Raw genomic sequence first — 68,237 nt, forward strand, 5'->3', positions numbered from 1 at the left:
CTCGGAAATGAAAGATCATGTCACACATGAAGCTTGAGAACTGATTAATTGTGATAGAATATTTATAGTTCTCATTTCCAGAGAACTGAAAATACCTTAAACAACTGCAATACTAAATTACACAAAAATAATGTAAATCAATGGGAGCTATACACAAACTAGGACACTGTGCTGGTTGAGAGGTTCAAGATAGAACTGTCTGTACAAAAATTGCTTAATTCAATATTGATATTGTTAAATGGTTTGTATGAAATTTGGGCCTTACTCAAATCCCTGGGACTTTTACCATTGACTTGAAGTGAGGACAGGGCTTCATCCGTTTTTTGGTAGAGAAAGGAGGACCACAAGTCCTCCACTTGTGCCACACTTCAGAAGGAGGAGTATCTCATCCATTTGGAAGAATAGTGGGAATTTCAGATGAAGGGCCTGCACTTATCCCAAATACTCCCAAACAAGAGCAGAAAACTGGGTTAACTTGCTGTCTGCCAGGGAAAATGTCTCAGGGTACTGAAGAAATGGGACTAAAACCTTTTATGTCCTACAAGACAGCTCTGCAAAGAGCATGAATGAAGTTGGCAGACCTTATGAACAAAAGTAATATACAAAATTCGGTATCATGTGAATTTCACAGGCAATTATGCTTCCATAAACTTAAGCTTTATTTTTGCAAATGGGGATGAAAGCACAGTCTTGAATGCAAGATTGGAAAAGATTAAGAAATTAGAAAATGCTAAGGCAACTGCAGTTCCAATTTCCAATTCTCATCTTATCATGACACACACAGTGAGTGCATTACCCCATTTTGATCCAATTCCATTAGATACTTGTAAGTCTCATGCAGCACTGGTTCATAAAACACAGCTTTTTGGAAACTCACCAAAATGAGCTAATTAGAGAGGACTAAGACAACTTCTTTCTGATGAATGGAGGATGTAATTTAACAAAATGAGGTAAATGGTGTAAAAACAGTGTTATAAAATGCTTAGATCCATGGTGAGAGTTTTTTTCCACAAGATTTCTAGGCTGCTGGTTTTACCCTCAGAATATGTGACCCCTTACTGGTTCCCCTAGAAGAGAGGAATGGTCACATCAAAGCAATATCCAAGGATACAGCTCACCATGAGCATGGAAGGTTTGTCACTTTTGCCATGGCTGTCCCAGAGGAAATGGAGCCTCACCTTCAGCTGGCAGAACGGGACACAGGAACGTTTACATCAGTGATTAGGTAAGGACTTAAGTCTCCTTCAACACCCACAGTAACCCTGATTGTGGTAAAGAGAGCAGGTGTCATCCCATAACCTTGTGACAATGTCTGTGTCATTCACCCTGCTCCTTTCCCCCCCAATGACATGGACTTTGGGTGTATGGGACTGAAATTCCATTTTGGTGTTCCAGACATCTGGAAATAGCTGCCTGTCAGAAAAGGGGTTCCACTGTCCAGCTGTTTGGTTGCTGGCTAAGTTTTCCTTTCAGGACTCCCATGATGTCCCAAGGAAATACTAGGGACACCCCCAGGTATTAGACATGAAGTAAAAGAAAGCAAACATAAAACCTTTCCCACAACTTCTAAACTTCCTTGGAAAGAAAGGATAAATCAATGTGAGATTAAAAAAAAATATGAAAATAATCACTCTTGATGGCAGAGTATTAATTATAGCTTTGTGTGGGTGAAGTTAAAAGCCTGTCTTATGTGTGAATTGGGCGTATCTTCTCCACGAAAGAGTAAGTGTGTCTGTGTACACAGTCCTGTGAACACCCGAACGAGCAGGTCCACGGCTGTGCTATGGATTTGTGTCCTGTGACTGCCGGTCAGATGCCAGTGTCACCCTCGTGCTTGGGTCGCCATTACACGACTCTTCCACACTAATCCAATTTTTCCTTCCCTGGTTAGGAATCGTCCCTCTTAATTTCACGAAACCTACATAATTTTGGGACCCTATGTGGCACAGACTTGCAGCTGAGAAGCGCCAGAGGAGGTTGAGCCCTCACGGGAGGGATTCATTCCCATTTGTGGGCAGATCAGGGGGACGCTGCCCGGCTGAGGGGCCGGCTCTGCCGGGGCCAGCGCCGAACGGGGCTGAGCCGGCCCCGCAAGCTCCGCACTCACGGTCCGGGGAGCGCGGGTTCGGACCGCGGGGAGGCGGGACAGAGGGACAGAATCGCCCGCTCGCGTTTCACCGGGCATCCCCGGCGTGGCATCGCCTCCGGTGGGAAGCGCATCCCGGGACCCGTGCTCGGGGCGCGCCGCGGAGCCGGGGCTGGCGGGGGGATCCCGGTGCGGGACAGCCGGTGCGGGACAGCCGGTCCGGGACAGCCGCTCCCGGGGTGGGCACATCCCTGTCGCCGCTGAGGCTGCCCGGCCGCGGGCGGGGCCGCGTGGGGACACCCCACAACTTCACGCGAAGTTTTCTCGCCGCCTGGTCCCCGTCCGGCGAGGGCACCGTGAGGACGAGGTCCCGCAGCCCCGCTCCTCCCGGCGCCGCCGCCGGGGCACATCCCGCCCACCGGCGGGGAGCGGAGGGGCCCGCGGCGCGCCCACCGCCCCGCCCCGGCCGCCGCCCCCGCGCTGCCGCCTGGCAGGGCGGCGGGAGCCGCGGGAGCTGCTCGGTGCCGCCGCCGCCCGGGAGGGAGGTTATGTAAGGGGGGAGGGAGGCGGCGGGAGGAGGAGCAGGACGGCTCTCGCCGCCGTGCAGCCGCCGTGCAGCCGCAGCCAGCCGGGCCCGGGGCGGCCGCATGTGCGAAGTGGGGACGCGGCCGCCGCTGGCCGCCGAGCGCGGGGAGCCGCCCGGGGGAGCCGCCGCCGCCGAGAGGTGCCGAGACATGGGGTGAGTGCGCCGGGCCCGGCCCGCGGGGGCTCCGCGTCCCGGCCCCGCGTGGGCGCCGCCTCCCGCCCCGGCCCCGCCGCAGGTGCGGAGCGGGGAGAGCGCGGCCGCCCCGGGAGCGCTGCCCTGAACGGCAGCGTTTGATAACGTAATTAATCATTTGATAGCGTAATTAATCATCGCCGCCCGCTCGGGAGCCGCCGGCGGAGCGGGCACGCCGCGGGGGCAGAGCACCGGCGGCGAAATCCCCGCTGGAAGGAGCGGGAGCGGCTCGGGATGCGGCGGAGCGGGGCCGGGTCCGGTCCGCGCCCGGTCAGCCGCGGGATGTGCCGCGAGTTCATTGTCAGATCTTTCACTCGCTGCTTCTGCCCGAGCTCTGGCTGCTGGAGGCACACGGTAAACTTGCCTGAATTGTGCCAGGTGGTCCCTAATTTGTGTAAATTTTTTCCCTTCTAAATTTTTTTTTAACATGCCAGGAGTCTCTGACCACGTGTGGTGGCCTCTTGGAGAATTCAGCTTGGTCTTTCCAAAAATTAGTCCTGCATTTTTGCTATCCTCTAACTTATATGAGGGGACAAAAGCCAAATGCTGGCATTTGGGTAATTTGTGAACTAAATATCAGAGAAGAGAGGCTAAGGTTGTGCCTTTGGCTTGAACTATATATAGGTTTGAGATCCTCTCGACCAGAATGTCTTGGGGGATTCCAAACCCACACATTTAATTTACTTTATTTTTATCCTGTTATGTTCTCTTACACCTTTTCCTTGCCTCTCCTCACCACCATGTGGCAAGGAATTGTTCTCCAGTTTCTGAGCTTCCTCTGCTGCTTTCAAATGTCCAAATTCCCACTATGGAATTGTTAATTGTTGTCGAATTGTGGTACAATTCGAGGCTGTATTGTTGAATAATGAATTAAAATGACATGCACGTGTCCGAATTTGATACCCAGGAGTACTGAATAGAAGTACAGGGGCAGAGGGAGAAATAGGATCTAAGTGAGTATCTCCCCACGTTTCTCTTCAGGATTACAGGGGCTCATCTGCTTCTTAATTATGCAAAGTTTCACTGGAAGATAAAAGAGAAACTGTCCTTGGGGTTGGAGAAAGAAGAATTGAAACCTGTTTGGAGCAGCACTGCCCCGCAGAGTCCAGGATGATCAGAAACATCCATCCGCGGAAACTTGCCTCTGTCACTCTGCCTGGGTGCCTCTAAAGGCAGATATTTTAGTTGCTGTCGTTTTTAACAGCTTCCATGCTGGTAGATCAGTTTAGCTGTGGCTTGGAGAGATGAGTGGAAGGTCACAGTGCTCTCCACCCCTTCTGTCAGCCAGGTGGAGTTGTGGGCTCGGTGTGGTCCTGCTCTGCCTCTGGAGCTGCTCAGGCTGAGGAGGACTTTGGCTGCAAAGGCTGCTGAGGGCTCTGGCTGTGCTGCTGTCTGTGCTGCTGCATGCAGTGTCAGAGCGTGCAGGCTTGCGCAGGGAGCAGGCACGGTCACTAGCCCAGTTCAGCACCCTGATTTAATGTGTGTCTCGGTCTCTTCAGCCTTACCCTGGTGCATGTGAAATCAGGCTCCCAGTGTCATTCACTCCCCGGGTTCCAGCGTGGGTTGTGCCTTCTCTTGCACTCTCTGTACAGAGTTCAGACAAGGTGTTTGGTGAATATGCATTTTCCCAGTGTCTCACATAATTATCTTGCCATTCACCTTTCTGATCCAGAGAGCTTGGAGGCACATTTGTGATAGCATTACTGCAGCTGTGATAGCATTACTGAGCACACATGGCACAGGAGCAGCCTCCCAGTTTTCTTCCGGTTCCATCTGTGCTGCAAATCCCTCACCTCTGCATGCTCCAGCTTGTCCTTCTGTACTCATGGGCACCTCTGTGCTCAAGCAGGTTGTGGTCAGAACACAGAGCTCAGTCATTCTTACTTGGATGAATATATTTTGGCCCAGGCATTTGAGTGGGATTTGCTTCCTGGGCACATTTTGGTGTCACATATGGGGGATGTACTCATAGAAATTGTGGCAGTGACTTGATTCTTAGCTCTTAAAATATTTTTTCTTTTACTTTCCTTTTTTTCTTTTTCCTGGGGGTGACCATTGCTAATGATTCATTTAAATGCTGCCTATGGATTTGGCAGTGACTGATCGTGCTATGAAACCTGATACAGCTACTTGAGCTTAGCAAAGCAAAGCTATTTAAATTGCTTATTAGCTGTGAGCTGAGCTATTTAAACTGTTGGTTTAGTTCAACTCACTAGGCAGCAAGGTAGTGTCAAGTTTTACAATTTACATGTTTTTAAAAAAACCTAATGCCTGTAATACAAGGGACATGAAAACAACCTTGTAAAAAAGTCACCAGAAAAAAAAAATCTGCTCCAGTGTCCATAAAAGTCAATGGGAAAGTTGCTGCTGACTGGAAACCACTGTATTTTGGTCAAGCCACTGTTAAGAATCTCACTGGACAAATGTCTGCTTTAAAGGGAATGGATCTTTTCCCAAATCACTTCTTTCTTCTACCCAGTATATCTGATCGCTGCTGTTACCTCAATCCTCTCAAAGTTTAAACTTCAGCTATTTGAAAACCACAATGTAACACACTTCCAGCTGTAGAAATCTGTGTCTGAAAATACCTCCTGCTTTGTCTCTTGCTGTTGCAAGCCAAGGGCTGGCACAATCAAGGAAGTGTCTCTGATGTTAGTGGGCTGTACCTACTCATCTGATAGCTGTGGTCTGGCTCACCATGACCTCAGTTTCAGCAGCCCAAGTTAAATTTACAGTTATAAGGATGCTTGTGGTTTTGGTATTAGCTGATTTTAAAAGGTGTTGGATAGCTGTTTCATCTGTGCCTAAATTCTTTTATTATTTTCATTTCTTTACAACATTTGTACTTCCTTATCTATCCATTACAAATAATTTCTGTTATGAGGTGTATGACAAGTATCCAGTTTGGATTAGACCTGTAAATCTCTTCACTGCTGAAGCTGATGTTTATATTATCTGTTGGATTAAAACTCAACTGATTTAAATGCCCTCTAGCATTAAAATTGTGTTTTAGTTCTGTTTTATAAATCATATCAAAAGGACAACCAGGCCTCTGAGTGTTAGAAATAATTGCAGAAAGCTGTACAGTCATGTAGAAGTGTGTGTGATACAGGTTAATGATGAACTAGCTCACAGCACACCTTTCTTTTGGCTGACATGAGATGTCTTCTCTTTGCTGCTTCCTCTGGGGCTAGTGGGGTAATTTAGTTCCCTGCATCTGGGATCCATCCATAACTCTCCAGGTGAGCGTTGAGCCAAGCCCCAGGAGGTTCGGAAAAGGCAAAACCTGTGAGGGCAAGGTTTCCAAGCCTGGATCAGGCAATGAAGGACCCTCATCTTAAGGAGCTTGGTCTGTTGAACAAAACTCTGTTCCCCCTGTGATACATTCACAGAAAGGTGCATGGGGCTGTATTGCTGAGGGCAGCCGTACATGTTTTTATTATGCTCTGACATCTAAGAGCTCAGGGAAGGCAGCCTTGCTCTCCTCCCTCCTGCTGCCAGCAGTGCCAACATCCATCGGCCAACACGTGGCTGTATTTGGGGAGTAAAAGGCAAAACCTGATGTGAGGGCAAGGAGTGAAGGAGATAAACAAAGGAGAACATGTGATGAAGCTCGTGTTACAGGAAGGCAATAATTTTGGAGGGTGTTCACTTTCTGGTACCAGCAGCACTTTAGAAACCATGGTGATAAGCTGAGCCTGAGAAGCTCGGTGGCAGGGATGGTGTTGTTGCAGAGGAAATTCACCTTGGCTTTCCTCCAGCTCCCACTGAAATCCACGGGAGCCTCTCGCCAGCTCCCTCCAAAGTTTGGCCAGGCCATCTGTCTGCCAGGCCAGGGGCAGGCAGGGAATGGCACCTGGCTGTCCCTGCAGTCCCTTGAAGCAGGGCTGGGACGAGAGTGTGCCTGAACACAGCTGAGTTGGTGCTGTCAGCTCAGGGACTCTTCTTTTGAGATTTCAAGGTCAGCAGCTTAAGTTTGGTTCCCAGCATAGCTCAGGGGGGCAGATTATATCCAGCTGGTGGTGGTTTTGGTGTTCAGGGAAAGGGACTGGGATCTGATAGGTTCTGAGGCTGCTCATCTCATGTTTTTGAAGCTTGATTCTTCACAGCCTTGGTTCCTGACATGGCTATTTCCATTGTGCGGGGTAGATATAAATGGATGTTACTCTGACTTGGAGGATTCTGTGTCTTTGTACAAATACAGGTGTCTGTACAAGACTGTGGAAAAGTCAGGTCCAGAGAACTTTGTGTTCTGGAGCAGTATTTGGGTTCACTGAAACAATGAGGAAACTCCATTGACCTCAGCAGAGTGTAGTCCCTTATGTTAAACTCATTTATGCAAGGTTAGTGAGGCAGGGAGCTTGGTGGGGTGGGTGGAAAAGAAAGGACCAAATATCTGGGGCCTCATAGTGATTTGTGGGTGTTTTGAGTTTTGGTGTGGCTGGATTCAGGTGAGTGAACAAACCTGTAACAGTTTTTTGTCCAAGTGACTTCACCTCTCACAACTGTGTGAGGGTTCACAGCACTGCAGACACATGCATGAAACTGAATTTATAAAGTCTGCTACAGATAAATTCACTAAATTATGAGAGGAGAAATCTGCCAGTACCACAACTAGTTTGAATGTTCTGCTGCAAATTTCCCATACATTTGCTCATGTAGAAAGAGTGGACAGAAGGAAAACTTGATACCAAGAGTCGTGAGTTACATTGCTTTCAGCTGCTAACCTAATTAATTACCACTGTTAATTTAATTATCACTTGAGAAAAATCTTATAAATAAAATATTCTCCACAAAGCTGGGATGTCCCTCAAGCCCTTCTTTCTATTTGAAAAGAGAATGGTGAGTAGGTCTCCTGATAACAAAGGCATCATTTAAATTCTTTTTAAATGAAAACATTCTTTTAAAATGTTAAAAGGAATTATTTGATGTTCAGTTCCTTTAAACTGAAACTTTTTTAACTGATCCAGGATGTGATCAAGTGTTTCAAACTGTTCAAGCATATTCCCAGCATGAACCAGGCAGAGGACAGTGAGTTTGCTGAGAACCGAAGAGCAAGGGCATCAGCCTGGTTTTGCATCTAGATTTTCTGCAGTGCTGTGTATTCGTTTTATTCATTAATTTGGCTCTGTTATTGCAGTGCCTAAGATAAATAGCCTCGCCCATGAACGTACACTGAGGGACTTAGGCGTAAGCATTTTCAATCAGCTGTTGGTTTTCCTGTTGACTCTGTGATAGGGTGTGTGCAGAGTGGGAAATCCTCATTCCTCAAGGTTGCTACATGGTCAAATCTCTGTCTGCTTTCACCTTGAATGCTCTCCATCGCCTTCTGCACTCTGTGCACTGCAAAGACAGCCTGTGACTTGTTTATCCTGCAATTTGGTCATGGCTCTTTAGGATGTAAATGTGCTCAGAGGAACGCATTTCAACTGTTTCTCTGAAAACTGTACACTGTAAATAGCTGATGATCCTGTTCTTAAACCTCAGAATGTGACGAGGGCATTGCCTTCAAAGGAAGACAGGAAGTGTTTAAGCTTGAGCATTAAAGAAGCCCTTTGGATGGCAAGAGCAGTTGGGCAGGAATAGACAATCAGTACCTGGGAAGGTTGCTGCCACAGCCACGCAGCACCCAGCGCAGGCTGGGCACGGTGTGAGTAGGGCTTGTGTAATACACACTCATGCAAAATGTACAAGATGAGATGGGATGATGCAGTTGATCTTTGATTGTATTTTTGGTGACACATGCTGGCTGCTCTGTGCCTGTTTGTGAGGGATGTGCCTGTGCTGCCGGCTCGGTGCTGAGCTCATGTGTGACACCAGAGCTGCTGCTCACTCCTCATTGACGTGGCAGCTCTTGGACCCTCTGCATCACTGGCAATTGCTTCCTGATGGTAATTTTGCCACCGGGGTCAGGATGAAAATGAAGATAATATTTTTAAAGAATGGATGCTCGAGGCTTTTCAGGATTTGTTTAGAAGGGAGGGATGTTGCTGGCTGACATCAGCAGGCGGGACAGGCTGCCTAATGACTCACAGGGGAGCAGGAGCCTCTGCTGTGTAGGTGTGCTGCATTTGTGGGCTTCAGTGTGAGGGCTAGCAAGAGCTCAAGCTGCAAAACAACAGGGCTTTGTCATGGAGCAAGAGTGTGCAGATTTGAGACAGGGGAATGAGGAAAGGAGGGTGATGGAGGTGTGAGCAGATAGCGCTGCTTGCTGTGCAGACCTGCTCCCTTCAGAGGCACCACGTCCTCCTTTCCTGCCTCCTCCATGCACTGATCTGGTTTTATTTGTTTGACGTGGCTTATCAAAATGCAAGATTGTAAGAATTCCTGAAGGGACAAACTGTTTCCTTTCCATCTGGAAGTTTCACTGCAGCCTACAGGATTTAGAAACTCAAGCCCTTCTGCGAGTCAGAAAGAAAATTTCTGTAGAAGTTGCACTTTTCTGCCTGTGCATCAAGAGGCCTGGGAGAGCCCTCCAGAGCTGCCAGTGCTGTTCCCCATTAGCATTTTCATTATAATAATAATAATAATAATCCTGCAACTGCATTCTTATCAGGCAATGTTTAGTACCTCAGTGCAGGAAGACAGCAAAGGCCTCTGTGGAATACATTAAAAAATGTGTAGCCAGCTTGTAAAATATTTTTTTCCTAAAGCTGCTTCTGCTTGTACTGAGGCTCCTTCCTTGTGGAACTGTGAAATGGTGCTCTATGACTGCTTACTGAATAAATACTTGTTGTTTGCTTAATGCTTTGCAGTAGATTCTCCTCAGATATGGAACCACTATATTTCTTGGGGGGAAAAAAATACAAAATTTTAATCTTGCTTGGCTCTGAAGGGAAATCTTAATTTTATTTGTGGAGGTATGAGCATTTTATTTTTAGTATTTAATTACTTATTGTTTCATCCCTGGAAAAAGGGCAGTGTAGCCAGAGCTGGGGAGTACTCAAAGCTTTTCCTTTTGAAAGGTACTGTACTTCAAGGTGCAGTCTCCCATCATATTAATTGAGTTGCAATGACTGACTCAAGTTCTCTGCTGTTGGGAGTTGCTCTGTAATCTGGAACAGCAGCACTTTATTGTTGCCTTTGTTTCACTCCCTGGTTTTATCAGGCTTTTGTACTGCAGCTTCCCACTATGAATCTGTGGCACTCATCTGAAATGTCTCTCTGTAGTTGTTTGTGGGAACATACATTGTTTTGTGATATTGAAAATGTTTAATAAGAGCATTTGATAAAAGAGGGAGAAGTTCTTTGAGATGAGAAGTGCAGAATGTCCCCAGCCAGCACTCAGGGCTGCTTGGAAGATGTGTGGGACATGTGGGGAGAGTCTGGCACCTTTTTATCAGTTATTTCACAGATGGGGGTGTCTAAAGATGAGCTCTGTTCTGGTGGGTAGTTCAGACACTGATGCAGAGATGGCAGCAGTGCAGTTGTCCCTGTGCCACCCAACCACCCCAACTCCTACAAATCACATAGATGACTTTGCATGAATTACAGATTTAAAACCTGTTCCATGCCTCCAAGAGGCAGATTTGGCTTGCAGAGCTGATGACAGTGGCCCTTGGAGGATCATACCTTTTGGGATGGAGCAGTTTCTGGCATGCAGGATGATGTGATGCCAATCCTGGAGGTGATGTCGTCAGTCCCCATTAGCTTAACTTTCCCCCAGAGCTGTCACTTTGGGTTATTCTTCCACCGTGTAGCATGTCCTGATGTGGAAGTGGCATTTCATAAATGAGAGCCACAAGGTGGTCAGTTTAATCTCCTTCCACCTTTGTACAAAAGAGGGGGTCTAGCCACTTCACCCACTCCCTTGAACACTAACATAGTATATCTACAGTTCCTTTTTTTCCCTTTTGTTTTTTCCTCTGTTAATATTACTTGTGCTGAGCCTGTATCTTTTGTGGTCTGCACATAGGATGCACCTAAGCCCTTCCAGGTAAAGTCCTTACTTCTTACACCCTCATGTGGTCCAAACCCCCAATAAAAAACCTCCAAGGCTGACATACTCCTCCCTAACTTGCCAGGAGGATTCTGCCCAGCCAGGACAGAAAGTGGGCAGTGCTCAGGGGCACAGTGTACAGAAGGGCACAACTCCTGCCCTTGGGTCTGCAAGGAGGAGATAAAAGTATCTTTGTACACAGTCTATGTTAAATTCAGTGATTGTCATAATAATCCCCCCTTCTCCTGCTGTGATAGGGACAAATTTATTCTTTTATGAAACAATGAAGGAGATTTAGTTGCCTAAAACTTTACAGCACACAGGTGAATGAGAACTCTCTCTTTTCATGATTATTTTATGTTTGACAGCTGTTTGTCACTTTCATGGTCCATTACAGTAGATAGATAATTTTCTGTTGCCTGTTGTTTATAGAGGTGTTCCTCATAAACTTGTGCTTAGTGTTGTTTATAGAGGTGTTCCTCATAAACTTGTGCCTGTTGTTTATAGAGGTGTTCCTCATAAACTTGTGCTTAGTGTCTTCTAAAAATGCTCATTCATAAAACCCCATCTAATTTGGTTTACGGTCCTTTTAAAGAAGAGCAGAAATTGGCTTGACTGAGAACAGGGATCTGTCACTTCACTACACCCACCCAAATTCAAGGGGATGGAGTTGAAAGCTGGAGTCTCTAATCTCAGTTACAATGAAACACAATAGCTGTGAACAAGGACCAGATCCCACGCTCCAGGGAGGGAATTGTTGCTTTAGGAGTTATTTGGAATAGATGGGAAGCTGCTCATCTCCCAGGCAGATCCAGAAGTGTGCCTGTGCCCATGTTTCCCTGGGGAACTTTTCTTTCCCCTCTGTGCCTCTTTCACCTTCCCGTGTGCTTTGGAGCAGGAAAATTGGTATTTGTGCGCAATGAGAAATTCCCCGTTGTCTTTTGAGAGCTCCAAAGGACAAATAATATCTTTAAAGTTTCCATGTGATCCTCCAAGACTTTCCCCAGACAGAAGGTTCTGAACATGTGTTTTCTGAGACCTTCAAAACTGCACATTATGGGAGATGCATCAGCTTTCAAGGACGTGGCAGTGTGCAGCCTGGCTCTCCTAGCAATCCCTCTCGCCCTGCTTTTCCTCCCCAGACTTTTCTGCAGTGCTGTGGTTTTGCAGAGAGCTGCAGGCACAGCTTCCCTCCTCAGCTGGACCCAGGCCTGGGGTAAACACCTCTCCTGTGGCTGTGGTTACCTGCTTTTCCCTCCACAGGGAAGGTCTGCTCTGAATTTTTCAGCTGCAGAGTAATAATCCTGCATGTGTATTGTTCATATCTTTGGGAGAACTTTTCTCCATTGAGTTAGAAATTAGCATTTCAAATTCTATGGGGTAGAAGTTGCCAAAGTTTTTTATATTTTAAGCTTAGAGTTTGGAAAGGAATCAAAATATCTAATCCACTTTGCATTCCCTGCTTGGTCTTTCCTCCCTGCCTTATGAATTGGCATCCTTGTCCTTTGGAGGGAGAGCAATATTGTGCAACTCTGTACAGCTTCTCTTGTGAAATACCAAAGTAATATTGCTGTGATCCCCAGCACCCTTCCCAATAGCTGTTAAATTAGCACAGGTGACACAAGGTTGTACTGGAAAGGGTTTATGCTCATCAGCTGCTTTGCAGGACGACCTCTGAATTATTGGCCAGAAGATAAAACAGACACACAACTGCTGGGAGCAGTTTGGGATGTTCGGTGCTATTATTCCACAAAAGAACAGCTGATTTCTGTGAGTTACACAGGTGGCCCAGACTTTGCACCTTGGAGTTAAGTTACTTTTCCCCTCTTTTTCTTTTTCCATCTCCTTTTTGGCACACCTCCTTGCGCTGTGCTGAGGCTGGAGCTGCTGCCTGGGGGCACAGCCTGGCCGGAGCCCAGGGTGGCAGCAGCTCCAGACCCGGGTCAGTGCTGGCAGGGAGGCACATGGAAAAACACAGGGCTGCTCTGCGCGGTCTGGGGGGAAATGGGCAACTGAAACATTCCTTTGCTGCCTTCAGGGGTAGTAAAGCTTCCTTAAAGAAACCTGTGTTTAGCGAGACCTGTGAGAGAGGCCTTAAAAACGAAGTTGGTTTAATACTTTGGGTGCTAAAGTGTGAATGTGTGAAAACATAGTAAGAATTTCTCACCAGTTGGCACCTTGTCCTCAGTGGGTGAGCAAGTACTTGATCCATTCTGCATACCAACACCAGGCATTAATTTTAGATCACAGGCACTGTGAAGAGTGCAGTTTCCAGCTCTTGACTTGCTGTATTTTACTTATGGCAAATAGGAAAACTGATACGTGAACTTTTTTTACCCCCAGCAAGGGAGGTGGCTGTTTCCACTAGCAAGGACTTTCCTATCATCAAAGTGCATGCAAAACAAATTACTGCAGAACACAAAACATTATTTTGAATCCTATTTTAAAACAAACGTTCAGAATTTTGTTCTGGAAGCAAAGCAAAAAATCATTTAACTCATGTTATACGGGTTTAGTATTCTAGCATAAACATCTGTGGAGAATTTGAGCTGATTTTGCTCACATTTGTTTGGTATAAATTAGCAGTAACTCAGAGCAGGAGAGGATCAGGTCTCCTGTGTGTATTCTCCCATTGTTCTGAAGGGTGGATCCATAACTCATAAAAGGGATGTGTAGCAGGCTGGTGTGTTCATGGGCAGCTGGGAACAGGCTGAGCCACTGAGGCAGCACTGCAGAGCTGGAAAATGGTTGGCAGTGAGCAGGGTGAGCCTCTGGTCACTGCTCAGCTGCTTTGGTTTGTTTCACAGCATTGCTGGGGCCTGGTTCTATCCCCTCCTGGTTGATTTATCTTTTGGGAGCACACACAGGGATAGCAAAATGCATTTAGTGCATGTATAATCACAGAATTTGGGTTGGAAGGTACTTTAAAGGTCATCTGGTTCTAACTTGTCATGGACAGGAGCACCTTCCTCTAGACAAGGTTGCTCAAAGCCCCGTCCAGCCTGGCCTTGGACACTTTCAGGGATGGGGCAGCCACAGCCTCTCTGAGATTTCTCCCTATTCAATCTAAACTTGTCCTCTTTCTGTTTAAAGGTATTCCCTCTTATTCTTTCACTACATGTCCTTGTAAAGAATCCTTCTCCAGCTCTTTTGCAGCCTTTTAGGTACTGAAAGGCTGAAAACTGAACTCTTCCAACCTGTCTCCAGATGAGAGGTGCTCCATCCCTCTCAGCATCTGTGTGTCCTCCTCTGGACTCACTCCAACAACTTCACATCCTTCTTACACTGAGGGACCCAGACCTGGATGCCATAGTCCAGGTGGGTTTTATGAGAGCAGGGAGAGGGGCAGAATCACCTCCCTTGACCTGTTTTTGGGATGACCCAGAGCATGGTTGGCTTTTTGGGCTGCAGGTGCCCATTGCTGAGTCAGTCCTGCCCCAGGAATCCTGTGATCAGAGTTTGGAGAGTTCTCCACTGGATTCTCAGGGGGCAGGGCTGGCTATGTGTCTGCCTTTAAAAGTGGGACAATAACTTCAGAATCTCTTCAGCCAGAGGGAAGAGAAGGAATGAGAAGTACCAGGCAAAGGAAGAGTGCATGTCTCAGTGCTGGCAGAGAGTGGCACTGATCAGGGGCCGTGCAGAGCCGCAGAAATGAGCACCCTGTGCTCCCAGAGCCCTGGGCCAGCACACAGCCAGCTCCATCAATATCCCCTGGGGCCCTGGGAGGGAGCCCAGCCCCAGCCTGCCCGCCCTGCCGGCCCTTTGTTTGTATCCACGTTCACAGAAAAATTATTTTAGATCATCTCATCATTTTAAACATTTGCTAAGTGTTAATATACTTTCAGCTCAGTGGAAATAATCACCATATGGCTGTAAGATTTGCCATCTGTCCAGAGACGCTGGAATACAATTAGTCCATGTAGTCCATTTATCAATCTATAAGTGACAATATTCACAGTCCTGGCAACTTGGGCTGCTGACAGAATCAGCACTTGCATGGGCCTACCTGTCTGCCCTTATTACATCAATATATAAATGAGATGGAAAAAATCCCATCGTTCAGCTGTGTCCTTCACCCTCGACAGAAAGGGAAAAAGTCTATATTAGTGTAAATGAGACTGAGGAAATGGTATGCCTTAATTTTTGTAGCACTAATTGGATTTTTTAATGTCTAGTAGACCTTAATTTCATAAGGCAAAGCCAGATTTAAGTGCAGTCTTTCAATCAAAAAATACCAGCTGGACAGAGTATATCACAGGCAAAAAAAAAAAAAAAATTATGTCCTCTCCTGTTCTATTAATTTCTGAAGCACAAAAAGCTGAATTCTACAAACATGAGAAAAGTCATCATTAGCATCATACAGGTAAGAATTAATTTCCAGGGTTTCTTGTTTGACTTCAGAAAAGCGAGAAGAGAGTTTTTCAGCAGAGTGAATATATTTTTTTAAAAGGTCAAGGCCTTTTGGCTTTAAAACTATTAATGATCTGACATTTAAAGAATTCTGACTTTTGACTGCTCTTGCCAATCTCTCCCCTGGCCTATGTCCTAGCCTGGCCCCTCAGGACTGTCACCTCCTTAAAATCAGGGTTAAATTTGGAATAGCTAATGCATATCCAGAAAATAATTTGAATGTTTTATTTGATTTTGCATGTTACCCAAACTCATCTTGCATAATAAGTTTATAAAAGGGATGTGTGCTATGTTTTGTTTATTCTACAAATTTTCAGCCAGCCCACACTAATTTTTGAGACTCTGCTGACAGGAAAATACAATTTTTTGTCATATTTGCTTTTTAACTGTAACTGTGGGACCTGCATAGCATGAAAAATGCTGATACTTGAAATTAAATCCTTTCATACCTCACATTTTGTATAACCTTTGCATAACCTACAAGGTTGAAGGCATTGACATGCAGAAATCAGGAGTGCCAGGGAGCAGGTCTGTAGGGATCAGAAATAGGTGGCTGTCGAGGTTCAGGAAGGTCTGGGGTAAGTTCCCCCCAATATCACCTGCAAAAATATATTTGCAAATATATATTTACAAATATATTGCACTTTGCAGTGCAAGCAGGTTGCAGGGATTTAGTTTTGTGGGGTTTGTGGCAAGAGAAGTGGTGTTTTTTTTGCTTTGTACATACTGTGTTGCCCATGAATAACCTGATGGTTGAGTTTTTCAGGTTAGTAGTTCCCTCTGAAACTCAGGAGATTGCCAGAGGATCCTCGCTTTTGCACCGGGGCTGCTGACAGCTTTTTTATACCAACAAATAATGTACATATCTGAGATCTGTACTGTAAATCTGATGGCTACAGATGGTGTTATATTTTTAAAGATCAAAGTGAATAATGTTAGCTTCTAAATGCTTGAAATTTCCTTTGTATTTTTAACTTGCAGCAGAAGAAATGTGTCATTCTGTTCCCTTATTGGCTGCTGGGAAATCCACAGGAGCTGTGTCCCCCAGTTGCTGAGAGAAGCCTGTGTGCAAGCAGCAACCAAACACTCTTCCTGATGATTCTGTTGGTCTATTAAAATCACCAGAAAATGGGAATCTGCTTCTTTTCAGGCTGTCTGATGTAAGCTGCACTGAGTGGGGGCTGGCTCTGGCTGTGCCTCTTTGTGCCCAGCACCTTGCTCTGGGGTCCCTGTGAGCACAGGGGCTGTGCTTGCACTGGAACCTCTCTTTCCTGGTTTTAATACACTGGCTTTGGTGCTCTTGGCCACATTTGGTGATTTTTTTGTCTTCTGGATGATCTGCTCTAGAAGGAGGCTGCTGAGATCAAGCCCATTTAAACGTGGCAGTGCTGGAGTTGCTCTCAGCACAGGCAAGTCCACACCTGCACTGAGCACCCAGTGTGGGCATTGCTTTGCATCCTTCTAATCTCTCACTGAGCAAATTGCTTAGCCCTTAATTGCTTTTAATTTTTACATCCTTAAGTTCCATTAAAGCTGTGCAGCCTTGCATTAAGCCATCTGTTGGCACCTTTTCCTTGCAGTGAGGGTGTTGCCAGCCCAGGGCACAGCCCTGTCCTGCCCCTGCTGCTGGCACGTGGGGGTGGCCACCAGGGCAAGCAGGGCCCTATCGTTTGCTTCTGACCTTACAGCTGGTGGAATTCCTTATTTGATCCTTCAGGCAGCAGATCAAAAAGAGTTATACAACTTGTTCTTTAAACTGAACTGATTGGCTTTTTTTTTTTTTTTCCCCTCCCCTAGTGTAAGTGGAAGAAAAGCCTCAGGGGAGAGCATTTGAATAGGGCATGGGAAAGCATATCAATAATTACATGCATGGATTAGTGCACAAAAGCACTCCCCTCCAAGGATTTGCTTAGTGCTGTGCTGTTTGAAATAATGGAGTGTTTAATCATATTATTTTGCAATACTGAGGCTTTGATTACGCCACTGATTGAAATCAGCTTTTCAGATTGCTTTGTGTGGAGATATCCTCATCAGCCATGCAAATTCCTATAGCATGGGAGGGGAAAAAAGTCATAAAGATGCTGCCCTGGTGGTGTCAGTGGGTTTTACATGCACACACATGGTCTCACTCCAGTCTTCTGTTTGTAGGTATGGTGTGTTTTGATCATATATCCTCTGACATTTGCTCTCTTCATTTTGTAAATACACATGAAGTAGCCCATACAACCTCAAAGCACCCTGAGCCCTCTGCCATGCAGAAGTCCAAAGAATTAAAAATAGTAAAAAAGATTCCACTACTGCATCGAAGGAATTTTCTGCTTGTTTATAAAGGCAAAATAAATTCCTTCCCAAGGCCAGCTGCTTGGGGCAGACCTTGGTGCATGCAGGCATGCCCTGATCCAGAGCTGGCATCTGGGCCATCCCCTTGTGCCCCTGGGCTGTGCCAGGGTGGAGGCTGCAGGGGAGGGAGGGAATGTGCTCCAGAGACCTGCTCGCTCCACTCCAGGGTTTGCACTTGCAATTTACAATGGCATTTCTCCCTGAAATATTACAATGCCAGCATTGTGCTGCAGAGGAGGCTGTGCTGGAAGCATTAACTCCACTGGAGCTGGGGTGAATGCAGAGGATGTAATTTTTAACCAATCCAGAGCAATGGGATGGCTTTGGGGACTGTTCATGTGCTGATCCAGCTTCATTTGTCACGAGGGTGGGAGAGGTGCTGGCTGTACACAGTGCAAGTGTTTTTTCCTATTTTCAGAGTTTGAACTCACACCTTTGCAAAAGGGAGGGTGGTTACATTACTGAGGTGCAGATTTATGGATCCCCTTTAAATGTCTTCTCAGAAAAAAGACTCTGAAATGATCAATTACACCACCAGTTTTGTACACACGTGCCTCAACTTGTTTTTTTCCAATAAGTAACCTTACCTATGGAGGATTAGTTCAGGGTCCCCTCAGTTCCTGTCACTTGTGTATGAGTGTTTATTCACAGTGTCTTGAAAGGTTAATAGACCTCTGGAGATGATCCCAAAATAAAGTGTGAGCTTCCTCAGTGCCCAAGATAAGCCTTTTAATTTGGATATTGGCTTGGTAAAGTAAAGGCGCAGTGGTGTTGTGAGACCTCACAGATGTTACAACGATTTTCATACTGAGAGCTTTTTTCCTGAGGATTTGTTCTTTTTGGATTTACTGAGCTGCAAATCAAAAATGAGCTTAATTGATGTCTGTGCTTTTAACAGACAATTCTTTAGCTAGCTACTTTTATTCTAATTTTTTTTGTCTAAGTAACTGGAACTATTATGTTCCCTAAAAATGCAAGAAGCACTTTTGCTAATTATATTCTGTTGAAATAATAATGCCTGTAAATGGAGGGAGCTTAAAAAGATGGATTTTTTGCACAAATTTAATATATTTCTGCAGGTGAGTTGATATAAAATTTAATATCAAGTGGGCACCAGAGAATCATGACTGGGTATTTGAACGAGTTGCATGACCTTGCTCTTGATTAACACTGCTGCCAGATTCAGCACTTCAGCCACATTATGAGGAGCTTGGTCTGCTCATAAAAGAAGAATTTCAAGACTGGAAAGAAGAACTTTGAGTAATTTTTATTTTTAAAACAGCTGTTTGTTTCTCGTTCTGTCTCTTTTAGAGGCAGTGTAATTTTTGTCCCAGCAGCCAGGGTTTTCCAGAAGTCATTCCCTGTGCCTTCACCACTTTGGGAGGGAATTCCACCTGGGAGCACAGGGCTTGACTGGCAGGTACTGACAGTGGCACTTTCAGAAGTGCCTGCATGATTTTATGGTTTTTTTAATAAAGAGAATAAAGAGCAGCAAAGCCTGGGTGCAATTGCCCACTGCTAGCCCAGCCCATCACTCCAGGCCAGTTCTCCCACCCCCATTTACAACTGATAGTAAATCCTCCCTCTCTCTGAGCTCTTTACTGCTCAGGGTTATGTCTCCATCCTTACAAGTCATTTTTGCTGTGGGAATGAGTGTGAGGAGGAGGAGGAAGGATTGTTTGCACTGCAGGAGCAATGGGAGCTGCACCCATCCCACCTTCCTGCACAGTGAGGAGGAGCAGCTGTCAGTGCTCTGAGAGCTTCTCTCTGCTCTGCACAGATATTATTCTTTTTTGTTGAGTGGTGAATATTCAGCTGTTGATTCAGCCTTTTGAATTCACATAGCCAAAAGCTGCCCTGGGTAGATGTGGTATAAAAATGCCCTGCAATGGCAGTGAGAGCAGAGCAGCAGAGAGGAGGGGAGGTGATGGATTCTATTTCCAGGCTCTGTTGTCCTGGGATGCCATCTCGCTCTCCAAGGCTGTTTCCTCAGGTGTAAAATGGAGCCATTACCCACCTGCTCTCCTCATGCTGGGTTTTGCACCCTTGCAAGTTGCAGCAGGCTCTGATTGCTGTGCTGTGCCCTGGCAGGCAGCACCAGAGCCTGCCCGTGGCAGCTGATGGGGTCTGAGTGACCTGGATTCATTGGCATATGGCATTTGGGAAGGGAATGAGCTGCCTGCTCTCCTCGTGCCAGTCTGCTGCTGCCACATCCCAAAATGGCTGAGATTTAGTGTCTGCCTCTCCCCAGCCCTGTGTGCTGCCCGTGCTGAGTGAGCCCAGGCCACGAGCTGGCACTGATGGGTGTGGAGGTGCCAGGAGCTCAGCACTGGGCTGAGGCAGCTGAATTTGCTGGGTTTGTAGCACAGGGGGATGCACTTGATTTGACTGGAGTGTGTGCAGTGAGTTCAGAAGGGGTCCTTTAACTTCATCCTTGGTCATCATTAAGAATGATTTGCAAATGATTTAAGAACCACACCATTTGTGTGGTTCTTTTTTTCTGCAAAGATTTGATCCAAGATGGCACAAGTGTTGAATGCACAGAGGTAACAGTTTGGAGGGTAATGAACCCTAATTTTGGCTTGGAGCAAAGATTAATATTGTGTATAAACTGCAGCCACTGTGCTAATTGCTGTGTGTGACACCATGAACTGCAACTTCTCCCCACAGCAGCTCTGTCATCATCCCAGGTCTGTCTTTACTTCTCTTTTGGTGTTTTGGGGAGAGGGGTTGGTTGTTTTTCCAAGTTTGAGATGTGCGTGTATACACAAGTGAGAAGAGTTAATACATAAACTATTTTCACAGGTAATTTTTAGGCATTGTAATGGGCCTGGACTTTCATCAAGATGAGTATTTCAAATAGGAGAAAAATCTCCATCCATGATCTGAATAAATTCAAATGGCACTGCAAACTACAATATATGTACATAGAGGATTAATTCTTTTCAGTACAGGCAGTAGTAGCAATGTTCAATGTAAATAACTTGGCACCAATTTTATTGTGTTGTGTTTAGCAAATACAGATTTTTGTTTCATGACCAGTGATGAGGGATATGTCACAAAGCAGGATTTTGCATTTGCTTCTACTCTTTTCTCTTGAGAGATCCTCATTATCTAATACTTGTTACAGCAAATCACTGCAGATCTGCTGGCACTGTCAGGTATGATAAACTCAACATGTGCATGATGCTGGGCTGCAGCAGGAAGCACCACGTTCCAAAATCTCTGCAGGCATCTGCATCCTCCACCAAATGGCAGATATATGAAGATATGTGCTTTTAAAAAATATTTTTATTTCAATTGGGCAGTTAATGCAAAGTTGTCTACAGTTAGTGTGGAGAGAGCACAAATAATCCTGGGCTGTAAACTAGAAATCCTTATCCCAGAGATGTTAAGTGATCTGCTAGGGAAAGTTTTAAAAATGTGTAATTAGTGGTTTTGCCTCTGGTGGCGTACCAGAGCTCCTGCACAAACATACTTGATGTTCCAGATCCTACAAAGATTATTTTGTTCCAGTTTCTTCATGGCCAGTGCATCCCCCTGATGTGCACTGGGCACTTGGTGCATTTGAACGTGTCTGGGTGCTGATCCCACGGGAGTTTTATTTGTTTTATTTACTAGCAGGAAGGATTGCTGTAGCACAGAAGTGTTCAGTGATCAGTGCCTGGTCTGGAGCTGGTTCCAGCATCCAGCATCCCTGGCTGTCCCAGGTGCCACCAGCTGGAGCTGGCTGTGTCACAGCTCCCTCGGCCACCAGCATCCCACGGCCCAGAGGATGCTGGCTGCCACCAGCAGGGACTCTTTACAGCTGAAGTGATTTAAATCACTGGTTGTGCTCATGATTCAAGTGATAAACAAGGAAATTTGAATTAAATAATTTGAACTTTTCCTAAGTGAGAGCTCATTGCAGTTGATTAGGAAGGGTAATACAAAACACATGGCTTGCAGCTAGTCACACACTTGTGAAATTTGGCATGGTTGTATATTAACCAGAAAGTGATACTGTATCTGACACAGCTGTGAAGCACTTGGTTAGCTCGAGAATCTTGTGGCTTGCTTGTTAAATTCTTTGGAAAAGGTTAATGACATTAGAGGAGAGTGGTTGTTTTTTACTTGAGATTTCGCTCTTATGAAGCAAGGACAGAAATTAAAGGTCAGCTAAAATGTGTAAAACCATGACTTGAAAATTGCAATTATATTTATAAAACATGCTTGCCAGATTTAATAATAATGAAAAGGCATTTTCTGTCTTAAATTATATTACCAGATAAAGATTTATTAGGTGTGATTTTCTACTTTTCCTGTTCGACTTTTCAAGCAGCTTCACTCTGAGCAGTGGATATTGCTGTCAAATTGATTTTTAAACAGTTGGGATTTTTTAAAGAGTATTTAATCAATCATTAACAACTTTGGTTAAAATTCATGAGATTTTAAATATTCATAAATTCTCTTTTGCCTTCGTGTGAGGGTCCAAGCCTGGCTGGCAGTGCTGCTGCTCCCCAGGCAAGCTGGCAGCTCACACGAGGAGCAGCTCACAGGGCTCAAACAGGCACAGTGTGCTCTGCAGTCTCAGGTTAGCATTGCTGTTAGTTTATCACAAAAGCTGATAAACCTCTGAGAAAATGAAAAGGAAAGGAGCCCTGGGAGATGAAGTCATTCCTTTACCAGTAAAGTGCTTTCTTGAACGTAGAAAAGTTACAAGTAAGGCAGAGTAATCATTCTCAGTTTGGAGCTCTGTAGGGCCATGGTGGAGGGTTTTAAAAGTACCTAATTTTGTGTTTCCCTTGAAAATTGAGTGCCACGGTTTCGCAGTTGCCTGAGTGTGCTTCAGTGGTCAGAGGTGTTTGGGATGCAGTGGATGTTTCCCCTGTGCTGAAGCTGTGCCTGGAGTTTGGTGGCTTTGCCATCCTGCTGTGCTGTGGGAACGTGCTGGCACCAGCTCCCAGTGCTGAATCCTGGACTCTTTGAGCTCCTTGGGGCACACACAGCCACAGAAATGCATCTTCTTTTCTTAATTATTATAGAGCAACACCAGGAAATCCAGGAGGTTGTTCTGGGGGTGTTTTCTCTTTTTTAGGGCATCAGAAATCAGTCTGGGGGCTTTGCTGACCTGTAGAGCCACCTCTGGAAGGCCAAAGGCATGTGGAGCATCCCACTGGCCCTTCCAAATCTGAGTCACAACTAAGGGTCAACGCATCAGCTGCCTCAAATCATTTAAAATGTTTAGGTTTGCACATTGCATTTTCTTATTTTTTAATAATTTATCAACTAGCACGCTATCACTGTGACACAGAAAGACAAAATGCAGGTGGGCTTTTTTGTAGTTGATAATCACAGGATTAGGGACAGAGGTTTTGCCTTTATTTCTTAATGAAAGAATAAATGGAAATGTGGATATTTGCAGCCCTGAGCTTCACTATCCATTGATTTATCCACCTGGATGGATGTGTACAGCTCCTGTTTCAACAGCAGCAGCTTCAGTCAAGATTCCTGAACAAATAGGTAGATAATAGTGGGGACTTTGCCTTCATTCTGCTTTTATTGTCTCCAGATTTACTTGATATGCTTACTGCCCCTGCTGCAGAGCAGCCAGGCACAGTTCTAACAGGGTTTTCTGGTGTAGTTAGGATAATGTAACAGAATTAAAGTTGTTTGTGGAATATGGAGGAAAATTCTAGCATTTAGAGTAAAATATTGGGTTGTACTACCTTTGTTTTAGTAGAGTCAACTACAGAACTTTTTAAAGGCAAAAAAATTCCAAAAATATTTTTTCAAGTAATGTACATTTTTAAAGAGAGTAAACAGCTTGGGGGAAACTTCCCCTCCTTGAATTTATTACAGGCAAACTCCATGGCCTCTGTAGGTGTTACGATGCTAATCCTGTGTAATGGATAAGGAAAGTGTTTAAAGTGTTAAGGAAAGCTGCCCCTTCTTTCCACCCAGCTGAGGATGGCATTGATACTGGCCTGTGAAACAAGAGCTGGCTTCAGCAAGGTACTGATAAGGGAGAACTGAAGCAAATGCTACTCTGACAGCTGTAATATGACAGTCCTATTGTCATTTCAATTTATTTTGAGTAAGTATTTTACATGGTTCAGCACAGCTGTCTGTCCAGAAACCTGCAAGCCCCTGGAAAAATGTAGAACTTTGTGCAAGTCTTGCAAGGAGAAAACCACTCTTTCATTTTCTCCCTTCTGAGGCCTTGCTGGGCTTTACAAGTTCACTCCTTCTTTGCTGAGCTAATTGTACTCTTAAATCACTTCATTTGTTTGATATTTGCAAATTTACTGCCCTCGATTTTAATTTAAATTTCTGGGTGGTAGCTCCATTGTAATACCATTGGTTTTGGATCCTGTAGTAATTCTGTCAATTACCTATTCATGATGTAATATTTTGTATGGGACAAGAATATATTGAGTGGTACACTTAATATAAAATATTATATAACATAGCTTTTAAAAACCAAAAGCATGAAAATGCATATAACAACTCAGTAGAGCTTGCTTTGCTGTTCACTTCTACTGCTAAACTTGGATTAAAGGTATGGTTGGTGGTGAATTTAGTTTTATGGCATTTAAGAAAGGCTCAATTCTGATCTTGAACCTAGATGACTTTGTATGTATCACATTTGGTTCTTTTGGTCCTGAGTCTTCTCTACTTTTCTGTGTGATTTGCTTGGTCAAACACTCAAGGTAAAACTAAACCCCTCCATTGTGTGCACAAATATTGAGGAGAAAGAAGCTGGTGTTTGGGATCAGGATTTTGGGGTGCTGCATCACCCACTGAGAGCTGAAAAGGCAATATCTGCATCAACACTGGAATTTGGTTCTGTTTCCTTTCCCTCTCACTTCCCAGGTTGATTGACTGGTTTGCATCTAATGAAATTTTCATGCACATCCACAGAACAGTGGGATTCTGAGGAGAGAGATGAATATTTCAGTAATTATCCCATGCCTGTGTGTCACTGGGGTCCTTGGTGCACCCACACAGGAGCCCTGGCTGTGGGTAGCAGTTCACAGGAATTTCAGCAGGAGCAAATCCAGCTGTGGGGGTTTGCTTTCACAGGAATGGCAGCAGGAGCAAATCCAGCTGTGGGGGTTTGCTTTCACAGGAATTTCAGCAGGAGCAAATCCAGCTGTGGGGGTTTGCTTTCACAGGAATGGCAGCAGGAGCAAATCCAGCTGTGGGGGTTTGGCAAAATACGTAGATGGGGAAAGAAACAATGCATGTCAATGTCCTGTCCTGGAAATAAGTATTGTGGGGAATAGATGGATACTGAGGTAGTTTAACGTGGGGAGAAAAAGGCCAGTTGTTTCTTGGGCTATGGCACTAACTTTAGGATGCTGAATGTCACTTGGTGGTGCCAAGGAGAGGTGCTCAAGGCTGGAGTGTGGCTGGGCAGTGTCACTGCTCTGTCTTTGCTTTTGGGGCATTGCCAGGTGCCCTCTGCCTTGTGCTTTCGGGCTGGGCTGCTGGGACGTTTCACCTTCCGCAGACTCACGCATCCATTTCTCCTGTCCCTATTCCAGAGAACAGCCCATCTTCACCACCAGAGCCCATGTCTTCCAGATTGACCCCAGCACGAAGAAGAACTGGGTTCCTGCCAGCAAGCAGGCTGTGACTGTTTCCTACTTCTACGACAGCACGAGGAACAGCTACCGGATAATCAGCGTGGATGGAGCCAAGGTAGGAGCTGGTAGCTGGTGTGTGTCTGTGCATAGTGTGGGATGTCAGCCCTGCCTGAGCACACTCTGGGGCTCATTTAATATTATAAACTCTCCTTTTTTATATAATCCACCAAGGAGATTTACAGTGATAACTGGAAAAACACAGGGCACCCTAAAAGTGATTTTTCCCTGCTTAGTTGATTTTATTTCTGATGAGTTTGGCTTCATGATAAGCGAGCTGAGAACTTTAAGTGTCCAAATTGAGTCAGTAGCATGGTATCTGAAACTGCCACCTATATCAGGCTGAGGCCTTTTTGGTGATAAAAATATTCTTTTTAAAAGAAACAAGGAGACAGATGCATGAAGACTATAGCTTTTAATGTAAATGTCAGCTGCATTTTTGCTTTTGCCTGGCTGAACTATTTACTACTTAATTTGGTAATAAAGTAGTAACTATTTAGTACTTAATTTTCTTAAGCTTTGGCACTGGACTTCATCAGCCTTAGGTGACAAGTTAGGCATGAAGGCTCTTCCCCCAACCTTTTTTGTTAATTTGTTTTGCATTACCAGAGAGTGTGCTCAGGTATTTGCTGTAAGAATCCAAATCAGTTGGTCTGAATAGGTTGCTCAGAAGACTGTTTTTATTACAAACCACATTTATCCCTCTGATTAGTCCCTCCAAAGTCACTTGATGGGTGACAACTTTCCCCTGGCAGACCCCAGTCAGAGGTATAAATGAAAACATTTTGCTCATGCACAACAATCATTGGTCATTTCTGTCAGAGCACAAACCACAGGGTAACAAGATGAGTTTACAGCCTGTTTATCTGTGTTCCTGTTTGGATAAGGATGTTAAAATATCACTGTTCTGGGAGATAGAGATCACAGAAATCATCCTTTAATAAAGCTTTTCTATTTGTCATGCCTATTTCACATACTTGTTTTTCCAAACATCTCCTGTGCTATATTTGGTTACATATTGGCTTATAAATCTGCCATACTGCCTGCTTTAATTGATGGTAATGTTTCATTGACACCAGTACAGCATTAATATCTCCCATCAGGAGGCTGTTTGTGCCAGTGAGTTAATTCCCAGGAATTCTGCAGTTTGCAGCAGCACACACAGCCCCTGGGGGAAGCTGAGCCCCCCAGATTTCCTTGTGCTGGGGCTGCTGCTGGGCTGGTGGCTTTACAAGCCCTGGCAAGTGCAATTTCCAAGCCAAGGCTGCTGCACTCACAGCAGAGCCTGGCTTGATTTGTGGCTGTGCATGCATGCATTAAGACCAATTAATGAAAACAAAGTAATTACAGTGTGTGGTGGGGGGGCTGCAGGGGCAGCGTGTGGCCACAGCCAGAGGTCCTGCCCAGAACTGTAAAATGTGTGCACAGAACAAGCTGGGCACCCAAGCTTTGCTCTGCCACCTGCTCAGGAGACGCTCAGAGGGAACATTCACCCCCTGTCCCCTGTTTTAATGTGTCCCAGAAGAAGGTGAGCTTGCCATGATTAGAATTCTCCCCTGGGGCTTCCCAAGCAAGAATCAATTGCTGGCCACATAAATTATTCCTCTTGTATTGAATCTTTGCTGGTTAAGGAACAGGTCAAGAATAGATGTTACCTTCATGCTCACCTCTGGAGAGTCCTGTGACCCTGCCTGTCCATCTTAAGAGTGCTAACTGGGGGGGAAAACCGATGTTTGTGCCCAAAGAAGTTAAAAGTTGCATTTTTTCCTTCAAACAAACTATTGTTTAGTGTTTTGACCTACTTTTCCAGGCAGAAATGAAACTGGGTAGAACTGTAAGGAAGAATATAGATGCTTCAGATGATGGTGGCCTGCTTTCTATACATCTCATTAAACAGTCTTCCATGTGCTGGCAAATACCAGATGGATTAATGTGACAGCATCACTGTGGGCATAAGTTATGTCTGATTTCAGGACAAAAAAGCTGAAGCTCAAGTAAATGAAAGGACTTGGTCCTAGAAGGAAGGCAGTGATGAAGGATGTGTATTTCTTACAACTCTCCATCCTTGTCTGCTCTGCAAAGGGGCTGTTCCAACAGTTTATTTTAGACAAACATGTATGATTCACATTGCAGAGGAATTTCAGGTAAATCCAACTTGTATGAAGATGTTGGATTAATTTGGGGTTCTTTTTTTTACCTTATGTTGACGTTACATACTAATGATAAAAATATTTTGAAGTGATCAAGAATACAGGGTGCTTCACCAATATAAATATTGGTCATCACCTGGTTGCATAAGCTTGATTTTCCTTGCAGCATTCAGCCTGTCACCCTGGGCAGTGCTGAGCTGCCATGTGAGGAGGAGCTTGGAGCTGCTGAGAGCTGAGCTGAGGCAGGGCAGGGCAGGCTGGGCAGTGTCACTCCGATGAGCTCTTCCCTCCTGATGCAGCCCTGACCTGATGGGCTGAGACCCTGCAGGAGTGGCTTCCTCAGGCAGCTGCTGCTGTCCCCAAAGGTCCAGACCCTCACTGTGCCCTGTCCTTCAGTGCCATCCTCTCTCCTCCCAGCAGGCACAGCCTGTCCCCATCTCCTCCTTGTCCCTTGTCCCCACACCTGGCATGCAGGGCAGAGGGGAGCAGAAGGATTTAGCAGTGGGTTTAAGGTGGGGATTAAGGGAACTGCTGAGCCATGTGTTTGGAGGTGTTTAGGGTACCAATATTTATTGGTAACTCAGTTTGTGAGCCTGGCTGGCAGAGGAGCTCAGTGCAGCACTCACTGCCTCTGCCTCAGCCCCTGGGGAGGGAGAGGAGGGTCTGGGTGCTGCACATGGGGGAAAATGAAAAAGAAAGAGAATAAGGCAAAGATAGGAAGCAGAGTGGAGTCTAGGGAGTTTAACTCTTCCCTTGCAGGAATATTCAGGGTATACTGCCCTGCCAGTATGCAGGGCAGCCAGGAGAGAGCATACACCTGCAGGTGCCAGGTTCCTTTCATATTCTCCCATCCCAGTAACAAACCCATTAAAATACCTGGGGAATGAAGCACTGCAGAGAGGAAACCCTAGATTCAACACAGCTTGTACCACTTTAATTCCTTGTGTTTGCAAAGCTAAAGACAGCAGCTCTTCTAATTCCTGTGTGTTTCACAGAAAAACAGGTGCTGTGGACAGGAGCTTACAATTTATAGCAGAAGATTTCACAGATACCAAATGAGACTTCACTGCATGATCTTAACCAAGATGCCATGACCAAACAAGGGAATAGATTAGTAGATCTTTTAATTGCCTTCTAATTGACTTGTATGTTGTTCAGCAAGTAATTTCATCATGTTTTAAGAAGTTTCTGGCTAGAGGCTAACTGCAGCAAAACGAATGCTGGAGGAAATGATACAGTAAAATGCAAGGGCACACACTGATTCAGAGTTAATGAGGCAGCCAAGAGACTTCACCATATGAAAGTGCCCAGTGTTGTGGACAAAAGTCAGCCCTGTTGAAAGAAGACAAAATATGGTGGTGGTGAAGGGAGAACATGAAGTTTTAAATGCCCAATTGCTGTGCAGGTTGTGGGGAAAGGCACACACAGGGCTCCTCATTAAAAGTGGCCTACATTGCCTTCCCTTTTGGAGGCAAAAAGGAAGTTTGACAGTGTGAAAATTATGCAGACCAATAACCTCTGTCATCCTCAGGAATAATGCATGACAGTACCCTGGTTGGTGGGTTTATTTATTTTTTATAAACTGAAATTACGTGCTACCCAAACAGCAGAGAGAAGAGGGAAAGGAATTTGAGATGGAAATATAATCCCTCAGAAACAAGCCTCTGCCCTCCTCTCAGATGTTCATGTTGTATTTCTATAAAACTTGGGATTGCAACAACATCATTTTTCTCTTTTGAGAAACGAGCTGTTAATAAGGAGCATAAAGCTAGCTTAAAAATTAATAGCCAGCAATAAAGTGCATAGTGAGACATAGTGAGCTGGCAGCAGCAAAGTGATGCAGCAAGAGTCATCACAGATGCCAGTCCCCAGTTGTCTCTGAGAGATGATTAAACAGATGACTAGAAAAAAATTAAAATCAGGCTTCAAAAAATTACCAAATTGCAAGAGTGGTTGTGGAAAATACATGATAAAGAAGTAAAGACTGTGTTTCAGAGGAAAAAACCAGTCAGCTGACACTCATTCCCAGTTACTAGTTCATTTAAGAGTTTATTACCTGATAATTACTTCAAATATTGGAGATCAGCAGCTAAGTTGGGCATAAGTGTGTGAAAGTATTGAAGGGAGAACCAGAAAAATTGCTGTGCTGGGAAAGCAAAATCAGTGGGTCTGTTTCTGAAGTAAATTGCAATTAGTAAGAATAAGAATTTGGGCCAAATGTTGCCAATCAGTATTCACAGAGTGTCCCCAAAGTGAATACAGTGCATTCTGTGTGTGATGGAGTGGCATCAGTGCAGGGGACAGTGTGATTTACAGGGGACAATGCAGCTGGCAGGGACACAGCCCCAGCAGCCTGTGGCAGCAGATATTTAGGGAGGTAAATCTGCTCATATTTGATGTATTCCTGGCTTTCTCAGTTCCTGTCCCAGGGAACTAATTGCTGCCTAATGTAATAGCTGCCCACCTCTTTGTAGCCACACTTTTCTTGTCACGACTGGAGGCAGGTGTCCTCAGCACACAAAGAGGAAATTGAGTTCTTCCAGTGATGTGTTCAGAGGCTCAAAACAGATCTTTTTCTTTGCCCATGGAAATGGAATTATTTTAAGGCATAGTTGTTAAAAATATCCTAGAGTATTTTGCCCAAAGGTGACTCTTGGATTTCAGAATCTTTTCTTTCAGAGGAAAACAATTACAGGGTATGGTACGGCAGATGAAATTCCTTTATCTGACTAGATATTTTCATTCTTTTTTTTTCTTCCATTGACGTAAATTCAGCCATTAAACCAATAGCAACTCTTTCACAGGGAAAAAAAAAACCCCTACCAAGTAATTTATATATTACAAAATTTTTGGCACTGAATTCTAAATGGCTTCTGGCAGTGTGTACCTCACCAGGGGTCTGCGTTGGTGTGGCAGCATTTAACTCTGCCTCTGGGACCTCATGGGTTTGATTTGTGAGAATGTGTGGCAGCAACAATCAAAATATTGCCTTCTCACTTGGCATTCAGAGTGTCAGTGTGTGCTCACCAGGCCCCCACCCGAGGAATTAAGAGCACTGATACAGGCTGGTTTGGGTTTTTTTAGTGCCTATTTTTTCTTAAATACCTATGTTTTTTATCTACCTAATTTTTCAGGTTTAATAGTTTTGTAGTGGAACTACAGAGGATGTTTTACAGCCTTGGGTAGCCAAAGATAAAGGGATGTAAAAGTAAATTAAAAGTGACCTTACAGAGTGGTGTGTTGGCTTTTCTTTTAATGTCTATAGATAAATCCTGAAATGCTATGGAAGGTGTGGGTGAGGGTATTTGTGTGTGTTTTGTCAAAGGGAGGGAGATGCTTTGATTTCTAGTTTTGCCTGCCCCAGTTTTATTTCTGGCCCTTGCGTGTCAGGAGTGCTGTGTGCTTACCCTGGGGGCGTGTGGTGCTGCTGAGCCCCAGCCAGCTGCCCTTTCCCTGCCCAAATGCCAGCAGGTCCCACTCCTCACCCTGAAAATTATTTTGCTGACTGCAGCACTGGCAGGACTATGATTTCCAGAGAGTCCCTGCTAATAAAATCTGATTAAAGTAAATTTTTTTTTTTCTCACCAAGAGATTAAAACTTCTTCTGCCATGCTGCTTTTGCCCTGCAGTTTCTTCCAGGCTGGGTGGGAAATGTTTTCTGGTGGTCCCAGGACGTGTGCCAGCCATAGAACGTGGATTGGGTGAGGGGAGGAGTGTGAGCTCAGTGTTACTGTGATGTCTGACACTGAGAGCCAGCATGGAAAGGACCTTTCATTAAAGGCAGCATGTGGCACTGGTGACCTTTCCTCAAAAGGCAGCATGTGACACTGCATGAGGGCAGACCAGTGCAAAGGAGGCCAGGTTTTCACCTCTGAAGGTCTGGTTTCACTGATCCAGGATTTGTGCCTTCTTGTCCGTATGTTGTAAAAGAAGATTTCCAGTACTGGTCTGGCTGATTGCTGTAATACAGAAATTTAGGCATATTTGGTGGCTTTCATCCCCTCTTTATCATACTGTGTTATTTCATGAACTATTTGGGTTAATTTCAATGTGAATTTAAGCACTGTAGATGATACCAGAGTCAGCAGATGGAAGTAATTAATGCCCTATATAAAAATTATACTCAAAATATGGTATAAAATACAATTTTAGTGCGTAGTCCTGTCTTCCAGTGCACAGTTTGTGTGCATGTTACAATAAACATCTCATTGCTTTTATGCTACTGAGGTGACTATTAAGTAAAAACATTAGTTGTGGCTTTGTGATTTCATATATACATTATGTAATCACAGAATCATAAAATACCCCGTGTTAGAAAGGACCCACAAGGCTCATCAATTTCAACTCTTGGCTCTGCACAGGACCACTCCAAATAGTAATAAAATATATAAGAATAGGATAAATATATAAGAATAGGGATAGACAAGAGACAGAGCAGCTACAATAGTATCAGTGTGTATATACTGTTAATCCAAATCAAAGCCTTTGCAATAATTTGGTGTCATTTCATCAGTCTCACCAGGTGTGTTTTGTGCTTTTCCTGGCTCAGATTTCCCCGGCCTTGCTTTAGGATGATGCTCATCTGCTGGAGAATGTTCTGATGCCAGCAGTGCTAAACAAAAGACTTTGTGAAAGGTGCTTGAGGAATCTCAGGCTGCTTTTTGTGGTGCCTTTTGGTCATGTTGTTCTGTAACTGATGAAAGTGGATCAAACTGCTCTCTGAGATGCTGCTGCTCCTTTTGTTAGGAGGTTCTCCTTCTTTTTGTACAATGATGTACAATATTCCTCTCAAAGACATCGTGGCAGTAAGAGTGAGTGAAATTAAGGAAAGCAACAGTCTCTGATGGTCTGAAAATATTTGTGCTGTCTGTGCTAGGAGTGTACTTTCCTTTATTAAAGCTGCTTGAGTTTTGGTTTCTCTCTGAACATTCAAAATTGAGAACATTTTCTTTGGAATTTGGTGAGGGAGAAGTAGAGCAGAAGGGAGAAGCAGAGCTGTCAGCCAAGGATGAGACTCCTCGTCTGCATCTTCTTTTGTTTGCTTAAGGTGTTATCAACTATCCAGAAATTCAGGCTGAGGGGAGGTGCCGGTTTAATAAGTGGGAGGAAAGGACATTGCCTGGAGTTGTGTCTGCAGGAGAATTGTCCAACAGTTGCTAAGGCAGGTTCAGATAGCTGGAACTGGTTTTGTTGGGTGCACTTGTGTGAACAGGTCTTTGAATATTCAGAGGATGAGAAAAAATGGTTAGGGCTTAGCTGCAATAGGAATTTCAGAACTGGTAATACTGGTGGAAATGAGCCAAGAATAGGAGGAAAAGTTAAAAATGTTTGCACAAAAAAAGACCTGGAACTCCAGATGAAAAAGTGAGTTTGTCCAAAGCTGACAAAGGGAGCAAAGTAAATGCCAGGAAGTTTGGTGGGTCACTTGAGATTGAATCAACCAGAAACCATGACCATCTCCTGAGGTTGTGCTCTGGTTTAGAAAAAAATTCAAGTCTAGAGCTGTAGATCTCATACCACTTAAACGTTTCTATATTAATCTCTTTCCAAGTTATTAACTTTGAAATGTGAAAAATTCTCAGTTCATTTCCCGGATTATTTCTGGAAGTAAATCCTTCAGAAGCTGGTTAGTAAGCTTAGGAGAAAACATACCAGAGTGCTGTCAACAGCTGTATCCTTGACAGGAGAGCAGAGGCACATCTGCCACTGTTTGTTCCTGTCTGGCTCATTTTTCTGCTTGTTATGTGTGTTGTGTGTGTGTGTCACTGGCTCTGCAAAGACCACACACAGCTGAATCCACAAGATTGCAAAGACCTTTGCAGAAATGAAATTTCTTACTCACTAAAAAGAAAATATACAAATCCCTGCTAAGGATCTCTTGCTGCACCGCTTACCAGCAAGTAGGGGAACTTTGGTCTGGGTAGATTTTTCCTTTTTAAAACCCCTCTGTAAAATGACTCAGAAAAGCTGTGCCAAACGAGTGTTTCAGTGTCTGGCCCACTCAGAGCGGTTTGTGATCACCAGACTCAAGGGTGATGTGGAGCTGTCTGAACGTGCCAGACAGGTCTTTGAAACCACGGGATGCCTGTGTACAGGAACCTGGGCATCCTGTTACTCCTAAAATAATGTACCTGTCCATCATGGCCACTGCTCATGCCAAGGGACAGTTTTACAGATTTTGAAGCTCTCCTATTGCTGACCACTCCCAGGGTGTGTTGGTTTTTAAAGAGCAGAGGAGTCTTTAATGATGCTGTGTGGTTGTGCCATTTCTGCCTTTCAGGAGGGACCTTCAGGCTTCAGTGAGGCTGTTGTCATAAACTTGAAAAATGCAGAAAATGATCAGTGCTTAAATAATTAACTTAGGGATGTGTTTATGCTGCACACAAAGATGATATGCTTTTATTAAATTTTCCAAAATGTAAACATGATATATCTGTGGGAAGTTTTATAATTTTTTTATAATTGTAGTCAAAGCAGCCTTCTCCCTCACTCCAATATTGGTCACTAGGAAAAAAATCCCAGAATCTCCACTATATCCTTCTCCCTTTTTGTGATAAGTTAGGAATCTTATTTCTCGTATGAAAATAATACACAAGCATCTTGCTTTATATATTTTGTAAATTGTTACATGAAATTCCTGGGTAACAATTTGTTCCAGAGGGTTTGAAAACCCTTGCTGCAGATTTTCTTCATGAAACAGCTGCTGGTGCTTTGAATCGTGTGGGTGGGTGGATGTGTGTGCTGTGCCTAAAAGGAAAAAAAAAATTCTAGTCAGATGTCAAAGCAAAAATAGGAGATTTTAGAGATTTAGACTGGATGGAGGAGATGGGAAGCCAACTCTGCAGAGATGTTAATTACCTTGGGAAGAAAAAGAGAGCAGTGGAGTAGGTGTAGCAGGAGATTTACTTAATAGAATTCACACAATCATGAACCCACTTTTGTTGCATTTAGACAGGTTCTTGGTGAGGGCTTTGCAACAGAGGTATTTTATCAGAGGAAAAACAGTTATTAGTCTTTTTATTGAAGGGGGGGGGCTATTTTTACATCCCTGTTTATGAAGAAGGACAAAAATTGTATGGGAATTTTTTTTTATTTGTTGGGTTTGGGGGTTAAAAATGAACCTCATAATTCATGGTATTCTCCTGGGGATGCAAGGCAATTTAAGAGAAGAAAAGCACTGTGCAACTGTGGAAATGGCCCTATTCTCCATAAAACAAGCAGCAGCACATGAGAGGCTTTACCCATAGAAGGAGTCTCTCTTCTGCAGAGGGAGCTCAGGATGGGAGGGAAATGCCAATCCTGTGTGTCTTGCAGGATGTCCTGGTGTCTCCCTCTTTGCTCTGTGGTTCCTCTGCAGTCCCACCTCCAGCAGGAGCACCTGCTGTGGCAGAGGAAGGTTTTGGAGCCCAGTGATGGGTGGAACAGCTGCTGTCCTGGTTAGCTGTGCAGAACAGCAATTCCTGAAAAGCAGCAGCAGTGCTCACTGCATTAGGGGGGAATGGGGGTACCCGGAGCAGGACCCTGGCAGGGGCTGTGCCAGCTGTGCTTGGGCTTGGTTCCCCTTGAGCACCAAGGGCAGGAGGAAGAGCAAAGTGGAGAAACTCTGTGCTCTTCTTAATGTGCACTTACAGGGCTCCCAAGGTGGTTATTCATACCCTCAGCCTGTGCAGGAAAAGTGCCATGTAGGTGTCAGCTGCAGCAGACAAAGCAAAGCTAGAACAAAAAACATTGCTGTTCTTGGTTTCGTGTGTCCTTGTGCTTCCCTGGCTTTGCTCAGCTTGGTGGGCTCAGCAAGGGAATCTCTTTTTCCCTTTATTACCATTGTCTTGATTAACTCTGTATGTGTGTGTGTACCTATGGACTTTCTAGGACTTTCTCATTCCTAGGGCTAGAAATGAGATGAGTGGTTTATCACCAGTGACATCCTGGTGAAAAGATGTTACATTCTGTCTAGAGGCACAGGTAGGAAATATAGAGATAGTAGATAGTGTAAAGGATAATACAGATCATGGAAATGTAGGTGGGCTAATTCCACAGAAATGCTGCTGAATATTTGGGATAAAGGAGGAATTTGTCTGCAAATCCACCTCTGACTCCTCATCTTCACATCCTGTGTCACAAGCCCTTCTGATTCATGTCGACTTGATGAGCTGGAAGAACCTGCTGAGCCTGTGATAGCTATGGCCAGAGGATTAGCAGCTTCTTTCCTTCTGCAATTCTGTTTTTAGACTGGGACACATCTTTACTGAAGATTAGGAGCCTGGTGGGTTGAGGAAATTAAATTTCACAAGGGCTGCAAACTGGAAGCACATATTCAGAGGTGTGAAAATGAAATGGAGAGGTTTTAGTAGAGTCTTAAGGAGTAGATCTTATGGTTTGGAGCCTTGGGGCTTTTCTGGAGGTGTGGTTATTTCAGAGTAACAGGTGATATGAATTTAAAGGGGAAATTCCAGAATAACTCCTAATCTGGCATTGTTGTCCCAGAATAAAGTGTCCTTTTCTGATTTAGTTTGACACAGTTTGAAAATACATTGGCCAATACATTTATTAGCTATTTCACAGCTGTTATTTCAGTCTGTTTCTCAGTAGACAAGCTGGTGACAGGGCTGGCTGGCATGGCCATGGGTGCATGTCCTGGTAGATCCTGCTGGTGTATCCATCCATCCATCCATCCATCCATCCATCCATCCTCCTCCTCCTGGGGGCTGTGCCAGATGCTCTCTGCACTCTCTGCTCTGCTCCCCTTGGCAGGGCTGCAGGATCAGGGATGACACTGGAGCCAGGCTGGCAGGGCTGGATGGATCAGGAGGGCGCTGGAGCCAGGCTGGCAGAGCTGGATGGGTCAGGAGGGCACTGGAGCCAGGCTGGCAGGGCTGGTGGATCAGGGAGGGCACTGGAGCCAGGCTGGCAGGGCTGGATGGATCAGGAGGGCGCTGGAGCCAGGCTGGCAGGGCTGGTGGATCAGGAGGGCACTGGAGCCAGGCTGGCAGGGCTGGATGGGTCAGGAGGGCGCTGGAGCCAGGCTGGCAGGGCTGCAGGATCAGGGATGGCACTGGAGCCAGGCTGGCAGGGCTGCAGGATCAGGGATGGCACTGGAGCCAGGCTGGCAGGGCTGCAGGATCAGGAGGGCACTGGAGCCAGGCTGGCAGGGCTGGTGGATCAGGGATGACACTGGAGCCAGGCTGGCAGGGCTGATGGATCAGGAGGGCACTGGAGCCAGGCTGGCAGGGCTGGTGGATCAGGAGGGCACTGGAGCCAGGCTGGCAGGGCTGGATGGATCAGGAGGGCACTGGAGCCAGGCTGGCAGAGCTGGATGGATCAGGAGGGCACTGGAGCCAGGCTGGCAGGGCTGCAGGATCAGGGATGACACTGGAGCCAGGCTGGCAGGGCTGGATGGATCAGGAGGGCACTGGAGCCAGGCTGGCAGGGCTGGATGGATCAGGAGGGCACTGGAGCCAGGCTGGCAGTGCCCGTGTGTGCCCCTGTGTGCCCCAGCTGCCCCATTCCTGCTCACCATGTGTTAACAGGGCAGCAGCCTGGGGACTGCATTTCCAGGAGCCACATGGGCTTTCCCCTCACTGCACTGGTGTGGGGTGTGCAGGAGTGGAGCCCTTCAGACACTCCAAGTGTCCCCCAAAAGGAGCAGCAGCTGCATTTGTGGGCTCTGCTCGTGCATCATGAGCAGCAGGAGCTGCCAGCACGTTTTTCTCCTTCTACGCACTCAGGTCGTTGTGTGACCTCTCCTTCTTGATTTATTTGGCAGTTTCTCTCTGTGGGAAGGCAGCAGGATGGGTGTGTTTCAGCCCATCAATGTTCTGCTCTACACCAGCCTATTTGCATTCACTTTTGTCTGATGAATGCACCCAGTGCTTTCCTAAATGTCTGGAGTCATTTCTGGGTGAGGTGGCACTGTCTTGTGCTGTGAACATACTTCTGTGTCATCTGCAGATAAAAATTTACATCTCAGGTTTGATTTCCTCCCAAAGGAAGTGAAATTAGTGTGAGATTTTGCTTGGCTCATGCAGGTGTATCAGGAATGTTTGCCTTCTGATACATTTGCATGTAGGTGAGTGCAAAGGCAGATTTTATTTTAACCACATGTAGACAAGTGAGTTTGATGAATGGGTTTATTATTCTGGAAGGTGCTTATTATATTATACTTCTCTTTGCCTTTGTCTTTAGGGAGAACTCTTTAACCACTTCAGGGATTGATTTCCTCTGATTAGAGGGTAGTTTGTCTTCTGAATCCATTATCCTGGATGAAAGTCCACAAGTTTATTCCATTTTACGGTGCAGCTGGAATTTCATTGTGTGTGTATTATACAAATGAGGACCAAATGCAAAGTATTCCATAAGGGCTCATTTGAATTGATGAGTGGCCTTTTCTTATAGAATTATCTTGCTGGATTGCAGGTAGGGATGGAAAAGAGCCTGGTGGCTCATCCTGCCTGCAGCAAAATAGTGCCCTTTTACTTCTCTCCTTCTTTTGAAATTTGAAAATTCTGGCTCATACTTTCACAAAAAAAGAAAAAAAAAGAAAGGAAAAAGAAAAATTTCCCAGTTTATTTGACCTTTCCCATTGATATGATTGTTCCCTTGCCAGTGGAGTGTCAGTGCTCTGCAATGATGGCCAGATCTGGGATAGTGACTGTACAGAAGGGATGAGGATGGGCAGGAGGAGCAGGTGAATAAGCCCCATGTACCCACAGCCTCCATCTCCTCTGAACTCACAGAAACATGAGCTCTGATTTAATCTCCTAAGCTTCTACTTAGGTTTTCACTTCTCTGTAGGAATGCAGCATTTCTGGAGTGCCTGACTGGCAGAGGAGGATTTGAGGGGAAAGGGAGAGACAGCTTCCAGGCAGTTTCACTAACAGCAGCTTATTATAAATTTAACAGATGAACTGTCAGTTTCTCAGGTGTGTGCTCACTACAACCCTTCCTTGGATTCTCCACTGGCCATAGAAAAAAATTAATTTCTAAGGTGCTCAGCTAATGTAGTGCATTTAATTGCTCAATAAGGTGTTCCTTGGTTTAAAGTTTGCAGCCTTCTTTATTCCTTTCATCATGTCTCATAATACTGAACTGTGTTGTAGAAGGTAACTTTAGTGTGTTTTTAAAATATGCTTGTATTTTCTCAATGATTATTGTAGGAGGCATGGAGGAATTTTGTTCTACTCAGGGTCAGCTGTCAGTGAGTGAAACTTTTTCCTTTCAGTCAGACTGATCACTTTATTATTTTTCCCCCACTTGTCTAAGTTGATAGGCACAGCAGGACTGAAATAATACTTTGTATGACTTGAAATTTCTGGGAAGATTTTATTTTTTAAAATAAATTCTGTAACTTAAGAAGTTAGACATTTGCAAGTGGTTCACCTGTCTGATGTAAGATTTTTTTAAGCAGAAATACACATATAGCACATACTTTCTTTAAAGTATGTGCTATATATATACATACACATACTTTCTTTAAAGTTTCTGGAAAGCACCCTGAATTTTGGGGTTGGTGGCAGCTTTTCCTCCTGTTCTTTGTACCATGCAATCTTTGTATTATCACAGTCCCTTTGCACTGTCAAACCTCTACATAAAATCTCTGATTTTCTTTTAATTTACATCACTGAAATGACATTTGGATTTTTTTGTTGGCTGTTCCTATGGCACAGCTTAGCTGGAGGAGAACACACCTGGGCAGCTTTGCTCCTGCCTCTGCCTGTGCTCTGTTTGTTCCCCTGCAAAGACATTTTCAGGGCTACACTCACCTGTCTTGATCCTTCTGGCGAAACTTCCAGTGGTGGGGAATGGCAGAAAATCGTAGGTTTGTTTGAAAGTGATGATGCAGAAGGAGGGAAATAAGTTGAGCAATTTTTAAAAAAGCAAATGAAAGTGTCAGCACAGTGGTCCAAAGTCAGGGAGGGGATGGAAGCAAGGAAGGATCTTCGTCTGGTAAATTTATTTTCAAAATTCACACTTTTTGCTAAATGTAAATGATAGCCTAGGAAAAAACTGCTTGGAATACACAGTAAATGATGTTGCCAGGATACTTCCTGATCATGTTAATTAAACTGTCCCACAGATTGGGCTTAATTACTGCATAATTTGCATTTTGGAAATGATGGTAGGCACTACTAAAGAAAGCTCTTGTTCTGCTAGCAGAAAGAACATTGTACATGAATTAATTTCCAGGGGAAGAAGTCGCCAGACTAATATAATGGTGTATCTTGAAAGGGAAGATTTTTGATAATGAACTGACATATACCTCATTCCTCTTAGCAAGATGACATTTTATATTTGCTCCACTAAGTTCCTCAGAGGCTTCATCTACCAGCCTTCCTCTTGTTGGCTATTTCTTTAATTGCAACAACCACTGTTGCTTTCAGGGCTGCTGGTGATGAAGCAGATATTAGTTAACATGTGTAAAGAGGCAAAATATTTGTTCCAAGGCCCAAATCTGATACTGCATATGCATTGCTGGTGATGTGCTTCACCACCCTCCCAAGTTAAACTACCTCTTAAGCTATCAGCTTCTCCTTGTCTTGCTTTTTATTCTGATATGTCTCTGGTTTGAAACTTCAGATATATCATCCTGCTTGTGGAGGCCTGAGGACAGATGGGAAAATGCAGAAATATCTCTCTGCCCTCCAGGTCTGAGTTCAGGTGTTACTGCTTGGAGGCCTCAAGCAGGCACCTCTTGGGGCAGTGGCTGTGTGGCTTCCTAGTGCTAGAAAAAAGGATTTTGCATCTGCATTTCTGCCAGGGCAGTTTTGTACCTCTTTACCCTGCTTTGAGTTCAGTGACGTTCCTGCAGCCACGTTTAACTGCAGGGCTCTGATGGGACTTTGAAAAACAAGACAAAGCATCAGAACTCCTGCAAGAATGAAGACAAGAAAACAACTGTTTTATTTGGGGAAAAAAAAAATCTTCTGAACACAGCAATTTCCCAATTTAGACTGCTAATTGCTTTGCATGATACCGTTGCTAGGATATGCATTTCCGATGTGACTTGTATGTTTTAATTCTGGTTTTTTTTTTCTTTGCTCTGTGACCAGGTGATCATAAACAGCACCATCACCCCCAACATGACCTTCACCAAAACATCTCAGAAGTTTGGGCAGTGGGCAGACAGCAGAGCCAACACCGTGTTCGGGCTGGGCTTCCCCTCCGAGCAGCAGCTGACAAAGGTAACAGGGCTCACTGCCGGGTGCAAGGGTGTTTGCTTATGGGAAATGCAGCCTGGCACATCTCCAGAGGTAACAGGGCTCAGTGCAGGGTGCAAGGGCTGTTTGCATCTTGGAAATGCAGCCTGGCACATCTCCAGAGGTAACAGGGCTCACTGCAGGGTGAAAAGGCTCTTTGCTTATGGGAAATGCAGCCTGGCACATCTCCAACCTGTAGGCTGGCGATCTACTGCAGGTCCTGCTCAGCACTTCAGGTCACTCATCTCTGGAATTACCAGAATTACCAGAATTATCATCCCTGGAATTACCAGAAATACCACCTCTGGAATTCCAGAATTACCATCCCTGGATGGTTTTTTTTCTGGTATAATGCCAGAATTACCAGAATCACCATCCCTGGAATTACCACCTCGGGAATTACCAGAATTACCACCTCTAGAACTACCAGAATTGCCATCCCTGGAATTTCCAGAATTACCATCCCTGGAATTACCATCCCTGGAATTACCATCCCTGGAATTACCAGAATTACCATCCCTGGAATTACCAGAATTACCACCTCTGGAATTACCAGAATTACCGTCCCTGGAATTCCAGAATTACCATCCCTGGAATTCCAGAATTACCATTCCTGGAATTACCACTGCCTGTGGGTGGCAGTGAGTGCTGCTGCAGGGGATGAGTAGCCAGGGAGAGCTGATGTCAGGCTTGCTGACAAAACTGCCTCTGCATTAGCACCTCATCCTGAGTTTGGTATTAATGAAACCCTTCCCTGGACTAGGAGCTGGGTGCATTAGCAGGCTTGGAAAGGCTAGAGCAGCCTCTTGTTCTGGATAAGCAGCACCTGAAAATACTCCTGTGTCACTGGAGTGGTGGTCTTGACAAGTGCTTAGCGAGCAGCTGAGATGATTGTTTGTTCATGTGGTAAAAAGCCCCACTTATCTCACACATGCTTGACTCCTGAGGCATTGGCTGCTTGGCTCTGGGCTTCATGAGTGACCTCAGCGGGTGTCCTTGGGCATGCCACAGCCTCTCAGGCTGCTGTGCTCTCCTGGCTTTAATAAGAAAAGGATCAGGAGAAGAAGGCATTTCTTGTGGTGTGTAAAGCAGCAAAGGCAGAGCACTGCACTAGAAGGGCTTCCCTATCAAGGGAGTTGTTACAGGAATTTATTTTAGTAAGGCTGCCTTGATAAGTTTGTGCATTTTCTAGAGAATTGCATTTTTGCAAGTGTTTCTTAAAAGTTATTTTAATTTTCATATGTTAAATTAGTTTTGGACTTGTGATCCCCATAAAAGTACCATGGCATTAATCTGTTATTCAGGGATGATAAAGGCATGATGTGCAAAGCTGGTTTAAAAATTAGTTGCTGGAGATGGATGTGTTTTATGATGGTTACTCAGGTGTACAGGACTGCTCATTTCACCCATGCATTTTCTTCACACTTCACTTGGGAGTAGAGAAGGATTAAAATGGACCTAGGGAATAATTTTTTTTAGTAACAGATAAACATGATATAATTATGATATAATGCAAACCTTTGGACACTGCATGGGAGAATTAGCACCTCTGGATAGCAGTGTTTAATCCTGGATTACTGCAGTTACACCTCTGTAATGTGACACGAGTGCCTCAGTGGCAAACTGGGGCTGAACTTGCACCCTGAGCCACATGGAGCAGGTGCTGCTGGGTCTGGCTCAGGAGAAGAGAGGTAAATAATGAGATAAGGCACTGGGTTCACTATAGTGAGACAGGAGGTACATTTGGAGGACTTTGCACCCTAATCTGAGAAATTTTAGCATGTTCTGCAGACCTTATCAAACACACTCAGAAGAAATGCTCTGCTGGTATCAGCTCATCAGTGTTCATGTGGCCAGTCTAGAGCCAGTGTGAATAACCTGGGTCATTCATGTGGGCACAGGGGCACCAGCCCCAGCTGTGTTTCTTCCCAGGTCATTTTGTACATTTGTTTGTGCTGCTTGATCTGCTGAGGAGCCCATTGCCCAAAATGCAACCTTCTACCTGCATGAAAGGCTTTCCAAATCAGCAGAAAGTCTTTTTCTGGTCAGAATATTGAGAGGGAGTTCAAGGAGGGAACTTCTAAAAATAGCTTGAGATGATTTTTTAAAAAAGAAAAAACCCCAAACTCTGACAGTTATCTAGCTGCAAAATATAGGAAAACCTGTTTTATTATCACCATGTAAAGCAATGGGACAAAGATACTTCTTTATTGTCTGTGCTTCTCAGTTTAATTATTGAGCCATTAGTAAGAAAGATCAGAGTTGAGAGTGAGATTACAGCTATATAAGCGTACTGGGAATAGTAAAATCAAGTTTCATTTTATATTAATATCATTATACTCTTATAAAAGATATAAATTAAAGCTTGCCTATTTTACAGGAAATAATTGAAGTGCTTAGTCAGGAATTGGAAGGGCACACTAAAACCTCCCTAAACCAGAGATCAATAGCCCTGGCTTAAAATAAATATAAATAAATAAAGCTGAAAAATGTCTGTCGAAAGCAGCAGAAAATAATGAGGCAGGAGAAGAGGTTAGCATGCCTAAAAATGCCTGCATTTTAAAGTATATTGCTTGGCCTAATAAAAGATATTGCCTCATTCTGATGCTTTGCTTCTCTTGAGATACTTCAAGCATTAATCCATACCTGTAGGGAAAAGCAGTTCAAATTAAACATGAGCCATTAATGAAAACTGCATTCTGTGACCCAGTAACCTAATTACCATTCCCATTGATTGGGAGAATCCCAGGGCTTAGGGCTGGTGTCCCACTCAGGGTCCTGTTCCCCTTCTGCAGGACTCACTGACCCTCCTTTCCCCACCCTGTGCTCGGAGGGGTCTCAAGGCATCATTCAAATGTTGTTTCGTCCAGGCAGGAATCACAGAAAGTGACAGCGTGTGTGGGGTGGGCAGGCAGGGCTGGTGCTGCAGGCAGAGCTGAATTTTACACACCAAGGGCTGAATTTTGCACACCAAGGGGTTAAGGAAGATTTCTGTTCTCCTTCAGGGTGCTGTGTGTGAGGAGCTGCAGGTATCCAAGGGCACAGGGACAAAGATTTACACGGGTGAGAAACCCAGTAAAGCCAGACTTTGCACATCATAAAGCAGCTGCCTCTGGCCCCTGGGAAGCCCTGGACTTTATTTCTCTGCACATTTTGTGTGCCAGTCACTGCATTGCAGGGCAGCGAGCTCGGGGCAGAGGCTGCCCCTGTCTCAGCACAGCCCTGGTGCAGCTGGGATCAGAGCTGGACATGCCCTGGCTGGGACACAGCAAATCACTGGGCACTTTCTGGGGTAAAAAATCTTGTTGGGAGCCCCTGTGCTCTGTGCTGATCCCAGGAGAGCCACAGGAAAAGCAGGAGTGTGCTGAGGGTCACGGCACAGCACTGCTCCCCCAGGGCTGTCACATCACCCAGCCTTCTGCAGTCCCAGGGGAACATGAAATATTTATGAGCCTGCTTTGGGTGGGAGCAGCTGTTTCATCTGATACTGGCACAATTTGTCAGTAGGAGACATAAAACATAATGCCAGACCAGGAGCTTAAAATTTATGCGTACAAAATCATGCTTTTTAATGTATAAAATGCTGAGGAGCTCTATTTGAATATATATATATATATATATATATATTTCTCCTGGTGGCAAACTGACTGTGAATTTGAACAGCCTTTCAATAATTTGTGCAATGCACAGTAGCACCCTTGAGTCCCCATTAGATTTCACTGGCCAAGACTCCTAATCAAGCAGTGCTCGTGGCTGCAGCTGCCTGGCCAAAGGGCTGAACAAGTGTTGGTGGCAGCAAATCTTCTCCATGATGCAGCTTAGTCACAGTCCTGGGGCAGGGGAAGGCACATCCTGTAATCCATGATGGATTATTGGGGTGGGATTCGGTTGGCAACTCTCCTACTCCAGTTTTTGTGGGGTTTTCTTGCTGATTTTGGGAACTTTGCCAGAGGGCAAGCATGGACCTAAGGAGAAGAAACGTGATGAATTCTCGAAGTTGGTTTTGGGTATTTAGATTTTCATTGACCCTTGAGACCACACTTACCAAGTTTTCATTTACTGAACACACTTTTTATTAGGAATTTGACATTCATTAAGAATGTAATGGTTTGATGGCTCAAAGTCAACTTAGACCTTGGAGGTGGAGCATGATTTTGTGATATTAATTGTCAATTATTTGTGTTTGGGCAGAAGCAGTTGGTTACTAGAGGGAAATGTGATTTCTCCTGGCGCTTTGTCTGTGCCACAGTGTTGGACAGCCTCGAGCCCTGGGTGGCTCCAGAGCCTCCTGCTCTGCTCCTGTGCAAGGGATGCTGCAGAGCTGGGGCTGGCACTGCCCCTCTCAGAGCAGCAATCACTTTCTAAATGCAAATGTGTTTAATACAAGTGTTGTGAACTAGAGACATGACTGATACCGTTTATGCAATGAGGTCATTATTGGGTTAGTATTGAAGATTAGCATTGCTCAATCATATGCAATTTTTCATTATGGAAATGTGGGAAAATGTCCTTTTCTTCCCAGCTCACATAATTTTTCACAGCAGTCTCCTGTGTGCTTTAGGAAGATAGCTGCAAAAATAAAATTTGATAGATCACTTCCAATTCTTTTTGTCTGTTCATATTTCGTATCGTCCATGAAGAACTCTCATAAATTTTTCATACATAAGATGAAGAGATTTGTCATAAAAGAGAAAGATTTATTATAAAAGACAGACTCAAAACAGCCTTACACTATCCACAAGAAACACAAATGTAGAACTTACTATTGATATAATATTTTAGAAATAATCAGCTGGTTATAGCTGCTCTGTCACAGCAGGAGAGATGCTCTGTGTAAAGTTAGAGTTAAATCACTGAAGGCACGAATGTAATGTGGTTGTTCTTAACGATCTGTGGAGTGCTGGAGAGGCAATCAAGGCATTTGTGCGTGTAGTGACTGCAGTGCCATCAGCTGGAAGTGCTGCCATCCCAGGGCTGGCTCCTTGTGTGTGCAGTGCCAGCTGTGGGGCAGGAGAGCTGATCCCACAGCTCCATCCTCACCCCAGCCCTGCCTTGTGTGTGCAGTGCCAGCTCTGGGGCAGGAGAGCTGATCCACAGCTCCATCCTCACCTCAGGGTGCCCCCACAGCATCACTCACCTGCCAGAACGTGCCCATCCCTGGGGTGTAACCATGGTGTGTGTGGGGGGCTGTTGGAAATTGCCATTTGTGTGTGTTACACGTGTAAATCCACATTTCTTTCAGACCAAATGGAGAAGATTTGTTTAATCAGTCTCTACAGTGCAAATTTTACTGAGAGAGCATGCTAAATACCTGCTGTAAATCTAAAGTTAGAAGGCAAGATTGCTAAATGGATAATGTTTCTTTCTATTCTTTCCAAACTGTAAATTTGGATGGTTTTTTCATGCTTTTATTTACAGTTTTTTCATAAGTGTTCTGAATTATCCAAGGGTATAATGGCAATCCTTTTGTCACAAACTGTGCAATAAGCACATCTGTTTATATTTTTACTTTTAAAATGTCTTGCCTTTCTAGCATTTCAAGTTTCTCAAAACACAGGCAAGAAAGACCAAGCAGTGTTAGCTGAAAGATAAAGTTACTAATTCTTATAGTAGATACATCATCATTTTAAAAACAAATTATGCATTATACCTTTTTTTCCATCTTTGAAATCCTCTTAAAATTTTAAACACTGTTTAAAGTGTCTGAAGCCCTGCAACCCTGACTGGCTGTGATAACACTTGTATTTCAAAAATGCCAGGCTGGCTTTGGAGCAGATATCCTACAGCAACTCACAGATGTTGGGATTGTTACCTTCCATCTTTATCTTTCCTTTCCCTCACCACTCCCAGTTTGATATATCCCTCTTACAGGAGGCACTCAAGCTTTTATCTGAAGTCTTCTACCTTTATTGTTGAAAGTAATAAGAAAATTGGAGCAGAAAATCTCTGGTTTTGTACAACTCCATCATACATTGAGATCTACCTTCTTCTCCTTTTTCCCATATCTTGATAATCCCTTGCTTACCTCCTGCAGATGAACTTATTTGCATTCTTTAATTTAATTCACTTGCTCTTAGGAATAGAAGGCATTGATACTATTTTTATCCAAACATATGTCTCTAATACTTTTGTCTTTAATACACTGTCAACACCAAGGGAAACAGACAAGGGGGAGGAAATAAACAGAACCAAATCAAACCAGGAGACACCAACAGTTCCTTTTCCTCCATGGGCTTTTACTGTGCTTGGCCAGAGTTATAGAGATGCTCCTCTTTTACAAACACCCACGCTTCTCTTGGAAGAACCATCCTTCCAAAGAATTAAAATGTTTTCTCTTGCCAAAAATTCTAAATTAATAAAATTAGTTGTTCACTTTTGGACATCTATACCATATGAAGATAGCAATCTAATGGTTTGTTAGATGATAAATCATGTTGATAAATATCTTTCATGCTTTTTGTAGTTTGCAGAGAAGTTCCAAGAAGTAAAAGAAGCTGCCAAACTTGCAAGAGACAGATCTCAAGAGAAAATTGAAACCTCAAGCAATCATTCACAGGTTAGTAATTTAGCTTGAATACCTGTACATATACAGGATAAATAATTTAAAGTTAAATTTTCAAATGGACTGTGCCAGCTTCTGGCAGCCAGCTTCAAGTATATAAAATGGAGATTGCTGAAGGTAATTGTCAGCTGCTGGACATTAGCATTGTCACAGGAATATTTTTTATCCATCCACGCTCTTTACTTTCATTTAAATCTAATTTTTTCAGCAGTCCTTGAGCTGTTACAACTTTTTTAATAACAGGCAAAGCTATACATCCTTTGATTTGTACTGTTAAACAGAGTTTGAGTCACTGGGAAGTCAGTGTAATGCTTCAGCAGACAGTGAATGAGATCCATCAGTATCCTTCTTTGTCATCTGTCCCACCCACTCCTGTGGCATTTGCTTTGCCTGGCTTTGTGTCCAGTGTTCCCTGGGCAGCTGTGGTGAGGGAACAGGAGGGTTTTAGGGGTGTTGGAAGAAGCCTGTGTTGTAGATCTGCACAGAACCCTCTGCTGGGAGCATCCTGGTGCCACCAGTGCCCAGCGAGGTCTGGGTTCCTACAAACTGGAGGATTTGAGTGTGGTCCCAGGCTCTCTGCAGGGCTGGCTGTGTTTTCATGTGCATTCCTTTAGGTGAGAGTGAGCCCTGCTCAGCAGGTGTTCCTGGCCTGGGCTAGTGTTGAAGGAAAGTTAGACTGATTTTGATCAGAGGAATTCAGATGAATGATCAGGAAAAGCTGCTGAATGGTTTCAGTGTTGTAACCACCCCCATTTGTGGGGCCCACAAATATTAATCTGAGTGGCTGACTTTGGACACTCATTTTGTAAAGAATGTTGTCATGGTCTTTGTAGTTCTCTTTGTTTGTTCTCTGTTGGTGGTCAGCACCAAGCAGTGTGTCAACAGTATGTCTTTGTAGGAGCAGTACTATTTTTGTTTGTTTGTTTGTACTTTGTGTGTTGTATTGTTTCATTATCTTAAAAAAACCAAACAACTTTTGAAAAACACAAGCCTTATCGAGGAAAAAAGCTTTTTAAAAGTTTTGAACTCTTTAAACTTCCATCTGTGTATCACTGTAATTTTTTCATTCTTTTTAAACAGACCAGCTTTGCAGCCAAGATGAAAAGGGTATGTGTGTGTTACCACTGTTCTGCCAGGAGAGCCGAGGTCTCAGCCAAGTGGTGTGGGATCAAGATTACAAAGAGATTGGTGTTGTGGTCTTGCAGGAGGTGCAGGAGACACCCAGTGTTGGTTTGTGTGTTGTGCTGCAGGAGTCTGGACGGGAAACACCCTCCTCCACCCGAGCTTCAAGCGTGAACGGCACCGACGACGAGAAGGCATCGCACGGCGGCCCTGCCGAGGCGCATCTCAAATCTGAGAATGATAAATTAAAATTTGCTCTAGCCCAAAGGTGAAGTTCCTGTAGAACATAAATTGCATTGGAAAAGTGTGTGCTGTAATTATCTGAGGGATGATGATATTAACAGAAATTATTCAGATTGTAATTAATTTGAAATGGTGCTGCAGAATGGATAAATGGACAGATTTTAGCAAGCATCTCCTGATATCCAGTTGAGAAATATTTCCCATTTCATTTATTCCTGATGTAGTTTGTGAAGAAATAAGCCCTCTTTTATTCTGCTGATGCCAACTCTTATAACCATCTTCTTTCAGGAAGTTTTAGAACTACAGAAATAACATTAAAGCCATAGGGGAGCAATTGCTGCTGATAACATGTGAAGCCAATCTGTCTTTGAGTTTGCTGCACTTACTTTGATGAAAATAGATATGGATATTTAAAATTATGAAAGGGAATGAACTCAACCATAAAAAGTTGAAGTGAGAAGTATAATTTCATCAGAGTGCTTGGAAATCTTAGGGGATATTTCTAAATTGTGGTCAGAGCCCCTTGAAATCACATTTTTTGCTATTTGCTTTGATAAATAATTTGGAAATGCTGAGAAGAGTAATTTGCAGCTGTAGTGAAAATACAGGCGCTGCAATATGCAAAGTTACAACATTAAAATAGAGTAATTCTCTATTGGGATCTTGCCTTGTCTGCCTCTTGCATGTGAATGTGTATCTGTGAATGGAAGGAAAATCTAACAAGATCAAGCTACTCTTAAAAAAGTATTTAAAAAACAAAGCATCACTGTAAGCAGCATTATCGAGTGAGCAATTCAAGGTTGCATATATTATGTTTGAAGTACTACTTCTCTCTTTATTGACATTTCAGTAGCTTAACCTGCTTCAAACAGTAATGTGAGCTCATTCCTCTTGCTGAAGACACCTCCACAGGCAGGCAGCAAGTAGCACACAGGGAGTTTCAAAGCCTTCCTCCCGTTCACCCTCTAATCTTGTGCTCTGTGCTGCAGCTCAAAGCTTTGGGGAATGAGTAGTTTAATTCTGCAGCATTATGTAACACTTTTATAGTTAAGACTCAGCATTAAAATAAATTCAAATGTAGATCATGTCAAGCCCCTGAAACGTTCCATTTGGAGTTGCTGTGCCATCTGCAGATGTGCAGAGTGGCTGTGCTGCAGGGCTGCAGGTGCCCAGCCCCAGGTGCTGCAGCCACACAGCTCAGGGGGTGCCAGGGACCTGCCAGGGTGAGAGCCCTGTGTGCAGGTGGGCAGCTGGACCCTGCAGCCTGCTCTGGCAGCAGGGCTTTAGTTCCAGACACTGGCACTGCTGCTGGGGCTGGTGGATCCCTTTGTTTTGACAGAGGCAGACAAATGAAGGCTTTTGTTCTCCATAGGAATGTCATGGCTAAGGGCAATTCCACACATCTGAGTGCTCTTCCTCCTATTGCAACAAATTAATGGTGAACTCACCAAAGTGGGGGAGTTCGCAGGCAGGTAGAGAACAACAGCTCACAGGGACACAAGGTGAAACCAGCTCATGGTGTCCTGTTTTCCTCAGTTCATCCAACGTGAAGAAGTGGGAGACGGAGCTGCAGTCACTGCGGGAGAGCAACGCGCGGCTCTCCACGGCCCTGCAGGAGTCGGCGGCCAGCATCGAGCACTGGAAGAAGCAGTTCTCAGCCTGCAAGGAGGAGAACGACCAGCTGAGGGGCAAGGTAGAGAACAAACCCACAGGGGAGCTGCCCCTCCTGCCAGCTGCTGCCACCAGGGCTCTGCTCTGGGGTCTCTGCAGCTTCTGGCTGTTTGTGCTGGCAGGTGGAGCTGGTCTGTGAAAGGGGATGGATGGGGGGCTCAGGCAGCTGCTGCCCTCTGCACACAGCAGGCAGGAGGGAGCAGAGGAGCTGCTGCATCACCTGAAGCTCCCTGAGTCAGGATTTGGGAGACTGGGTGTCAGCAAGGCTCTAGAAGTGGGACTGCTATTGCATATCCCTGTCAAAGCTCACTCAAATACTGCCAGATATGGATGAGCAGAAGGCAAAGTTGTGGCCTGGCTGCCAGGCTGAGCAGAATGTGAGGTTATAGCCAGGAACCCAGCCTGGGAACCAGTCAGGATTAGAAGCAAATCCCAGCAGTGTGCAGGGCAATGAGGATGTGAGTTATTTCCTCAGCACTGTGGGCTGTGAGCTGGGACCTCCAGCACTAACACCTGGCACATCTCATGCAGAAACTCGCCAACAGGCATCATCAAAAGCCTTTCCCCTTCATTACTGAGCACATCTCTCAGTTGTGTAAGATGGAGGGTTAGCAATGGCTACAGCAGAGAGCAAGTCAGAAATCTGTGAAGGCTTAGAGTAGTCATTAGTGCCATCTCTCAGATAATGCTGTGCTATCTGCAGCAGCCCCTATGGGCTCAGGGGATCCTGGGCATGGGGATCCTGGTTTCCATGAGCTCTGCTTTTGCAGAGATATTTTCACCCTATTCATCCTAAATGCTTTTGGAAAAGCTGGATACTTTTCCTGCTGTTTAGATGGATCACTGGGGCATTTGAAGTTGAGATCAGCTTGTATCTGTCTGGTGAGGATATTTTTTTGTTTAGCGTTTGCTTTTGAAGAGGGAAGGAATTTCATGTCTTTTTGTGTGTCAGTAGGCTGCAAGCAGTATTTCACTGTTGGAGGGGATTTGGGTTGTTTGTTGGCACTGAAAGTCCTTGTGAAACTTTTTTCTGAGGCCAGAAAAGGCCAGACACCCTTTTTTCTGAGGCCCATACTCACTGTTTATTCACTGGTGTTTTATGGGTGCTCAGTGGAAATGCAGAGATCAAACCAGAGCTGTATTAACTGCTATTACATTAACAAATTAATATCAGTTGTTACATTATTTGGGTTCCTATATCCAGTCTGTTGTGGATAGGGGAGAAGTGAGGGACTGGAACAGTGTGTTATGGGAAAATATCATCATTTGCAGAGTAGTTATTTCCCTTTCTGTACTGTTGCAGGGAAAAGTTGTTCTCATCAACACCTGCCACATCCCAGTAGCTGCACTAGAAAAGAGGAGATTATTAAAGCACCACTGCTTTTACTGCCTCTGCAAAGTCCCCATGCTGATGGCCAGGCTGTGCAGCAGCGCTGTCTGTATAATGCGCTGAATTTCTCTGTGCAGGGAGGTTTTCTGAGGTTTTTCCCAAGTAGGTTCTTGCTCAGTGCTCACATTGCACCACTGCAGTGCCCTGGGAAGTTCCTTCTCCTTTATTAATTGGGTCAGAGTTTTTTGCATATTGCTCTACCTTCAAATGAGGGAAGTTATAATCCCAAAGCAACATGGAGCTGAGAATTAAAGTACATACTTTAATGAGCTGGTCCATTGGCCTGTGGGAAGTGCATCTCCTGGGAGCTGAGTCCAGAGCTGGCAGCAGGAGCTGTGGAGAGAGCAGAGCACATCCCTGGGCGAGAGAACAAAGCTGCAGATGTTGCTCTGAACTGCTTCTCCCCACAAAGTTTTGATGTTGTGTCCCTCATACACCAGCTAGAATAATAAGCAACCCCCAAGAGATTTCTTATCCTAGTGTGTTAAGAAAAACCATTCCTTGTAGCCTTGTATTGGTTTCAGAGGAGTGAAGTGCAGATTTTATCCCCAGTTCCACTTATTTTAGCAGCCCAGTGTTTTGTGCATTCCTGAGTTACAAGAGAGACTGTAAGAGAGAATAAATACAGACCCAGGGTTTCCTAGTGGATGTGTAAATTGTCTCTTTTGAAGGAAAGAAGTGATAATTTGGTTGCAGTGAATCAAATGCTGTGATTTAGGAAACAGATCCCATGGCCATTTCATCAGCTGTGTCCTGCCTCAGATTTTCAGAAATTTGAAAAATTTCACCTAATGTCTGACATTTCTTAAAGATTGAAGAACTGGAGGAACAGTGCAATGAAGTAAACAAAGAGAAGGAAAGAAATGCACAGTTGAGTAGACGTCTCCAGGAGCTGGAAACAGAACTTCAGGACAAAGAGCTGGTGAGTGCCCTGGACACAGAAATGGCATTTTCATGTTTGAGTGGGGCTGCCTGCTTCTCTCCTTGGATGTAGATTTATGGGGTGGCTCACCTGCCACCAGAAGCAGCCTGATGCCTTGGGGTGTTGCCTGTTTCCAGGTTTTCCATGCACAGTCCCTTGTTTGGGAGTGTTTCTCCATCCAAGTTCCATGATGTGTTATGTGCTGTGGCTGCACACTGTAATTTGGCAGGGGTCAGAAAAAAAGATGCTTTTATGTACACAGCACTTGTCCTTGCAGAAGAGCCAGTGGTGAAACTTGGGGCCCAGTGCCAGACAGATGTGTGTGATAACAGATTCATTTGACTCTCCCCATGCCAAAAATTCCTGTAGGCATCAGGATTGCCATTAAAAAGACATCATTTAGAAAATAATTTGGCATCTGTGTAACAAATCCTGTTTCTTTTCTGGATGGCTCATAGGTTGCAGCTTTGCTGGTTTATGGTCTCACTCTGATCTCAGGACTAATGCCAGGAGTGAGAAATTCAGATTCATGTTGAGTACCCCAGTTTTTGACATTACAGGGTGTTAATTTTTCTAAGGAGGATGATGGCTTGGAACCCCAGAACAGTGGGGAAAATACTGAGAAGCTCTTTTTTTTCCCATTGTCACACTGACCAAATGCTCTGAGCTGGCTGAAGAAGAAAAGTGAAGTTTGCCAGTGCAGTAAAGTTTGCCATGTTGCCATTACAGCATCTCTGCAATCTCTGGTGCTCTTAAAAGCTCTGCTGTTGAAGGGGTTTTGTGGTGCTAGGAGGAAATACTTTAGGGAGATGGATTTTGATACACTGTCATAAATACAGTGTTTTTCAGCTCTTTATTTCAAAGGAAATTGTAATGCTGTCTTCCCAGGCTTTCTGTGGCAGTAGCATATAATAGAACAGCCCTTATTCTCTCCTAGAATTCTCCTCAAGGTTCACTTTTTACTCTACCAAATGAACCAGAAAATTGATCGACTTGTGAATTTTATGAGCCTGTCTTCCATTTACACTGAAAATACACTAATCTGTTTTAAAAATTCATGCTTACATTAGCATGTTCTCAATTAGCTCTAAACTACCCATAAGTAATCTTTCATGGCCTGGAATCCATGTGCTGATGGCATTGCCATGTAGGAGCAGCTGCTGATATTCTCCTGGTGCTTGTGCACCAAGTGGTTCCTCTCCAGACCCACATCTCTGATTGTGGACAAGGCTCCTGTGGGGAGCAGTGTCAAATGCTTTGCACAAGCCCAGGTAGGGCAGGGGAACACCCCTGCTGCATTCTCTGGGGGTCATCACCTACAGGGGCACTTTCTGGAGGAGGATCTTGCACTTTTTTTCAAGTCAAGTTGTCCTAATTTCCAACAGAGACATGGATTCCTACTGTTGCTCTTTCCATTGTCTCCCTCCATCAAGTCTGCTCACTTTGGGCAGTGAGGCCAGAACCAAACACAGATTTTGGGGAGGGGGAAGTTTGGTGGTTCTCAGAGCTGTGCCATGGAGGAAAGCCCATCACATCTGTGTGCTGTAGTGATGTCTCTCTATGTGCAGCTGGTAAAGCCACTGTCCTTTTTTTTTTTTTTTTTGCTGTCATATGTCATTGAAATTGTCTAATTTGCTCTTTGCTACCATCTATAAATTGCTTGTAGCATTACAGCCATTCAGATTTCTCTGGTATTTAATACATCTTTTGCATAGTTACATGGTTTAGTTTAACATTTTATTAATAGAATTCGTGGAATTCATGCAAGAGATGGGATTACATTGCCTGTTTTAGAAATGCAAAGTAAAAAATTTAGTGAAAAAATGTATTCTTGTGGAAAATTAGCAATTTTGGAATGCAGGCAGGTTATTTTGATTATTTTCCATCCAAATACTGTGCAGAATACAATAAAATATGCAAAGCCATTTCATCTTTTCAGATTTTCATTATGTTTTAAATTGAAGCTTGCACTAATATTTTTTCTTTTATGTTTTCAAAGGAACTGGAAGAGCTCCGAAAGCAGGGTGAAATTATACCAGAGCTAATGTCAGAATGTGAATCTGTATCTGAACAATTACAGGTACAGTTAGCAGTGAAATTAGTTTCAAAATAGTTGGTGCCTTATCCTTGACTTTTTTCATGTAGCTGTATGCATTTCTCTATTCAAACGTCAGTGTTTCAAGGCAAGAGAAGTCCAGTTTGTAAAAACAAAAAATGCTGATTACATGCAAAATGCACAGTGCCATTCCCAGAACAGCAGTGATGAAATAGCTCCACTGCAGACATTGGTTTGCCTGGGATCATGGAGCATCCATCTCCTGCAATTCCAGGCTGTATCGGTGAAATCCAATCAATAAATAAGCCATCAGGCCAAGTAGAATTTTAAAAAAAAATACCAATAAATCCCAAAGTGCTGAATAAAGCAACTTTATTCCTCAGACAGTATTTCCTAAGTTTGTTTTTCAGGGTTAAACCACCGTAGATAATTCTGTATGTAATTGATGGCACAGTGTCTAATTCTGCCACTGTAGCAATGACACAAATGTATGCACAGTTCACGTTTAAATCCAGCTGAATTTGAAGATATCACCCAAATGACAAAGTCTGATGCAAAGCATCTTTTCCAGTTAATCTGTGTCCTTTCCTGCGTGGGCTTTTAATCTGACACGCTCCTGTCAGCTGCTCTCAGAGGTGCTTGTGTTAATCAGTTTACAGAAGTTGGAGCAAACTCTCCCAGCCCAGCTGCCATTTGTTGCTTTAATTTATGAAATGCTGCTCATCCCTCTTCTCTATGATTCATCTCATTGTCTCTTTTGTCTTTAAGGCTGCTGAGAAAAAGAACAAAGATCTTGAAGAGAAAGTCAGAACGCTAAGGACAGAAGTGGAAGAGAACAAACACAGGCAGACCAACCTTAAAACTGAATTAAAGAATTTTTTAGATGTACTAGACGGGAAGATAGATGAATTACATGATTTCCGACAAGGACTGTCTAAACTTGGGGTTGACAATTAGATGGCAATAGATCTTTTTTGTAATCTAGGGTCTGGATGTTTGATGTTTTTGTTGATCCCAAACGTGTGTTTTACAAAATATAACTAGAATGTTCCACTTGTTTGCATTGGTTTTGTACATAGAGGCTGAAAATTTGCTGTGGGTTTTTTTTTTTTTTGGTGGGTTTCTTTATTTTTTTGTTTGTTTATTTACCAAACCAATCATGCTGCTCACTGAGTTCTGTTGACATTAGAAACTTTCTATATTGCTGCTCTGGCTTTGTGGGGTTGGGAACAGGTAGAGGGTTCTGTCTCAGGAATCTGGAACTAGATCTACCTTAAAATGAATATGCAGTTAGCTGTTGCAGGGAAATTTATATCTTTCTTAAGGGCTGTTGCAACCATAGAAACAGAAAAGAAGTCTTTTTCTTGTCTGGACTATCAGCACTCTTAGCAGAATTGACTTTATTCCGTGGTGGAACAGAGAGATTAGCTGGGGCCCCTGCAGTTTGTACAATGTGCCTGTGATGAGCTGCAGTCAGGAGAATCACTTCTCACAGATACCAGGATCTTTAGGGACCATGTCAATCAGGCCCAATTCAGCCAAAAAAACGCAGTGGATTTCAGATAACCTCTGATGGAGGTTTTGTGTGCTTGCCTGGACCCATAGAGCACAAAGTCAACAATGCAGAAATGAGTTCCAGCTCTTGAAGTCTCACCAGTCAGTGGGAACAGCTTCTCTTGCTTGGCAGCATCACCTCTCTCTGGCCTCCAGTTTTGAACCCATGTAATCCATCATTATGTGCATCTCTGAAAAATGCCCACCTGAGTCTGGGGACCAGGTATTTACTTTGAAAAGTGATATGTTCCTGGTTTGTACAGGACTCATGCCCCTCTGCCTGCAACTTGATTGTTGTTGGTCTGCAGCAGTGAGGAAGGAGAAATGGATCTGAAAAGCGTCATCAGGTCACTGGAAGGTGTTGCTCAGAAGCAAATTTCTACCCAAGAGACTGGCAGGGCAATGGCCATGGGAAATTAAAGTTCTTTCCTAGAATTTCTGCATTCTCTTGCAGTAGGGTAGGAATTAGTCACCAAGTTAGGTTGTACCAAAAAAACCCTCAACCCCAGAGGCAGAAATGCTCTTTTATTCTTGAACTGATTATTCAGCAGCTCTGAGAGTGTGTTGAGAAATTCAAGGTCATTCACTGTGGCCTTCAGTGAGAAGGAAGTTCAATTCATTACAACCAGGGATGTAAAAAGGGTGGGAGAGGAGAATCCAGCCCAAGCCTTGCTCTTTCCCCAAGGATTCCTTCAGCTTCCTTCTCTTCTTTCTCCATAACCTGTATTGAGAGTGTTTAATTAATTAATTAATTGATTCAAGAAAGTACTTCTGTGGACATGACATTGAAATTTGCTTGATTCAGACACCAGTTTGGCTAAGCACTGTTTTAGTGCTTGCCAGCAGGGACTGATATAAACTGGCCATGCTTTCCTTGGAATTTCAAGGCTTTTTCCTTTTTTTGGCACATTTTGATTATTAAAGTGACCTTTAAAAGAAAGGTGGGTTGTAGATGAAACATGCATTGAATAGTTTTTTGCAGATGAATGTATAATCCCCCAGGTGGACATAGGATCTGCAATTGTCCCTTGAATTTTCATTTCATCTCACTGTTACATTATCTTCATTGCCTGTTTTTTAGAATGGACTTTGAGTATTTTTACTTTTACTCCTTTGAAACAATGGATGTAAAGCTAGGACCTTTCATAACCATTATGACCATTTACGTCTCTTTTTTAAAAAATTGATTTAGGCTGTTGATATTTAAAAATAAAAATAAAAATCAGGTACATAGCATGTAGGCGTGTGAAAATTAGACTTTGCCAGCATGGAAGATTCAAAAGTTGCATAATGTGGGGTTAGATCAGACTTCTCAAAATTGAAAATGACGTCAGCAAGTGTGTGGTTGTGCACAAGTAGTCTCCATTTTTAGTCTTTTTATTTGATAGAAAGTCAGATATACACCATAATTTAGCAGGCAGCTCATCCTGCTTCTCCTCTCCTCCCATGCTGCTTTTTGGTCTCTGCATCAGCTGGGAGCCACAGGATAACACAATTAAGAGCTGCAAGCAATACTGGCAGCCAGGGCCCTGCTCCTCCCAGTGGTTCATTGCTTTTGCACCAAGGACCCTGCCCTCTCTTCCTTTTCCTGCTGAGTGATCTTGGGGCTTCTCTGTTTGTTTTAACAGAAATTGTTTTTAACATGATGCTGGGCAAAAGGATGCAAAAGACTGTGTGAAAAAATGACATGATCTGGTTTAATCCAGATCTTTGTTTCCCACTTTAGTCAGGTCTGTCTCGGATCCAGTTCATTAGGAATGTATTAAGCCACTCTTAAATTGCAAGAGAAGGGTTTCCATGGGATTGCATCGATTAAACAGATGGAGTTTGATGGTGGCACATTAAGCCAGTGCATAGCTGTGTCACAGGCAGTTATTTCTGGGTGCTTAGTGCCCACCAGAGGAGCAATGGAGAGTCCTTAAAGAAATCCTGCCCTGTCTCTTCTGTCTGCCCCAGATGTGTGTATCACATATCTGCTATTGCTCTGATGTTGGGTCCTTAGGGATGCCTGTACACAGCTTTATGCTGTGGGAAATTCTGTCCTTCCAGCTTCCAAGGGCTTGTTTTAATTGCTTTCTTTCTTTTTCCTTCCCAACAGCAGTAAGCTGAGAGCTTCTGCGTATAATCACTTAAACTCCCCAAAACTCCATCTCTCTTAAGCTTTCCATCTCTTTCCTTGGATTTTTCCTCTTCAAGAGAAAAAAAAAGAGTGGCCGTGCATGCTCTCAGGAGTGTTTGGGCACCAGCTGCAGCTGCCCTCTCTGGCCTGTCCCTGTCCCTGTCCCTGTCCCCAGCCCAGGTCACCCATGGTGTCACACTCTACGTTTTCCTTGGCGCTGTCTGGTGGCCCAGCACTAACCCCTGTGCCAAACTGGGAGCCTCCCACTGCTCCTCTGGGGCTCCTCCCAGCGCTGAAATGCCTCCTGTGTGCTGATGGGAGCCCCAGGGCAGCCAGCCTTCCCCCACCAAAATGCACACACCATGCTGTGGATGCACTGACCCTCCTGTTGTGCACAGCTGGAATTTCACCTGTCCTATGGGCACCCTGAGTTCAGCTGGCAGACACCTGCTTAGGGACGGCCCTAAACACTGCCAGGGCCAGGAAATACTCATCCCTGACCAAGAGAGGATCTGCAGAGCTTGGTTTTATTTGTTACACAGTGCTGGGCTGATCCTGGTCTCCCTGTGCCTGTCAGCAATGCCTGGGTCAGCGCTCTGCTCCCACCCAGCCTGAGCACATTTACAATTTACAGGGGGCTGTGCCTCACCTTGGGTACAGCCATGAGTTCCCTTTCTGAGTTCCCTTTCTGGACACAGGTTTCTCCCTCTGAGTGGTTTTTATGACAGGATCTCTCCTACCTCACTTACATGGTCTTTCCTTGACAAAGGACATGTGGGTTTCTGTCAGCTGCACCCCAGAGTCCTGCCACACTCCATCCTGCCTGCCTGGCATCTCAACCTGGTTGTTCCAACAGGAAAAATCTGTGCTGGCCTGCTGTGGCACCAGGACAGAGTGTGACTTGCTGACCTCTGGGTGTGAGGCTTCTTTGAGGTGGTGTTAGAGCTGCTGAATAATGCCAGGGTTTGAGGGGTTTTGACAAAATGAGAAATAAACAGGTGTACCCTGTGTTACATAAAAGCAAAAGTGACATTAAAAAATAGACAGAGTTATTTTCAAGGGGAAAGAATATTCCATTAGATATATTATGTCACTTTTTGGAAAAAGACCTTAGTCTCATATAAGGAATAAATTATTTCAAAATGAAAAAATGGAAATTTGTTGCACAGCTCAGAATAAAGAAGATTAACCTTTTTGGGGTTTTATTTCTTGGCTGAATATTTCTTTGCCAATTCTGACTCAACTTCACAAGTAGTTCTGTTTGGCCTAGAAGTGCATTTTCAGCAAATGCAGCACTTTGCAGTGCTCTGTCTTCATTGGTGTCTCCTTTACTAAGTGAGCTCACTGGAAGAAAACTGTATTTTCTTTAAGAAATTCAACACCACCTGTCCTTTTCTGTATCCAAGCATTCAAAAGATGTACTTTCTAAAAACAGCTTTACACACACTGGGTTCATCTGTGGCCAGAAAACAAATGTTATTTAGACAATATCTTTTTTTCTGGACAAATACCTGATTTGGCTTTTATGTGAGCAATTTAGGGAGAACAATTTTTTAAAGCTGCTCATTGAATTAAGGTGAGCAGGAGGGATTTCTGCTGTCCCTGCCCTGCCATTATCTTACAAGGGTACCAGCCAAGGCACTCGTGGTGCTCCCCTGCCCTGGCCAGTGGCTGCTCAGTGGCTTGTTGGGCACAGGGAACACTGGCAGCAGGGCACAAATTGTCCAGAGATTTCTGTTCTCTTCTCTGTGCTGTTTATTTTTTTTTCCCAAGTCTTCATTTCTCTTCCTTATTAATTTTTTGCCGCCTTTGGCTGCGCCATAAGTGACAGAAGGAAAATTCCCTGCTACTGTCACCACCTTGCAGTGGTGGGAGTTTCTCAGCTCTTCCTTAGTCTCTTCCAAAGAGTTATCTTGGCAAAACTCTTCAAAGCATCAGTGGTTTATAGGGAATATAGTGCTGTCTTCCTGAGCCTCTGGATTAACAGAGACAAAACCCCTGTCAGGGTGAAATGCCTCCCTCAGCTCAGTGTGTGCCCAGGGCTATATCTGAAGGGAAGGGCTGTAAGGGGAGGCAGCAGCAGCAGCAAATTTTTTTGGCTATTATTTCAGCAGAGATTTCAGTGAAAGATGTGCTCTGCCCACGAGCTCTGGATGGCCACACTGATCCACCACCCCCTGCCTTTGTCCAGGCAGTTCCAGGCTTGTCAGGCCTGTAAATATCAGAATTTACAGCATATCACACGGGGGGGTGGCTGTGTGCAGGGGCAGCGCAGCTGGGAGAGCAGTGCAGTCTGGTTATGGTCAGGCACTTCCAGCCAAAAACAGGAGAAGCTGTTCCTGTCCCACAGGGCTCAGCAGGAGCAGGGACCTTGCAGAAGGGCGGGAACAGCTTTTGGGGGCTGAGGGGCAGCAAGGAGCCCCAGGCTGGGCTGGCAGGCTCTGGTTGTGGGCACGATTTACCAAAAAACAGAAAGCTACCCCAAGGTCATTTTTCTTTCCATGGATGGTGCTCAGCAAGCACCTGTGTGTCAGGAGAAGCCATCCACAGCCGCAAGGGGAATCAGACACAGCCAGAGAGCCCCAGCTGCCCCACAGCCTGGCCAGGGGTGCTGTGCCGTGCCCCAGGAGCTCAGCAGGGCTTTAGGCTCTCTGTTGGAATGTAAACCTGACGTGAAGTTTGCACATCTTAAACGCCATGCTCTGCAGCAAATGAGAAGTGAAACAGAGTCAGGAGATGAGTGATAAATGTGATGAAGGTGCTTCCCAAAGGAGGGCTGTCCTGCAGGCTGTGGGCAGAGCTGGTCCTGGCCAGGAGGGCTTTGCTTGCATCCCTGCGGATGTTGGATGTCCAGCCTTTGATTTTCTACTGTGTTTTATGTTAGCACTTCTTCTTTTTTCTTCTTTTTTTTTCTTTTTTTTTTAAGCAAGTAGCCTGAACATACAATCTTCAGATGAAGGTGCCTATACTTCCAAAAATTTTATATGCACATTTTGAAAGTTAGTTAATTTAGTTACCTAATAATAATGGTACATACAAGAAAGGCACTTGAGAAAAAATTGTCTGCTATTGTATTTTTGTTTGGGTTGGGTTTGTTTGTTTTTTTAACACTGGTCAGCAATAATTATTTTAGCCATATACTAGCTAAAAAGACTGATAAGCAAGATTTGTGAACTAAGCTTCTAAGTTTGCAGGATTTTGATTAACCTGGGTGTTTGATGAGGAAGCTATGCTCAGTAAAAGAGTATTTTGCAGCATTTAGATGTTTTCATTTAATTGCCTAATAGTGATCATGAACATAATATTCTATAAATCTCATCATGAATGACAAACAAAGCACATTGTTTTTAACATGAATATATCCCTTGTAGTTGAAAGTTCTGAGAGTGTACTAGTGTGGTCTGCTATACCAAAATATTTAGGTTATTATGAGGTTTTAGTACTAAAGATAAACATACACCCTGTTTTTACTGTTTCAAGTAAAGTTTAGTGAATGACAATTTGTTGATATACAACTGTGGGAAAACACTGCAGTGCTCTAAATGTATATTTTTATTTGGGTTCATTATATTTAGTATATGTTTCAATGAAAACTGAAGTGTTTACTACAGTTGGATCATTGTAAAAACATCTCTTACCTCATTTTGTCTGCTGTAAAAAAGTACTATCCTCTCTTTTTTTCTTTTTTCAAATTGACCATAGACAGTCAATGTTAATATTTAGACTCCTAGAAGCAGTAAATGCTGGGTTTTATATCTATAAAATGAAAACTTGATTTTTTTCTTTATGAACTTATTATATAACTTTGTGATTTTTATCTGATTTTATTGTAACATAAAGTTGTTTTATGTAAAAATATATAGTTTAAGTAAAATCTCCTGTCTCACTGTCTTCATTGACTTCAGAAAATGAATGTCTTTGAGGCTGCAAGTCTGGACTCAATGGAATGCTGTCCTTTCATCAGAAGAATGTGATTTTGGTCTGTATGTGTGGTATCAAGACTTGGAAATTTCAAGAACTCTTTTTCAAGTGGTGGAGCTTTAAAATGTTTGTCTTGCTTCACTTTGTTCCCTTAGCCCAGTCAGAGGGGGTGCAGGATCAGTGGTACTTACATGACTGGAAAAGTAGAATTTATAAATATTTGGGGATGAAATTACGGATTTATTGAATGCTGAGAGGCATATTGTCAGGAAGAAGCTTTTGTTGCCCTGTTTGAGGTATGGTCAGGGCTGAAAACCCTCCTGTGATTGTTGTAAGTGATGCAACTTCTCCTGGTGGCAGCTGAAGCTGGTGCTGTCCCTGGAGGAGTCACCTGGGACTCAGGATGAGCCTCTGTGTTGGAAGGAGATGTTTGGGCAGCTCAGCAGCACAGGGCAGTTATGGGAGCCCTGGGGGGAGGCTGCTCTGTCACAGACACATTTGATGAAAAATCCTTTCTTTAGGACTTTTTCTCCTGAGAAGCCGAGAGGGCTCAGAAATGAAATGTAAACAATGATCATCTGCTGCTGTGGAATGCAACAGGTGCATCTGTGATTGGTCTTATGTGGTTGTTTCTAATTAATGGCCAATCACAGTCCAGCTCTCCGGACTGTCTCATCAGTCACAAGCTTTTGTTATCATTCCTTTTCTATTCTTAGCTAGCCTTCTGATGAAATCCTTTCTTCTATTCTTTTAGTATAGTTTTAATATAATACATATCTTTAAATAATAAATCAAGCCCTCTGAAACATGGAGTCTCCTCCCTCATCCTAAGACCCCTGTGAACAACATCAGAGCTGGTCCCCAAGGCTGCAGCCCAGGGGCACCTGGAAGGGAGCAGGACATCCCTGAAGGGAGCAGCACATCCCTGGAGGGAGCAGCACATCCCTGGAGGGAGCAGGACATCTCTGGAAGGGAGCAGCACATCCCTGGAGGGAGCAGGACATCCCTGGAGGGAGCAGCACATCCCTGGAGGGAGCAGGACATCCCTGAAGGGAGCAGCACATCCCTGGAGGGAGCAGCACATCCCTGGAGGGAGCAGGACATCCCTGGAGGGAGCAGCACATCCCTGGAGGGAGCAGCACATCCCTGGAGGGAGCAGGACATCCCTGGAGGGAGCAGCACATCTCTGGAAGGGAGCAGCACATCCCTGGAGGGAGCAGGACATCCCTGGAGGGAGCAGCACATCCCTGGAGGGAGCAGGACATCTCTGGAGGGAGCAGCACATCCCTGGAGGGAGCAGGACATCTCTGGAAGGGAGCAGCACATCCCTGGAGGGAGCAGGACATCCCTGAAGGGAGCAGCACTGGGCTCAGCACAGACAATAAATACACCCTGCTGCTGGACACTGATCACACAGCAGCAGGGTTTCTGTCCCTGCACCAGGTCAGGCTTCCCCAAAGGAAATAAGAGGTTTGAGGACTGTAAAGTGGCTGTGGCTCATTGTGCCTCTGTTACTCTGGGCTACAAGGCTGCAAATGTCAGCTTTGGGGTGAGCCAGGAACTCATCTGCCCCTGACCTTTAGTCAGAGCTTTGCTACGAGGAGCCATCAATAGTTCTGATGAGCAGTACAGCAAATTCTTGCAGTCTCTGAATAACCAGGGACTACAAACCAGTAGCTACAGAAGTATCACAATAAAATGCAAGTAACAGTCTCTAATTCTGAGCAAAAACCACCTCCATTTATCTATTTGGATCTGCATAATTATGAGTGTTAGTACAACAGAAGTATCTGTGAGTACATCCCATCAGTACAGTTATCAGAAGCCAGCCCCATCCTGTCCCTAGCAAGCTGGTGGTCCCACAGTGGGCATTCCCACTCCTCCCTGTGGGCACTGCTGGGCACAGAGGCACCTGTGTGGTGTAGCCGCACTGGCACTCCTGTGTCCTGTCTGCCTCATTAGGCCCAGGGTACATTTTTAGCATCAGAAAGTCTCTGCTTTGTGTGAAGGGCTGCTCCTTGCCAGCTGCTCATGGGGCAGGTGACCAGGGTTCCAAAAGGAACAGCCTGCTCTGGGATCTGGGCTGAGTGATGCTGCCAGCAGCAATATCTGCTGCTGCTGTCTGTGAACCTTTAATTTTCATATTTGACTGGATTCCTGTCAGAAAGCTCAGGAGCCGCCTCAATGGACTGTGTCCTTCTACATTCAGACATTAAAAAGTGTTTTACCTGACTGTGGGCTGCTGAGCTGTGATGTGCCACCTCGGGAGGGCTGATGGAAACATGAGGTGAACTTTAAATCAAATGTTTGACTCTAAATGAATGAACTACCCTTTAATATGTACTCCTTTTGGACACTTTGGATTCCTTCAACAGCATAGGAGAAGATAGGCCATCATTTCCTACCTTTTGGAGGAAAACTCCCAGCATGGCACCATGGGGGAGGCCTGTACAAAGGTAGTACAGGATGAGATCCCTGAGCAGGAGCAGGCTTGCTCTCTCCATAACACATGCAGATGGTGACTAGGTTGAACTTACATAAAATTCAACATTATTCAGTCCCACACACCTTTAATTTCCCATGCTTTTCATCTAAAGGCATGTCTGCACCAAGGGAAGAAAGGAAGATATGTTAATTATATATTATTAGCTGTCTCCCCACTTCCTAGAAGACTTGAGCATTTTTTCAAATTCACTGCATAAATTTTCCTTTATTTCTTTTTACTCCTGAAAAGTAGCCAAAATCTTGTATAAACTTTTAATTATTTACAACATTAAATATCCTTTACATAATCAGCATTGCCAACCAGAGCAGAAGAGCAGCATCAGTGAGACTAATACATAATGGGCTGTTCTCCTGAGAACAACTGAAATGTTAATGTTAGATACAGAAATGTGCCAGGAGCAGCTGAAAAAGCAGAGACAGGTGATGGCAGGAGCCAGGCCTGACCTGCAGTGGTGCTGCAGCCCTGCTCCAGCCACCCAACCCACTGGAGCAAGGTCCAAGCATCCTTCAAAAACAGAAAAAAAATGCCCTGCCAGGTGCACTGCCAGGTTTGATTTCAGTGAGCAAGGCTAAAAATGGCCATGCAAGCTCTGAGAGGCTGTGCCAGAGCCTGCCACACGCTGCTCCACTTTGTCACTGACAATGTCAGGGCAGCGCTGCCGTGGGGCTGCTCAGCATGGGCAGAGCTGAGACCTGGTGGGTTTTAAAAGCAGAGCCAACCTTTGCCAGGCAAACATTCCCATCCCCTTACAATAATGCATTGCTGGGAACATGCAACAGATCCCTGCAGCCGAGTGCTGCCCAGCCCTGACCTCTGCCTCTGAATCTTTCAGACAGATCGTCGTGCTATGAAATCCCCTTTGGGTCTCAAAACTTTTCCTGAACATTGAACATATTTCAATAACTTCAGAAATGTTAGATCATCTCAGAAGCACTGTCTGCAATGAAATGATCTCTTGACAAAAACTGTGTGTTGAAAACCAGAGATTTTTGTGAGTCGGCATGAGGCCCAGCTTCTGCTTTTGAGGCTGCATTCCAGTGTTACTGGCACAGCAGCAAGACACATCTTACTGAATCAATCATGCTCTAGCACAGCTTTGGAGACCACTATTCTCCACCACAAAATGGATCTCTGCATAAACACCAGCCCTCCTGGTAGCAGTGGCTGTACCCAGGACCCCAGGGCTAAATGCCATGCAGCTTTCCAGGACCACACTCCCATATCCATGGCTGGATGCCGTGGAGTGAGGGCTTAAAACCCCTGAACAACATTTCTTGACAACGGTTTGCATATAATTAATCAAGTTTATGAGCAGATACATCTGTTGCCACATGAAGCATATTTGAACTGAGTATTTTTGTTTTCCTTTTGTGTCCTCTCCATTCATTAGTACTGGCAGTCTATGAAAAAGAAATCTTTGGCTGCTGTAATCAAGAGAGATTGAGCTCTTGCTTTTCTCCTGACTTTTCATCATTGAATATGATTTGTGGCATATGCCCTGGATTGTGCTTAATGTATGCTGGCTGGAGGGAATTCAGACATTTTGGGAATTATAAATAATAGCAGCACTGGCAACCTTTTTGCATTATCATGTCACACTGAAAATGTAGCAGCTTTCAAAGCTATTTACATTTAGTCTTTTGCCACTTATTTCGTTGCTACCATTAGCCGTGGCTTTGATTTTTCTCTGGATGCTGGTTGGTACTGTTCATTAGCCTGAAGATGAATGCTGCAAAACAGGATGCTGGAGTTCCCTGAAGAACAGAGACCTTTCCAATCCTGCTCATCTATAGCAGTGTTGGGTGCATTTATAAAGATAATCCCTGGCTCTGAAACCTGAGCAATTGCAGTGAGTCACTGATCACTCCCTAGCGCTGTGCAGGTCCCAGGGTCACCGGCACAGTCATTCCAGTGGATGGGGAACGGCTTTGGGACAGCGATGGGGGACAGGAATGATGCGTAAAAGCCAGGAGGGAAAGAGCAGCGCTGGTGTCGGCACAGATCCCGGCTCACACGGGCCGAGCAGGGAGGAGGCACTGCCGGCTGCTCACCCGTGTGCCTGCACAGCCCTAAACAGCCCTGCACACCCCTAAACACCCCGGCGCGGCCCTACACGCTCCCACACATCCCCAAACATCCCCGCACACCCCCCACGCCCCTCCATTCCAGCCGAACAGGCTCAGGAGGAGGGGATGGCTCAGAGAGGGGGGATGGCACAGGGAGGATGGCACAGGGAGGGGGGGATGGCATAGGGAGAAGGGGATGGTACAGGGAGGGGGGATGGCACAGGGATGAGGGGATGGCACAGGGAGGGAGGATGGCACAAGGAGGGAGGGATGGCACAGGGAATGGGGGATGGCACAGGGAATGGGGGATGGCACAGAAATGGGGGATGGCACAGGAATGGGGGATGGCACAGAGCTCCCCCGTAGGCCGGGAGCGCGGGCACTGGATCCTGTCTCGCTGTCACCTCTGCCTGCAGGAAGGGGCTGTGGGCAGGGCAGTGACTCACCCGCCGATGAATGAGCGATCCCAGCTTGTCCCCAGGGGCGGGACAGACTCATTTCCTCACCCCCGTGTCTGCCGTGCCCACTGCCACGGAGCCCAGACACACGGAAACCACACATGGATACCAACCACGCTGCTGAGCTGGAGCAGGAGCTGGCAGCCTCTCCGCTGCTTCTGGGTGAGAAGAGGATGGGAACCAGGGCTGGAGCACAGAAACTCCTTCGCAAGGCTCTGCGAAGACACCCGTGGGATGATGTTTAGACTGTTGCCTTGGGATAGAAGGGAGCTGCAAATCTGTGACGCTGAGAGTGATTAACTGATGCTCAAGTGAGGAGAACTCCAGTTTCCAGGGGGACATGGAGGTTCTCTCCCGGCCTGGCCGCCCAGCCTGCTCACTTTGGGTGTGCTGTGGGTCCTTTTTGCCAGGAGGTCCTTGCTCAGGGCTGGCCCCAAGCCACAGCCCCTGAACGTGACCACCTGGGAGGATGCTATCCCCCCCATCTTGGCACTTTAACGGGGATTTGGGACAGCAGGGGGATCTAGTGGAAAATGAACAAACATTGTTTTGCTAAATATGTTTTCTAAGCAGTTTGTGGCTCACCCTTACTGCAAGAGCAAAGGCCTGCTGAAGATGGCTTGTTTTACAAAGCATTTTCACAAGTAGCTGAGCTGTTAATGTCACTGTTACCTGAGCAGATTTAATTGTGTTGCTTCTTGCTCTCAGCTTAGCACGACATGCTGAGAATGAAAATCACATACCTTTTTGCCAGGAAAAAAATGCCATGTTCTGGAGCAGCTTTGAGTGTTTCCCCCAGGGATACATTCACATATTGTTCTGAGCAGTTTTTGCTGCCAAGGTTTGCTGTGGCATTTATTAAAAAATGCTTTCAATACCATTCACCTTTTATCACCACCATGGGTTTAGCAGAAATGATGTGTCCCTCTCTCCTACCAATATCACGTTGCTATTATTGCATGTAGTGCACAGATGTGCTCTTGGATGCAAATACAGCTTTTGGAATTAAATCCATGCTTTTTGACTGAGGGCATGCATAGCCCTAAGTCCCATTTTCTCCAAAGGGTGCACACTCTTATCTTCCAACCATTTCCCAGAGGAAAAGAGAAGCAGAGACTGAAAA

The 68,237-nt window shown here is 44.7% G+C and overlaps 1 protein-coding gene across 4 annotated transcripts; it reads left to right on the forward strand.

The window, feature by feature from the left end:
• The first annotated feature begins 2,755 nt into the window (after positions 1 to 2,755).
• On the forward strand, positions 2,756 to 56,725 carry HOMER2 (homer scaffold protein 2). 4 transcript variants are annotated; one of them, XM_054272552.1, is made up of 10 exons: positions 2,756 to 2,825; positions 25,083 to 25,239; positions 40,378 to 40,509; positions 46,988 to 47,080; positions 48,167 to 48,193; positions 48,292 to 48,476; positions 49,988 to 50,144; positions 52,324 to 52,434; positions 54,434 to 54,514; positions 55,259 to 56,725. In XM_054272552.1, the coding sequence occupies exons 1-10, from the start codon at positions 2,821 to 2,823 to the stop codon at positions 55,445 to 55,447; spliced, it is 1,137 nt and encodes a 378-aa protein (XP_054128527.1). In that variant the 5' UTR covers positions 2,756 to 2,820; the 3' UTR covers positions 55,448 to 56,725. The 4 variants fall into 4 exon arrangements, with proteins under 4 accessions (XP_054128527.1, XP_054128529.1, XP_054128528.1 ...); XM_054272554.1 differs by having other exon boundaries at positions 48,337 to 48,476; XM_054272553.1 differs by lacking the exon at positions 48,167 to 48,193.
• Positions 56,726 to 68,237: the final 11,512 nt, after the last annotated feature.

Source organism: Melozone crissalis, unplaced genomic scaffold (assembly GCF_028551555.1).
Source record: "Melozone crissalis strain CALT ecotype California unplaced genomic scaffold, PUWL_Pcris_2 ptg000014l_1, whole genome shotgun sequence".
NCBI classification, from domain to species: Eukaryota; Metazoa; Chordata; class Aves; order Passeriformes; family Passerellidae; genus Melozone; species Melozone crissalis.

What these genes read in the sequence shown, in the direction of transcription:
- HOMER2 (XM_054272552.1), top strand. An exon ending in CCGAGCAGCAGCTGACAAAG is followed by an intron (nt 40,510 to 46,987) that starts GTAACAGGGCTC and finishes TGCTTTTTGTAG; the next exon opens with TTTGCAGAGAAGTTCCAAGA. An exon ending in AACTTCAGGACAAAGAGCTG is followed by an intron (nt 52,435 to 54,433) that starts GTGAGTGCCCTG and finishes ATGTTTTCAAAG; the next exon opens with GAACTGGAAGAGCTCCGAAA.